This window comes from Heptranchias perlo, chromosome 13 (assembly GCF_035084215.1).
Source record: "Heptranchias perlo isolate sHepPer1 chromosome 13, sHepPer1.hap1, whole genome shotgun sequence".
NCBI lineage: Eukaryota > Metazoa > Chordata > Chondrichthyes > Hexanchiformes > Hexanchidae > Heptranchias > Heptranchias perlo.
In genome coordinates this window covers 7596135-7668223 of record NC_090337.1, presented here as the reverse complement: position 1 = coordinate 7668223, position 72089 = coordinate 7596135, and the positions used below count along the sequence as shown (strand labels likewise).

The 72089-nt window shown below is 41.8% G+C and overlaps 4 protein-coding genes across 4 annotated transcripts in view; all 4 read left to right on the top strand.

Moving 5' to 3' along the window:
• The window catches only part of LOC137330983 (extracellular calcium-sensing receptor-like), a 5589-nt gene extending 5053 nt beyond the window's left edge, over positions 1 to 536 (top strand). The window contains exon 5 of the mRNA XM_067994561.1: positions 1 to 536. This exon is cut by the window's left edge and continues 378 nt beyond it. Within this exon, the coding sequence (XP_067850662.1) occupies positions 1 to 536 (536 nt within the window).
• A 13312-nt stretch (positions 537 to 13848) lies between these two features.
• Positions 13849 to 20268, top strand: LOC137330982 (extracellular calcium-sensing receptor-like). The gene is given in 6 exon segments (XM_067994559.1): positions 13849 to 14106; positions 15364 to 16197; positions 16380 to 16607; positions 17910 to 18033; positions 19366 to 19495; positions 19497 to 20268. Coding segments are annotated over 6 exon segments (2346 nt in total).
• A 15811-nt stretch (positions 20269 to 36079) lies between these two features.
• Positions 36080 to 45105, top strand: LOC137331739 (extracellular calcium-sensing receptor-like). Its single transcript, XM_067995725.1, has 6 exons — positions 36080 to 36192; positions 38270 to 38561; positions 39811 to 40644; positions 40819 to 41046; positions 42331 to 42454; positions 44192 to 45105. Exons 1-6 carry the CDS (start codon positions 36116 to 36118, stop codon positions 45103 to 45105), a joined length of 2469 nt encoding a protein of 822 aa, XP_067851826.1. The 5' UTR covers positions 36080 to 36115.
• Positions 45106 to 51613: 6508 nt separating this feature from the next.
• Positions 51614 to 65591, top strand: LOC137330981 (extracellular calcium-sensing receptor-like). Its single transcript, XM_067994558.1, has 6 exons — positions 51614 to 51711; positions 55354 to 55642; positions 57395 to 58228; positions 58848 to 59075; positions 61902 to 62025; positions 64622 to 65591. The coding sequence occupies exons 1-6, from the start codon at positions 51635 to 51637 to the stop codon at positions 65533 to 65535; spliced, it is 2466 nt and encodes an 821-aa protein (XP_067850659.1). The 5' UTR covers positions 51614 to 51634; the 3' UTR covers positions 65536 to 65591.
• Positions 65592 to 72089: the final 6498 nt, after the last annotated feature.

Sequence of the window (72089 nt, the reverse complement as noted above, 5' to 3'; positions counted from 1 at the left end):
TAGCATTTAAGGCAACGCTTCCCAGCAATAACCGGATGAAATGGTTTGGTCAAACACAACAGCGTTTAAGTGTTTTCCTCCTTACATTCGTTCAGGGTTTAATATGTGCCCTTTGGCTGATCCTTGCGCCGCCATTTCCCATGAGAAACACAAATTATTACAGGGAAATTATTATTTTAGAATGCGATGCGGGTTCTTCGGCAGCTTTCTATTCTGTATCAGGTTATATCGCTTTGTTATCGTGTGCATGTTTTATCTTGGCATTTCTCGCCCGGAAGCTGCCAGATAATTTCAACGAGGCTAAATGTATAACTTTCAGCATGCTTATCTTTTATGCGGTTTGGATAACTTTTATTCCAGCCTCTGTGAGTTCTCCTGGGAAATACACTGTAGCGGTAGAAGTGTTTGCGATTCTGGCCTCCAGCTTCGGATTGCTGCTTTGCATTTTTGCTCCGAAATGCTACATTATCACGATAACTCCAGAGAAAAATACGAAGAAATGTCTAATGGGTAAAGTGATTGAAAATAAGCTTTAAAGGACAATAAGACTTGTTGGCATGATTTTTTTGGTACATAATTTGTATTTCGATGGTTTTGCAGCAATGAACTCAAATGCTACAAATCGATTGATTGATGAAGCTCAGGTATATGTTTTAATCTGAATCCTTTGCTCTGCCATACTCTGCTGGAAACATCGAATTTAAATTGTGGAATTAAATTTCAACATATAATTAATAAACATATTGGACTCAAACTTAATCTGTCAGTAATTAATTCACGGATTTATGTAGTTCACATCTAATATTTAACATTGATAACATGATATAAACCCTGTTTTGGCACTGAGACGCAGACTTGGAAGATCTCAGGCTCAGTACTATGTGACGAGTGAGCTGATATCAGTCCTTGCTGCAAGTGAGTATTAAAACTAGCTTCGAGGTCCCGGGTCGCGATAGGGTAAAATAGTTGTGTTTGAAATGAGGGTGACTTCTTTCTTGGTTGTTCTATCTTGCTTTCACTATTGTGTTCATACATTTGAGACCAAGGCGCCTCACACGCAACATGATGTGAAACATAGAAACATAGAAAATAGCAGCAGGAGTAGACCATTCGGCCATTCGAGCCTGCTCCGCCATTCACTATGACCATGGCTGATCCTCTATCTCACTACCATATTCCTGCTCTCTCCCCATACCCCTTGATGCCTTTTGTGTCTAGAAATCTATCTAGCTTCTTCTTAAATATATTCAGTAACTTGGCCTCCACAGCCTTCTTTGGTAGATAATTCCATAGGTTCACCACCCTCTGAGTGAAGAAATTTCTCCTCATCCCAGTCCTAAATGTCCTAATTCGTATCCTGAGACTGTGACCCCTCGTTCTGGACCCCCCCCCCCCCAGCCAGGGGAAACATCCTCCCTGCATCCAGTCTGTCTAGCCCTGTCAGAATTTTATATGTTTCAACGAGATCCCCTCTCATTCTTCTAAACTCGAGTGAATACAGGCCGAGTCGACCCAATCTCTCCTCATACGACAGTCCTGTCATCCCAGGAATCAGTCTTGTGAACCTTCGCTGCATTCCTCTATGGCAAGTATATCCTTTCTTAGGTAAGGAGACCAAAACTGCACACAGTATTCCAGGTGTGGTCTCACCAAGGCCTGTATAACTGCAATAAGACATCCTTGCTCCTGTACTCAAATCTTCTTGCAATGAAGGCCAACATACCATTTGCCTTCCTAACTTTTTGCTGCACCTGCATGTTTGCTTTCAGTGATTGGTGTACAAGGACACCCAGGTCCCTTTGTACATCAACATTTCACAATTTATCACCATTTAAATAATACCCTGCCTTTCTGTTTTTCCTTCCGAAGTGGATAACTTCACATTTATCCACATTATACTGCATCTGCCATGTATTTGCCCACTCACTCAACTTGTGTAAATCGCCTTGAAGCCTCTTTGCATCCTCCTCACAACTCACAATCCCACCTAGTTTTGTGTCGTCAGCAAACTTGGAAATATTACATTTGGTTCCCTCATTCAAATCATTAATATATGTTGTGAATAGCTGTGGCCCATGCATTGATCCCTGAGGTACCCCACTAGTCACTGCCTGCCACCCTGAATAAGACCCATTCATTCCTACTCTCTGTTTCCTGTCTATTAATCAATTTTCAATCCATGCCAGTATATTACCACCAATCTCATGTGCTTTAATTTTGCACACTAACCTCTTATGTGAGACTTTATCAAAGGCCTTCTGAAAATCCAAATAAACCACATCCACTGGTTCTCCCTTATCTATTCTACCAGTTACATCCTCAAAAAACTCCAGTAAGTTTGTCAAATATGATTTCCCTTTCATAAATCCATGTTGACTTTGTCTAATCCCGTTAATAACAATTGCCTCAATAAGTATAAAGGCATATCTTTTGCAAAAAAAGTACCATATTTTTGATTTTCTTTTCCATATCTTAGAGTAAAGGTGGACGACATTCAGTGAAAAAATGAGCTGGCGTTTATGTAGCAATATTGTAAATGCAATCGAAAATAACAAGTTTAGGATTTCACTAGAGCAATTTTCCCGTTGTGTTCATAAAAAGGAACACTGATTTATTGGTTATATACGGACCTATTAACGAAAATAGAGCTTGCCTATTTATTTATTCGACTAATTGAATCATTCCTCTGTGTATATCGTAATCTGCATCTGTGTGAGACCGATAGCTGAAGAGTACGAAGTTCACCCACCATGATCACGTTGGACTCACACTGGGGTAGCTCTTGACATTTTGCGATAGTGTAAAACGGGTGAGCAGCACGTTTTACATCTCTTCTGATTTTTATTTCCATTGACTTCAACGAATGGAAATTCGGGCGTGGTGTATAATGGGCGGCAAATTCGATAGCGCCCGTTTTACACTATCGCCCGAAGCTAACATTACCCCCCTGTGTCGATGCATTTCTATACTTTATTTACGGATACACACATACCTCTAATTTACTATTGGCAATCTCACTGTAAGTACTCTTAACGCATTGTGTGCCATGCCTCTGCCTATTATTTCGTAGACAGAATTATCTAATTTGCTAAAAACATTTAATGCCTTCGTTAAAATTACAGAAAGAGCAATGTCATCCCAAGGCATTAGACTTTCTTATTGCCAGGCTGGTGATAGTAACTTCTACCCTGCAATGGAGTTAATAATCAAAAGGAAAATATGGTCCCAATTCACTTTATTTTGATGTTATTTTTTGAGAATATTAATAGAGTTTAATTTCCGTTGCCAAACACTTGCCACATAGAAGCGATCTAAACTTAGGCTGTCACAAAGAACCGACTGAAGTTTTAATTTCATACAGATTTTATCTAAAAACTTAGGATATGTGCACTTTCTACCGCCAGGCACCAAGCTGAGTAAAGTTTGGGTGTGTTTCTTCCATAATTACACGAAGCCAGTTGAACTCTGTGAAGGTGATATTTTAAATGCTGACACTGAAATTATACGACATGTAACAATTAAGAACATAAGAAATAGGAGCAGGAGTAGGCCATACGGCCTCTCGAGCCTGCTCCGCCATTCAATCAGATCATGGCTGATCTTCAACCTCAACTCCACTTTCCTGCCTGAGCCCCATTTCCCTTGATTACCCACAGAGTCCAAAAATCTATCTAACTCAGCCTTGAATATACTCAACAACTCAGCATCCACAGCCGTCTAGGGTAGAGAATTGCAACGATTCACAACCCTCTAAGTGAAGAAATTCCTCGTCATCTCAGTCTTAAATGGCCGACCCCTTATCCTGCGACTATGCCCTCTAGTTCTAGACTCTCCAGCCAGGGGAAACAACCTCTCAGCATCTACCCTGCCAAGCCTGCTCAGAATCTTATATATTTCAATGAGATCACCTCTCATTCTTCTAAATTCCAGAGGCCATTCTACTCAACCTCTCCTCAGAGGACACCCCTATCATCCCAGGAATCAATCTAGTGAACCTCCATTGCACCGCCTCTAAGGCAAGTATATCCTTCCTTAGATATGGAGACCAAAACTGTATGCAGTACTCCAGGTGAGGTCTCACCAAAGCCCTGTACAATTGTAGTCAGGTTTCCTTACTCTTGTACTCCAAACACCTTGCAGTAAAGGCTAACATGCCATTTGCTTTCCAAATTGCCTGCTGTACCTGCATGCGAACTTTTTGTGTTTCTTGTACCAGGACATCCAAGTCTCTTTGGACACCAACATTAAATAGTTTCTCACCATTTAAAAAAAATATTCTGTTTTTCTATTCTTCCTACCAAAGTGAATAACCTCACATTTCCCCATATTATACTCCATCTGCCACCTTCTTGCCCACTCACTTAACATGTCTCTATCCCTTTGCAGACTCTTTCTATTCTCCTCACTGCTTACTTTCCTACCTAGCTTTGCATCATCAGCAAACTTGGATACATTACACTCGGACCCTTCATTCAAGTCATTAATATAGATTGTAAATAGCTGAGGCCCAAGCACCGATCCTTGCGGCACCCCACTAGTTACAGCCTGTCAACCTGAAAATGACCTGTTTATCCTTAATCTCTGTTTTCTGTCCGTTAACCAATCCTCTATTCATATTAATATGTTACTCCCAACCCCATGAGCCCTTATCTTGCATAACAACCTTTCATAAGGCACCTTATCAAATGCCTTTTGAAAGTCCAAATATACTACATCCATAGGTCCTCCTTTATCTACTCTGCTAGTTACATCCTCAAAAAACTCTAATAAATTTGTCAAACACGATTTCCCTTTCATAAAAGCATGTTGACTTTGCCTAATCATATTATTATGTTCTAAGTGCCCTGTTACCATGTCCTTAATAATGGATTCCAGCATTTTCCTGATGACTGATGTCAGGCTAACTGGCCTGTAGTTCCCTGTTTTCTTTCTCCCTCCTTTTTTGAATAGCAGGGTTACATTTGTTACCTTCCAATCCGCTGGAACCATTCAAGAATCTGGGGAATTTTGGAAGACCATAACCAATGCATCCACTATCTCTGCAGCCACCTCTTTTAGAACCCTCGAATGTAGGCCATCTGGTCCAGGGGATTTATTGGCTTTTAGTCGCATTAGTTTCTCAAATACTTTTTCTCCACTGATAATAATTACTTTAAGTTCCTCACTCTCATTAACCCCTCGGTTCCCCACTATTTCTTGGTATGCCTTTTGTGTCTTCTACTGTGAAGACAGATACAAAATAGTTGTTTAATGCGTCTGCCATTTCCTGACTCTCCATCATAATTTCTCCTGTCTCAGCCTCTAGGGGACCAAAGTTTACTTTTGCTACTCTCTTCCTTTTTACATACTTATAGAAGCTCTTACAATCCGTTTTTATATTTCTTGCTAGTTCACTTTCATATTCTATTTTCTGCAGTCAGTGCTTCTTAAAAACTGTAACCACACTTCACTTAGAGGGGATTAGGAGGCCTTAAGTACACAAATGATAATTGAACACTAACGAGGTGCTTTTAATTATTTGCTTAGTTATGTTTGTCTTGCATTCAGTGCACCTTACGAGGTGCAAAGTAGTGAATAAGCACAGCCGTTCCTGTCTGAAATAAGCGGAGCACTTAAGCCGCTATAATCGGCAACTTTGGAATTGACGTTAGTGCAAATCAAAGAATGTACAGCACAGAAACTGGCCATTCGGCCCAACAGATCCATGACGGTGTTTATGATACACACGAGCCTCCTCTCTCCCTACTTCATCTAATTCGATCAGATAAAGTTAAAGGCTTTTTTCCCCATGTAAGCGACTGCCCGTTTCAAACGTGGACGTTTTAAGTGGTGGGATTGTATACTCTACTACGACAAAGAACATCGGTTAGAGGTGTGGTAAACCCTCTTTTTTATATCTTCATTTCAAAGAGAAACCCGCTCCATACAATTAACGAATCTATGTGAGTTTTTCCCATTTTTCTGTCAATCATCCCGGATAAATGTACAATTCCTATGAATGCCATTGGGCCATTGAAGCATGGACTTCCCCCAGGATGACAAAGTTAGTGTCTACAGATAACAACCTCTCTACATATCCATCTTGCATTTCTCAAGAGTTTGTTTACATACAAATGGGGAGATGTGGCTTCTTCATCCCCCCCAACTTCTATTCTAAATAGTTTGAGTCCAGGGATAATGGCTTTATGAAACTAATAAGGACTGTCTGTTTGTATAAACAAGCCTTCTTGATGTAATTAACTTAGAAGCTTTATAGCCCGATCACGTAAAATCCTGTCTAAGCTTAGAAACCTTTCAGCTACTTACCAGCATTCAACTCAACAGATGAACTCCATTTTGTGTGAGCAGCTTTCAACCAAAACTCCATTTTGAGCACAGTTCAGGCGGTTTACAAGCCACTTTCCCCACGAATCTCGAAGCCACCTTTCATCCAATTTACGGGACACAGTTCCTAACACTTCGCGGGCCTAGGTATGTGTCAGGCCATATAAAAACAGAAAATGCTGGAAAAGCTCAAGAAGTGAGGCAGTAGCTGTGGAGGAAGAAATAGAGTTAACGTTTCAGGTCGAAGACCTTTGGTCAGAATCGATACATGGAAAAAGAAACGCCCTGGTCGCTAGCGGTAGCGAATTCGTAAATAATTGTTTGATTGCAATCAAAACAAATCCCTCTTCCCCATATTTGTAATTATAACGGGATACTATCCAAAATGTCGACTATTTCACATTGTTGGTACTCTTAGCTTGTAATCTAGTTTGCTGATGAATCAAAACAAGTTATTTTAAAGGTAACCGTGTGCAATGCGTCATATGGCACTACGGCAGAAGTCGTTTTACTTAACAAAGGTAATCACTCGACAAGTAACCAGTTAAGTGGGGTCGACTATATATTTTAAGATAGAAGTATCTTTTACAGCAAATCTTGATGTACATCAGAACTAAGTGGTATTTTAAGTAATTTGGTTATCATTACATTAAATTTCAATATATACTTAATATTTATGATATATCTATTGATCTCTCCGGCTCAGTAAGCAGCTTCACAATTTAGAATAAATATTGGGTTTGATTTTGAAATGAGGAAGATATTTTTCACGAAATTAAAATTATTATAGGATGTGATGTAGAGTCTAGGTCAACTTTGTGTGTATCAGGCTATATTGATTACGTTTCCTTCGTGTGATTTATCCTTATCCGAAAGCTGCCAGACAATTTCAATGAAGAAAAGTATATAACTTATAGCATGTTGGTTTTTTGTGCCGTTTGGATATCTTTTATCCCGTCTTATGTCAGTTCGCCTGATTAATACATTGTAGCTGTAAGAAATGTTTGCTATTTTGGTACCTAGATGTGAGTTGCCTGTCCGTATTTTTGGTCAAAAGTGTCACATAATCCTGCTTAAATCAGAGAAGAACACGAAGAAACATCAATATTTGAGTAATTTGAGAAATGACGTGATTAGTGTAGCATACTTGGAAGGAACAGTAGGAAAGAATAAACCGAGCTATTGCTTTATTGCAAGCGACCTGTCACCAGGTTATTAAGAAAAAAGAAAGAACTTGCATTTATATAACGCTTTTCACGACGTTGGGACGTCCGAAAGCACTTTACAGCCAATGAAGTATGCTTCGCAAAGCTCTCCATGACTTGAGGTTTTCCTCGCCTCATGTCTGGGTCTGTTGTAGACTAATTGATAGAGATTGATTGCTATGATTATTCACCAACTCCATTATCTTTGTATCATGTGACTCCCAGGATGGTAGAAGGTGAACTAGATGGATCTTGTTCTTTATTTGTCTTGCAATTCCTATGTTCCTACGTTATATACCTCTATAAGGGACCTGCTGATACTTTGCTTTCAGAGACTGAACAGCCAGAGTTTATCAGGTCGTGATTCATCGATATTACCTGTAAGAATATGATTTTTCGGCATGAGGAAGTCTGCAGCTAGATAAGGGGTGTGACTACTAAGAACAATTGAAATGACTTGGATCATTGAAAGGCTACTGAAACATTTGGCACCATCGAATTGATATCAGCAGAACATAGCAACCGAATAATATAACAGGGCATATGGGACCCCAATCTAAAGCTCTCAGGAAGGTCAGAGGTCCAGAACACTATGGAAGCCAAGCTTCATCGCCTTGAAGTCCACAGGAAAAACCTGGTTGCACAAATGCTTGTTGTTTGATACAATTGTATTAGAGCATAGTTCTTAGGTCTGTGTCGGAACCATGTGGAATAATATTGTAAAGGATTAACAACTATTGTTAGCAGTAATAATATTTTCCAACACTCACTCTTGCACCAGGGATCAACCTTAACAACAACAACAACTTGCATTTATAAAGCACCTTTAACATAGCAAAGCGTCCGAAGGTGCTACACAGGAGCGATTATCAAACAGAATTTGACACCAAGCCACATAAGGAAATATTAGTACAGGTGACCAAAAGCTTGATCAAAGAGATAGGTTTTAAGGAGCGTCCTAAAGGAGGAGAGGTAGTGAGTCGGAGAGGTTTAGGGAGGGAATTCCAGAGCTTGGGGCATGGGCAGTTGAAGGCACGGCCGCCAATGGTGGAGCGATTAAAATCGGGGATGGGCAAAAGGCCAGAATTGGAGGAGCCCAAAGTTCTCAGAGGGTTGTAGGGCTGGAGGTCGTTACAGAGATAGGGAGGGGTGAGGCCATAGAGAGATTTGAAAACAAGGATGAGAATTTTAAACCGAGGTGTTGCGGGACCAGGAACCAGTGTATGTCAGCGAGCACAGGGGTGATGGATGTACGGGGCTTGGTCCGAGTTAGGATACGGGCAGCAGAGATTTGGATGAGCCGAAGTGCACAGAATTGTACACATTAGGTCAGACGTGGACAGTCGCTGGCACTACCCACAATTAACATGGATTTTATGGGTTTAATTTAACAACCTTGGCGATAAAGTCCATCATCCCAGTCCTTTGATTTTCCTGACCGCCTCACTTTGCTTAAAGATAGTTTGCCACAAGTCAGAAGGTTTTTTTAAAATTTCCTTATTCCCAAGTTGTATATCGCCCTCTGAATACAAGTGTCTTCTGTTTATCATTTCAATATATGCAATATTTTTCTACTGGGAATAATTTACTAAGGAGTAGGATTGGCGGTAACTCTGAGTTTTAACTGACTACTCTCAGTCCACATTTGTGCTTGTTTCCTTTGCGAGTTTAACTATCTTTTGTTAAAACCATTCCAAACCATTTATTTATAACAGAAACAGTGTTCCACTTAAACATCCATCATTGCACCGTACTTGGAAATATCTAAGTATCTAAGTTATCAATCCATAACTTCATGTCTTAGTACAAATGCTCACGAAATGAAATGCTTTAGAGTCTCTAGAAGTCAAGGTATTAATGTAGCTTTCCTCTCAGGAAAGCTTTATCAGAAAAGACCTGCCGTTTCTTAAGCAGCAGTGGCTGTGGTTTGTTCGCTATCTTTATTTAGATTATTAGAGTCCGTGGCTAACGGGTATGGTTTTATCACAATTTTTCAATGACTTTTTTCCAAACCAGTGCTCACTTATTCTCTTAAAATGACCCTTAGCGCATCACAAATGTCCTTTTTTTGTCTGTCGAATTAATCATTCCTGAAATCTATTGGTTTTTAGCCTTCAGCCCATTTAATGTCTCCGTTTCTCTAAAGTCAGGGCCTTGGAGACAAACGAGGTGCACTTAATGTTGGGTGGCGTATTGCCAGAATTCAAGGTACAGTAATTTATTATTTAACTAGCGTACGTTCATCCTCATGTTCAACTCGATATGGGGATATTAGGCATTATCGTAATCGATTACTAGTCTTTTGCTTTTATAGTAATGGAAACATATTTTGGAGTTATGTTTTGCATTCGCTGCTGTATCCCTTTCGCTCTTCACTTGTCACGCGCAAACACTTTTTTTGAGCTATTTCTTACACTTGTTCAACGTTCAGACCATTTTTTACCCTGCAAGCTTTGTAAATATTTTTCCTCCTTACATTTTAATTATCTTGTCGATCCACTTGGTGAATTTATGGACTCGTCCTGCACCTCCCGCATTATTTCCTTATTAACTCTAGTTGTTCGATATTATTATTTTTGGCTTCTGTCTTAATTGACAAGTGAGCCTTCCAGTGATCATTTAGAAACTGACAAAAGGGATATGATAGGGCATTTCGTAGTCACAAGGGCATTCGTATTTGCTTAGGATATTGATTAATTTCCCGGAGGCAGACACAATAACAAATGGTAAAAACAGATGCCTATTGAGATTATCTTTTTCAGCACTTGAAATCCAGTGCTCCAGCAGTTCCGGTTTGGAGACAGTATATAAAGAGCATAAACAGAAATCTCCACATGTTGAAAAATAATCAGTAATAGTTATTTTGAATACTACGATGTTTCACTTTATGATGTTTGTGCTACTGATGGTGCTTTTTGCTTGGGGATCAGATGAGCTAACCTGCACACTTCGGGAAAGATTCTATCTACCCAACATATCTAAGGATGGGGACATCGTGCTTGGAGGAATGTTTAACGTGCACTCGGACAGGTTTGAGCAGATTAATTCATTTACAAAACCACCAGAACAAACCAGATGTGGAAGGTTAGTTCAGATCTGTATGATCGTTCGTAGTTTCGATTAATTTTAACTAAAAGCCCTGTTACGGCTGACATAATATTTATATCGCTAAATACATTTATTTGATATTGTATTCACGGTGGCAGTTTGCAACTGTTGTAAATTACTAAGGCATTTAACATTTATTATGATCGTAGGCGTTGGTCTCTACCAAGTAGTTTGTACTATTCGCTCTGCTACACGTGATTATGACTACTTGAATGAAAACCATGACCAATTGAAATAATACACAACAGTATACCTAACACTAAAAGTAAATAAAGAGAACCTGTTCCCATTGGCGGAATGGTCGAGAACCAGAGGGCACAGATTTTAGGTGATTGGCAAAAGAACCAAAGGCGACATGAGGAAAAACATTTTTACGTAGCAAATATTTGTGATCTTCAATGCGCTGCCTGAAAGGGCGGTGGAAGCAGATTCAATCGTGGCCTTCAAAAAGGAATTGGATAAATACTTGAAGAGAAAAAAATTTGCAGGGCTCCGGGGAAAGAGCAGTTGAATGGGACTAACTGGATTGTTCTTACAAAGACACGGCGCGGGCTCCATGGGCTGCAATGATTCTGATTCTGTGATAGTGTGCTGTCATGAAATAAATACAACAGAAAAACGTTTGTGACTACGTTTTGGTGAATTGCCCCGGCAGATCCTTTATGTCAGTTTATCCGTGTTCAGAGAATAATGACAATATATTTTGCAATTACCCTTAATAATCATCATCATCATCGTGGTTGTCATCATCATCATGTAATTACTTAATTGACACTAATGTGAATTTATAGCATGTACTATATTAGGATGGGGAATTTGCAGTAGATTTAGTAATCTGACCTGAAATATCCCTTAGATATGGGAGTGGTGCCAGACGACTGGAGGACTGGATATGTTACAGCCCTTTTCAAAAAAGGGGAGAGGGATAAAGCCTGCGCCTACAGTCCAATCAGCCTAACGTTGGTGGTGGGGAAAACTTTAGAGACATTAACCCAGTACAAAACTATTTGGCACCTGCAAAAATATGGTTAATAAATCAAAGCCAGCACGGATTTGTTAAAGGCAAATCGTGTCTGACTAACTTAATTGAGTTCTTGAACAAAGAAACATGGGGGGTTGATGAGGGTAGCACAGTTGATGTTGTGTATATGGACTTTCAAAAGACATTTGATAAATTACTGCACAATAGGCTTGTTAGCAAAACTGAAGCCTATGGGATTAAATGGGCAGTTGCTGCGTGGACACACAATTGGCTAAGGGACAGAAAGCAGAGAGTAATGCTGAACAGTTGTTTTTCAGACTGGAGGGAAGTGTGCAGTGGTGTTCGCTGGGTTCAGTGTTGGGACCACCACCTTTTTGATATATATTAATGGCCTGGACTTTAGTATAAAGGGCATAATGTCAAAGTTTGCAGATATCACGAAACTCAGAAATGTAACAAACAATAAGAAGGGTAGTAACAGACTTCAGGAGGACAAAGACAGACTGTTGACATGGGTAGAGACATGGCAGATGAAATTTAATGCAGAGAAGTGTGAAGTGATTCACTTTGGTAGGACGAATGAGGAGAGGCAATATAAACTAAATGGTACAATTTTAAAGGGTGCAGGAACAGGGAGGCCTGGGGGTGCACATACACAAATCTTTGGAGGTGGCGAGGGAAGCTGTTAAAAAGGCAAACGCAATCCTTGGCTGTATAAATGGAGGCATAGAGTACAAAAGCAAGGAAGTCATGCTAAATCTAAAAAAAACCGCTGGTTAGGCTCCAGCGAGTGCATTGTGTCCAATTCTTGGCACCACATTTTAGGAAGGATGTCAAGGCCTTAGAAAGGATGCATAGGAGATTTGCTAGAATGGTACGAGGCATGAAAGTCTTAAATTATGTGGAGAGACTAGAGAATCTGGGGTTGTTCTCCCTGGAGCAGAGAAGGTTAAGGAGATATTTGATAGAAATGTTCAAAATCATGAAGGGTAAATAAGGAGAAACGTTTTCCAGTTTCAGAAGGGTCGGTAACCAGAGGACCCAGATGTAAGGTAATTGGCAAAAGAACCATAGGTGACATGAGGAAGAAACATTTTATGCAGCGAGTTGTTATGCTCCGGAATGCACTGCCTGAAAGGTAGTGGAAGCAGATTCAATGGTAACTTTGAAAAGGGAATTGGATAAATACTTGAAGTGCAAAAAATTGCAGGGGGATGGGAAAGGAACAGAGGAGTGGGACTAATTGGATAGCTCTTCCAAAGAGCCGGCACAGGAACGATGGGCCAAATAGCCTCCTTCTGCGATGTATCATTCTATGAGTCCATGAAATGTGGTGGTGAATTTCCGTGGGTATCCTTTCAGCTGGAATAGCCGCGGAGACCCTTGAAAAACGGCGTGGCCATCTCTGCTGTTGTCCTGGGGTTTTCGCTTCTTTAACGCCGAAGTCACAGCGGATGAGAAGGAGAACTGCCGTGCTAGTCTACAGACAGGCTGCGAACACATTTTCCACAATCCTTGTTGTTTATAGGATTAAGTTGGCAACCAAAATCAGCAGCACAAAACTACTATTGACTTCTGTTACTCCATTCAAACACCAGCGAGAAAAAAACAAGTCAATTTATCAGATGCCTTCTGCACATGTAAACCTTAAATTGTATCTTTTTTCAAATTTTGATTGGCGAGGGATTTGATCTCGTTTATACATGAGATTCTTTCAGTAAGCTTGGTATGATTATTTGTAAATATAAATATTGGCTAAACAGTACAGTTGATTTCGTATTAAAAATGTAAAATTGAAACAGTAGTAAAGGATATGTGATTTAACTGCTGTAAGCATGTACACAAATGTGATATTTCCATTGATCTATGATATTATCTTTGCCATGCTGTTGCATAGCTTCAAGGCATTTTCAAAGTAACTGCAGAAATATCTGAACCGAAAAGTATATATTTTGCCAACATTTTTTTGCTGCATTAGTAAAACAAATGAAATTATGCAATATATTATTCTAGAGCAGTTTTATCAATTTAATGCTTCCCTTGGTGACAGTTGCACGGCCCATATCAACAAAATGGCTTTAAACGGACATTGCCTGCTTTAAAGTTCTTTACTTTGCAAATCTAGGCAAGGGGTTAAGACGTGTACAGGAAAACTGAATTATCTTCTGTCAGAATAAATTTTGTTTGTTCCTCAGTTTTGATTTAAGGGCATTTCGACTTGTGCAGACTATGATTTTTGCAATAGATGAAATAAACAAGGACGAGACACTTCTCCCCAACATTACATTGGGCTACAGGATTCACGATGACTGCGCGTCCTCCAAGATTGCAACGAAAGTCGCTCTGGCTCTCGTTAATGGGCAGGAAGAAACGTACGTGGGTCATGTCTGTAGCGGGACTGTCAATGTCCCTGGTATTGTTGGTGGCTATGGTTCATCAGAGTCTATAGCAGTGGCAAGAACAATCGGTCCTTTTAAAATACCAATGGTGAGATTCAGTTAAATGACTGCCGTCACTATCACATAAATGGCAACAAATTAATAATTGCTAGATATATACCGAGGTGTACATTTAGGTGTCAGCCATGGCTCAGTGGTAGCACTCTCCCCTTTGTGTAAGAAGGTTGTGGGGTCAAGCCTCACTCTACAGACTTGAGCACAAAACCTAGGCTGACACTCCGAGTGTAGTACTGAGGGAGTGCTGCATTATCGGAGTTGTGGTCTTTTGGATGAGATGTTAATCGATGTATGGCCTCTGAGGTGAATCTAAAATATCCCATGACACTATTTGAAGAAGAGTGGAGTTCTTCATGATATCCTGGTCAATAATTATCACTCAGCCAACATCGATGAAAAGGTAGATTATCTGGTCATTATCACGTGGCTGTTTGTGGGACCTTGCTAAGGGCAAATTGGCTGTCACGTTTCCTACATTACAACAGTGGATACGCTTCAAAAGTATTTCATTGACTGTAAAGCACGTTGTGATGACCTGAGGTCGTGAAAGGTACTATATACATGCAAGTTATTTCTTTCCTCATTCTTTATGTTAATTCCTTGAAGTTATCAACGGGAAAACGTTTTTTTTGTATTTTTACTCCGCAAAGTTACATTATCATGGTAACGCCAGAGAAAAGTACAAAGAAGTACCTAATGGGTAAAGTGATTGAAAATAAACTTTAAAGAACGATAAGACTTGTTGGTATGAATACTTGCTGGCACCTAATTTGCACTTCGAAGGCATTATGCAGGAATTAACTCAACCTACAAATCAATTGATTTATTAAGCTCAAGTATATATTTTAATGTGAGTCATTTGTTTTACCATTATGTGCCGTGCACCAATTGCTGCTGGTTTCCTATATTACAGCGGTGTGTACACTGCAAAAGTACTTCATTGAATGTAAAGCGCGTTGGGATGTCCTGAGGTGGTGAAAGGCGCTCTATAAATGCAATTTCTTTCTTTCATGTTACTTCAGGTAACTTTCTTGAAGTTATCAAAGGGAATACGTTTTTTAGTTTTATCACTAAATGTACTATTAGGATCGCGGTTGCACAGTGGCCATTAATTATAGCGTTAATCTAAAAAAGCATGGATACAGCTTCTCTATTTACCCTAAACATTAATTTAGAATTTATTAATAAATCTTCTTTTTGATTCCAAAATAACTATAATATTTGAAAGTGTGAAATATTCTTATTTCAACCGCGTGCCAATGATCTGCTTCTTTTTGATTAAATGCAGGTTAGTTACTTTTCCACGTGTGTATGTCTCAGTAATAGGAACGAATATCCAACTTTTTATAGAACAATACCAAGTGACTACCATCAATCCAAGGCTTTGGTTCAGCTTGTTAAGAGGTTTGGATGGACTTGGATTGGAACCATTAGCAGCAACAATGATTATGGCAACTCGGGAATGAAAGCGTTTATAGAAGCTGCAGTTAATTTCGGCATTTGCATTGCCTTTTCCGAATCGTTTTACCGAACTGATCCTGTAAAAAAGATTACAAAAATTGTACAAGTGATAAAAGCGGCGACGACAAAAGTCGTGGTGGCTTTTGCGGCATCGGGGGAAATGCGCGTTTTATTTGAGGAGATTGTACGGCAAAATCTCACTGGAATACAGTGGGTAGGAAGCGAAGCTTGGATTACAACGGATATTATTTCCCCAGATAAAAGCTCGAGATTCCTTACCGGCGCAATCGGAACAGCAGTGCGTATAGTAGAAGTTCCAGGTCTGCGGGACTTCCTCCTCAGGGTCCATCCTTCTGTGTTTCCTGGTGATAGTTTAGTAAGGAAGTTTTGGGAAACGACGTTCAGGTGCACTCCAATATTAGACGACACTGCAAGCCAAGTAGATTCATCTTCTTGGCTCCCGCCATGCACCGGAAATGAATCTTTGTATGAAATATACAACGTGTATACTGACCTAACTATGGATGGAAGTTCCTACAATGTATATAAAGCAGTCTATACATTCGCTCACGCTCTGCACACTATGTTTTCGTGTGAAAATGGCAAAGGACCATTTATAAATAACACATGTGCATATGTTTCAAACTTTCAACCGTGGCAGGTAGGGAATATACCACATTTAATTTCATTATTTTTAATCGCAAAATAAGTCGCTCAGTGTAAAACAAATCTGTGAAATAACATTTTTGGAAATATTGGTCAAACGGTATCATCTTAAAGTATAAAAACAACTTTCTTTACATATAAAGTCCCTAAATAAATCTGTTAATTTATTTTCTAAAGCTACTCCATTACATGAAGTCCGTTTATTTCACGACGAAAACTGGTGAGAAGGTGTATTTTGATGATAGTGGCAATCCAGTAGCCGGGTACGACTTTGTAAACTGGCAAATGAATACAAACGGTGCCGTTGAAGTTAAGACAGTTGGATATTATAATGGGTCAGCACCTCCGGGGAAAGAAATGGTGTTGAATCCGAAACAAATTGTCTGGAGCGGTGGTGAACAGAAGGTATATCTGCCAATTGAAACTGACTGTAATTTCACTGCATGTCATAGTTATTAGTGTCTAATCATTATACTTGTCAATACCATCTTAGCAAGATAAGTACTAACGACCAACATAAGGAATAGCCCCACAAAACTGATAGCTGGACCCAGTCTGCAGTTGTTTATCAAGGGCGGAGCAGACTTTACTAATCCAGTAGGTCCTATTCGAAATTATCTAGATTTAGACAAGGGGTTAATTTTAACCTGTCTCACCTGGCGGGAAACCAACTGGATTCGGTGGACGTATGTTTTACACCCTGCCCAATATCGTAAATTCTGACGGAGTGCAAAACCAGCTTTGCACCCGTTCCTGTCAGTTTCCCGACTGGCGTGTTTTATTAAAATTACCCTCGATCCCAGGGAGTCAGTTGGATATGGTAATCTTTCAAAGCATCTATTGGTAAAATTCCACATAAGGGATTAGTGGGCAATATTTAGTCCAATTATATTAAAGATAAAGAGGTAACATGATAGAAACATGACTGAAGCATAAAAAGCAGAGTGAAGGAGCAAATGGATGTGTTTTTTCTGATTGGTGAGATGTAGTTAGGGGTGTATTTCAAAGATATGTGTCTTGTTCTCAAGATCCATAGAGGCCATGATTTTCATCCGATGCACTCGTCAACCCTTCACCGCCCTCCCTCCCTACCCCCACCCAAATAATTTTTGGTGGACGAGAAAATCGCAGCTGGGGCGTGCAGATGTCGAAAGCCCCGGGCTAATATCAACATTTTATGATAACACCAAATCAATGGGCAACGCAGACTGGGGAGAATGTGTGAGACTGCAAGAGGACAGATTAGGGGCGTGGGCAGACGTGTGTCAATTGTAGTTGAACCTAAAAAATGGAAACGAAAACCTCATTATTACAGCGTCTTTCACCTCCACAGGGCATACCGTAGACCTGCACAGTCAAACAATTGTTTTTGAAGTATAGTCCCTATTGCTTTATAATATTATAGGCGTATAGCAATAACTCACAAGCAATAATGAAGATAAATGAGCAGTTAATCTGTTTGTGACGATATTGATTGAGCGACAAATGTTAGTAAGCCCCCCTGGTCTTCATAAAGTGATTGGATTTTAGTCAATAAAATATAGCACTTAAATATGAATGTCTGAGAATACAATATGATCTTTACCATTAATTGCAAAAATGCAATTTTACAGATGAAAGCACAGATATTGGTGTTACGAATAAGTGCATTTGCAGTACATCTATCAACATCACAAGGCAGTTAATTGATCATTTTCTTCCTTTAAGATTCCCCGTGCAGTGTGCTCTGAAAGTTGTTCTTCTGGAACAAGAAAAACGGCTAGAAAAGGACAGCCTATTTGTTGCTTTGACTGCACTCCCTGTGCAGATGGGGAGATAAGTAACACTACAGGTGAGTCGATGTACAGATTTTGTTTTAATATTTATCCGAGAGGGTTGATGAAGGCGGTGCAATAGATGTATATGGACTTTCAAAAGGCATTTGATAAAGTATGACATAACAGACTTTTTCGGAAAATACAAGCCCCTGAGATAAGAGGGATGGTGGTACCTTAGATATGTAATTGGCTAAGGGATAGGAGGCAGAAAGTAGTGGTGAATGGATGTTTTTCTGCCTTGAGAGAAGCATGCAGTGGGGTCTCCCAGGGATCGATATTAGGACCATTGCTTTTCTTGTTATATATAAATGACCTGGACTTGGGTATAGGGCGTACAATTCGAAGTTTGCAGATGATATAAAACTTGGCATCATAGTAAATAGTGAGGATAGTGGCAGACTTCAGGAGGACATTGACAGACTGGTGAAATGGGCAGACACGTGGCAGATGCAATTTAATGCGGATAAGTGTGAAGTGATGCACTTTGGGAGGAACAACATGGAGAGGCGGTATAATCTCTGTAGTATTAGTTATGGCGGGTGCAAGAGCAGAGGAACCTCGGGGTGCACATTCACAATTTTTTGATGGTGGCAGGGCAAGTTGATAAAACAGTTAAGAAAGCATATGGGATATCTGGCTTTGTAAACAAGGGCATTGAATATAAAAATAAGGAAGTCATGTGAAATCTTTACAAATCACTAGTTAGGCCTCAGCTGGAGTATTGTGTTCAATTCTGGGCACCACACTTTAGGAAGGAAGTCAAAACGTTGGAGACGGCACAGAGGAGGATTACCAGGATGATACCAGGGATGAGGTACTTCAGTTATGTGGAGAGATTGGAAAAGCTGGGATTGTTTTCCTTAGAGCAGACAAGGTTAAGGAGAGACCTAATGGAGGTATTCAAAATAATGAGGTGTTTTCATACAGCAAATAGGGAGAAACTGTTACAGCTGCCAAGTGGGTCAGTAACCAGACGTCAAGATTTAAAATAATTGGCAAAAAAAATCGAGGGGAAATGAGGAGATTTTTTTTCACACAGAGAAATCTGAGATCTGGAGCACACTAACTGAAAGGGTGGTGGAAGCAGATTCCATAGGAACTTTCAAAGTCAATTGGACATGTATTTGAAGAGGACTAATTAGCAGGGTTAAGGGGAAAAAGCTGGCGTGTGGGGTTAAATTGGACAGCTCTTTCAAAGGATCCGGCAAAGGCACGATATGTCAAATGGCCTCCATTTGTCATGTAAGATTCTAAGAAACTATGATCCTATGTGTGATTCGGCAACTATCCACAGAGATATCGCAAAATGAACTTCTTATCTACATCTATTTCTCATTTTCTCTTAGATTCCACAGACTGCATCAAATGTCCTTTCCTATACTGGTCCAATGATCGGAAAGATCAATGCATACCAAAGAATATAGAATATCTGGCGTTTACGGAAATCCTGGGAATTGTATTGGTGACTCTTGCATTGACTGGCTATAAATATAGCTGTTCTTTTCTTTAAATATCGAGAGACACCTCTTGTTAAAGCTAACAATTCCGAGTTGAGCTTCCTTCTTCTTTTTGCGTTAACATGCTGTTTTTTGTGCTCAGTTACATTCATTGGCGAACCATCCGACTGGTCTTGTATGTTACGACACACGGCGTTCGGTGTTACATTTGTCTTGTGTATTTCCTGCGTTTTGGTTAAAACCATCCTCGTGCTCAGGGCATTTAAGGCAACGCTTCCCAGCAATAACCGAATGAAATGGTTTGGTCAAACACAACAGCGTTTAAGTGTTTTCCTCCTTACATTCGTTCAGGGTTTAATATGTGCTCTTTGGCTGATCATTGCGCCGCCATTTCCCATGAGAAACGCAAACTATTACAGGGAAATTATTATTTTAGAATGCGATGCGGGTTCTTCGGCAGCTTTCTATTCTGTATCAGGTTATATCGCTTTGTTATCGTGTGTATGTTTTGTCTTGGCATTTCTCGCCCGGAAGTTGCCAGATAATTTCAACGAGGCTAAATGTATAACTTTCAGCATGCTTATCTTTTGTGCGGTTTGGATAACTTTTATTCCAGCCTCTGTGAGTTCTCCTGGGAAATACACTGTAGCGGTAGAAGTGTTTGCGATTCTGGCCTCCAGCTTCGGATTGCTGCTTTGCATTTTTGCTCCGAAATGTTACATTATCACGATAACTCCAGAGAAAAATACGAAGAAATGTCTAATGGGTAAAGCGATTGAAAATAAGCTTTAAAGAACGATAAGATTTGTTGGTATGAATATTTGTTGGCACATATTTTGTACTTCTATGGTTTTGCAGCAATTAACTCAAATGCTACAAATCGATTGATTGATCAAGCTCAGGTATATGTTTTAACTTGAGTCCTTTGCTCTGCCATGTTGTGCTGGAAACATCGACTTTAATTTGCGGAATTAAAATTCAACATGTAATTAATAATCATTTTGGATTCAAACTTAATCTGTCAATCATTAATACACTTCCGCATTTATGTAGTTCGCATCTAATCATTTATCTAGTTCGCTTCTAACATTGATAGCATGATATTGATTCCTCCCTGTTTTCGCAGTGAGTCGCAGACTTGGAAGATCTCAGGTTGAGTAATTTTTGACGAGTGAGCTGATTTTAGTCCTTGCTGCAAGCGGGTATTAAAATTAGATTCAAGGTCGCGGGTCTAGTCCGGGCAAAATAACTGAGGTTGAAATGATGGTGACTTCGTGCTTGATTGTTTAATCCTGGTTTCACGATCGTGTGCACACATTTGAGATCGAGAAGTCTCACCCGCAACATGATGTGATCAGTTGCTTCAATAAGAAAAAAAGCCATATCTCCATAAAATTTTATTCTAAAGATTTTATTTTCCAAATTCTAGAATAAATGTTGATGACATTCAGGGAAAAATGCACTGGTGTTAACGTAGCAACATATTAAATGCAATCGAAAATAACAAGTTTAGGATTTCAATAGAGCAATTTTCCCTTGTGTTCATAACAAGGAACACTGATTTATTGGACGTATACAGACATATTAACGAAAATGGAACTTGCCTATCTATTCGACTAAATGAATCATTCCTCTGTGTAAATCGTAATCTGCAGTTGTACTATAAACTACCTGTGTGAGACCGGTAGCTGAAGAGTACGAAGTTCACCCACCATTTTCTCTGGAGTAATCGTGATAAGGTTGCACTCACACCGGGGTAGCTCTTGACTTCGTGCGATAGTGTAAAACGGGTGAACAGCACGTTTTACATCTCTTCTGATTTTTATTACCATTGACTTCAACGACAGGAAATTCGGCCGTGGTGTATAATGGGTGGTACAATCGATAGCTCCCGTTTTACACCAATGGTCAATGTTAAAATTACCCCCATGTGTCGATGCATTGCTCTTTACTTCATTTGCGGACGCACACATACCTCTAAATTACTGTTGGCAATCTTACTGTAAGTACTCTCAACGCATTGGTGTGCCATGCCTCTGCCTCTTATTTCGTGGGCAGGATTATCTCGTTTGTTATAAGCAGTTGACGCATTTTTTAAAATTGTAGAACGAGCAAAGTAATTGCAAGACGTAAGCCTGTCTTACGACAAGGCTGATGACATTAACTTCTACCCTGAAATGGAATAAGTAATAAACAGGAAAATATGGTCCTAATTCACCTTATTTTTGATGTTATTCTTTGAGAAAGTTAAAAGTAACTAGTCATTTTATTTCAGGTGCCAAACACTTGCCATATAGAAGCGATCTGAACTTCGGCTGCAACATAGAAACCTACTGAATATTTAATTTTGTACAGATTTTATCGAAACACTTGGGACATGTGCACTTTCTACCGCCGGACACCAAGCTGAGTATTGTTCAGGTGTGTCTGTTCCACAATTACAGGAAGACAAAAGTACGATATTGAACTTTGTCAAGCTGACACTTTAAATGCTGACACTTACATTATACCACATGTACAACAATTATGAGCAGTGGATTGATTTTTTTTCTCGAGGGTTGCCTTGCAGTCTTTTTTATTTTCTTGATTGCAGCATTCATTTGCTTTGTTTATTGAGACACATGCGTCATTCTTTCTTATTGTGTTCAGGACTTGTTTCAGGTGAAACAATAATTATCATAATCCCGAAGAGAGTATCAAATATTGCAAGGAACAATATTCTACCTTTAAATCAGGCCATGGCATTATCCAGTTTGATGCGTCAACGTAAGTTTTTAGTTTTGAATGTAATATATTTCACTTGCTGCAATGATGAGCGACCTTAACTGGAGTTTTTACCCCACCTTTCACAATAGAGAGTGTTAGCGTGGAATTTGGACTGTTGAATTAAAGGCAACGATGAAGTGACTATTGGGTACATGGCGGTGGTCTTTACCCTAAAACCACACTGAAATGCGCTTTGTGTAGATTAGACTAACCCTAATTAAAGCTTAAACATAACACTTGACTACTAATAAAATGGACACTACTAAACAAAATGGATTCTGTGACTGTGGGAAAGACAGTTAAAAGTGTTGAGTCTGTACATTCCAGAACTGGCTTACAGACTGGGAATACAAAAGACATTTCACAACGAACTGATAAAACTATAGAACCAGACTGCGTGAAACAAAGGCATACTGTCTTAAGGCGATAATAGTTGTTCGGACTCAATTGGTTAATGTGTAAGCAGTCCGTTGTTGCCATGCGGGCTTAATTGGTTAATGTGTGTAATCAAGATTAATGATGTAAAAGCTACTGAAAATCTGTATTTCAAAGGTATAAAAAAGCATGACAACCATTTTAAAGTTGAGAAGGTAGCTGCGTTCACTACGGAGTGTCCAGTCCTTCTCCCAAAGCTTTGTCCAATAAACTGCATGTTGAATCTTTAAGTCTGACTCCGAGTGGTGATTTTTCGCACAACAAGAGTAAAATCGGATGGGTTGTAAACCAGCGTTGCACCCGATCCAGTCAGTTTCTTGACAGGCAGGTTAGGTTAGGGGTACGGTAGCATAGTGGTTATGTTACTGGACTAATAATCCAGGGTCAATGAGTTCAAATCCCGCCACGGTAGTTGGGGAATTTAAATTCAATTAATTAAATAAAATCTGGAATTAAATACCAGTATCAATAATGGTGGCCATGAAACGACCGGATTGTCGTAAAAAGCCATCTAATTCACTAATGTCCTTTAGGGGAAGGAAACCTGGTATGGCCAAAATGTGACTCCAAACCCACAGCAATGTGATTGATTCTTAATTGCCCTCTGAAATGGCCGAGCAAGCCACTCAGTTGTAAAATCTCGCGAAAAAAAGTCACAATAAGAATAAAACCAGACAGGCCACCTGCTATCAGACCACGAGGCACCGGACACGACAAAGGCAAACCAAGCCCAGTCGACCCTGCAAAGTCGTCCTCACTAACATCTGGGGGCTTGTGGCAAAATTGGGAGAGTTGTCCCATAGACTAGTCAAGCAACAGCCTGACATTGCCATACTCACAGAATCATATCTTTCAGCCAACGTCCCAGACTCTTCCATCACCATCCCTGGGTATGTCCTGTCCCACCGGCAGGACAGACCCACCAGAGGTGGCGGTACAGTGATATACAGTCAAGAGGGAGTGTTCCTGGGAGCCCTCAACATTGACTCTGGACCCATGAAATCTCATAGCATCAGGTCAAACATGGGCAAGGAAACCACCTACTGCCCTCTCTCAGCTGATGAACCAGTCCTCCTCCATGTTGAACACCACTTGGAGGAAGCACTGAGTGCATTCCGGGTGGGGGACTTCAATGTCCATCACCTAAGAGTGGCTCGGTAGCACCACTGCTGGCCGAGTCCTGAAGGACATAGCTGCTAGACTGGGGCTAGCGGCAGGTGGTGAGTGAACCATCACGAGGGAAAAACTTACTTGACCTCGTCCTCACCAAACTACTTGTCGCAAATGCATCTGGCCATGACAGTATTGGTAGGATTGACCACCGCACTAGTCCTCGTGGAGATGAAGTCCCGTCCTCGCACTGAGGATACCATCCAACGTGTTATATGGCACTACCACCATGCTAAATGGGATAGATTCAGAACAGATCTAGCAGCTCAAAACTGGGCATCTGTGGGCCATCAGCAGCAGCAGAATTGTATTCCAGCGCAATCTGTAACCTCATGGCCCGGCATATTCCTCACTCTACCATCACCAACAAGCCAGGGGATCAACCCTGGTTCAACGAGGAGTGTAGAAGAGCATGCCAGGAGCAGCACCAGGCATACCTAAAAATGCGGTGCCAAGCTGGTGAAGCTACTCAGGACTACATGCATGCTAAACAGCGGAAGCAACATGCTATAGACAGAGCTAAGCGATTCCACAACCAATGGATCAGATCAAAGCTGTGTAGTCCTGACACATCCAATCGTGAATGGTAGTGGACAATTAAACAACTAACGGGGGGAGGAGGCTCTGTAACCATCTCCATCCTCAAGGATGGCGCAGTCCAGCACGTGAGTGCAAAAGACAAGGCTGAAGCGTTTGCAACCATCTTCAGCCAGAGTTCCAGAGTAGATGATCCATCTCAGCCTCCTCCTGATATCCCCACCATCACAGAAGCCAGTCTTCAGCCAATTCGATTCACTCCACGTGATATCAAGAAACGGCTGAGTGCACTGGATACAGCAAAAGGCTATGGGCCCCGATAACATCCCGGCTGTAGTGCTGAACACTTGTGCTCCAGAACCAGCTGCGCCTCCAGCCAAGTTGTTCCAGTACAGCTACAACACTGGCATCCACCCGACAATGTGGAAAATTGCTCAGGTATGTCCTGTCCACAAAAAGCAGGACAAATCCAATCCGGCCAATTACCACCCCATCAGTCTACTCTCAATCATCAGCAAAGTGATGGAAGGTGTCGTCGACAGTGCTATCGAGCGGCACTTACTCACCAATAACCTGCTCACCGATGCTCAGTTTGGTTTCCGCCAGGACCACTCGGCTCCAGACCTCATTACAGCCTTGGTCCAAACATGGACAAAAGAGCTGAATTGCAGAGGTGAGGTGAGAGCGACTGCCCTTGACATCAAGGCAGCATTTGACCGAGTGTGGCACCAAGGAGCCCGAGTAAAATTGAAGTCAATGGGAATCAGGAGGAAAACTCTCCAGTGGCTGGAGTCATACCTAGCACAAAGGAAGATGGTAATGGTTTTTGGAGGCCAGTCATCTCAGCCCCAGGACATTGCTGCAGGAGTTCCTCAGGGCAGTGTCCTAGGCCCAACCATCTTCAGCTGCTTCATCAATGACCTTCCCTCCATCATAAGGTCAGAAATGGGGATGTTTGCTGATGACTGCACAGTGTTCAGTTCCATTCGCAACCCCTCAGATAATGAAGCAGTCCGTGTCTGCGTGCAGCACGACCTGGACAACATCCAGGCTTGGGCTGATAAGTGGCAAGTAACATTCGCGCCAGACAAATGCCAGGCAATGACTATCTCCAACAAGAGAGAGTCTAACCACCTCCCCTTGACATTCAACGGCATTACCAACGCCGAATCCCCCACCATCAACATCCTGGGGGTCACCATTGAACAAAAACTTAACTGGGCCAGCCATATCAATACTGTGGCTACAAGAGCAGATCAGAGGCTGGGTATGCTGCGGCGAGTGACTCACCTCCTGACTCCCCAAAGCCTTTCCACCATCTACAAGGCACAAGTCAGGAGTGTGATGGAATACTCTCCACTTGCCTGGATGAGTGCAGCTCCAACAACACTCAAGAAGCTCGACACCATCCAAGATAAAGCAGCCCGCTTGATTGGTACCCCATCCACCGCCAAAAACATTCACTCCCTTCACCACCGGCACACTGCTGTGGCTGCAGTGTGTACCATCCACAGGATGCACTGCAACAACTCGCCAAGGCTTCTTCGGCAGCACCTCCAAAACCCACGACCTCTACTACCTAGAAGGACAAGGACAGCAGGCACATGGGAACAACACCACCTGCACGTTCCCCTCCAAGTCACACACCATCCCAACTTAGAAATATATCGGCGTTCCTTCATCGTCGCTGGGTCAAGATCCTGGAACTCCCTTCCTAACAGCACTGTGGGAGAACCTTCACCTTACGGACTGCAGAGGTTCAAGAAGGCAGCTCACCACCACCTTCTCAAGGGCAATTATTGGTGGGCAATAAATACTGGCCTCACCAACGACGCCCACATCCCATGAACGAATAAAAAAAAACTTGCAAATTTAGTGGTAGGGATCCAGCGTAGTCGGATCCAGCCCAATTCCCGCCCTTGTCTCCTTAGCCCTCAATACAATGGGGTCGAAATTACACCGGGGTTCTCTCCTTGCTCCATTGTAACTCCGGAGAAGATCCGAGGAAACTCCAGAGAAAAGGCATAAACTTGACACAAGGAGAATTCCTGCGAATTTTCAGAGTAATTGGAAATGAAAATCAAACAGTTTCTATGAGGGGCGGCCATTCCGCAATTTCAGTTTTACGCCCAGGCGGCAAGTTCAAAATCTATCGCAATATCCCTGGTTATGGTCAATGGGATCCATGTGGTTCTAGTTTTCCAGGTTCCAAGATCGCTAACACGCCGATTTCCTCCTGGTCCTGTTTCATTTTCTGGTTGATTAATTTGAAGCTGTTCACGTACAATCTGCGTTCGTATTTCTCTCACTGTTTTATTTTTTATTCGTTCACGGGATGTGGGCGTCGCTGGCAAGGCCGGCATTTATTGCCCATCCCTAATTGCCCTCGAGAAGGTGGTGGTGAGCCGCCTTCTTGAACCGCTGCAGTTCGTGTGGTGACGGTTCTCCCACAGTGCTGTTAGGAAGGGAGTTCCAGGATTTTGACCCAGCGACAATGAAGGAACGGCGATATATTTCCAAGTCGGGATGGTGTGTGACTTGGAGGGGAACGTGCAGGTGGTGTTGTTCCCATGCGCCTGCTGCCCTTGTCCTTCTAGGTGGTAGAGGTCGCGGGTTTGGGAGGTGCTGTCGAAGAAGCCTTGGCGAGTTGCTGCAGTGCATCCTGTGGATGGTGCACACTGCAGCCACAGTGCGCCGGTGGTGAAGGGAGTGAATGTTTAGGGTGGTGGATGGGGTGCCAATCAAGCGGGCTGCTTTATCTTGGATGGTGTCGAGCTTCTTGAGTGTTGTTGGAGCTGCACTCATCCAGGCAAGTGGAGAGTATTCCATCACACTCCTGACTTGTGCCTTGTAGATGGTGGAAAGGCTTTGGGGAGTCAGGAGGTGAGTCACTCGCCGCAGAATACCCAGCCTCTGACCTGCTCTCGTAGCCACAGTATTTATATGGCTGGTCCAGTTAAGTTTCTGGTCAATGGTGACCCCCAGGATGTTGATGGTGGGGGATTCGGCGATGGTAATGCCGTTGAATGTCAAGGGGAGGTGGTTAGACTCTCTCTTGTTGGAGATGGTCATTGCCTGGCACTTATCTGGCGCGAATGTTACTTGCCACTTATGAGCCCAAGCCTGGATGTTGTCCAGGTCTTACTGCATGCAGGCTCGGACTGCTTCATTATCTGAGGGGTTGCGAATGGAACTGAACACTGTGCAGTCATCAGCGAACATCCCCATTTCTGACCTTATGATGGAGGGAAGGTCATTGATGAAGCAGCTGAAGATGGTTGGGCCTAGGACACTGCCCTGAGGAACTCCTGCAGCAATGTCCTGGGGCTGAGATGACTGGCCTCCAACAACCACTACCATCTTCCTTTGTGCTAGGTATGACTCCAGCCACTGGAGAGTTTTCCCCCTGATTCCCATTGACTTCAATTTTACTAGGGCTCCTTGGTGCCACACTCGGTCAAATGCTGCCTTGATGTGAGGACAACACAGTGTGCTGAGAGTTCGGTTAGTGTGGGAGTTGAAGGGTTAATCTCTTTAAATCTAGTGCATATTGCTTCAACTGTTTAAGGTCAATTGAAAAGTTTAAATTTCTAAGTTTCTGTCAGGCTTCAGCAGAGAGCTGCTGTAGCAAGTTAATTGGTTAGCTAGATTCAATTTGGTACCTGAAGGTGGGGCAGGCCTGACTCATCTGAGTCTCAACTGTAGAAATACAGGGGCCTGTCAGTGCGGACAGCACGGTGTGAGGACAACACAGTGTGCTGAGAGTTCGGTAAGTGTGGGAGTTTGGTGAAGTGGGGGAAGGAGGTGCTGCTTTGCCTTGCTTTTCCTGCAGAGCGGTAGTGGACCTGAGAGTAGAAGACTGAGATTGTGGAATAAAAGCAGCAGCAGACCTGCACCAAGAGACCACTACTGTGCGACATCACAGGGACTTAACTCCTGGACCTAAGATAAATAAGAAGCAAAAAGTAATCCAAGTGGGACATCACCAAGGAAGAGGTAAGTGATTGGCTGGTGAGTAATTTCCTGCTGAATTTGTCTAAGGTTAGAGTTTGTGGATTCTCTGGTCTCTGTTGTGTAGTGGGGGACTGCTGTTCAGCAAGGGCCCTTGAGTATACCTTTTTAATTGAAGTGAAATTGGTGGGATTCATTTAATTTGAATTAATTAGTTAAAGGGTAAGTCATGTCAGGACAGCCCAGCCCCGTGTTATGCTCTTCCTGCTCTATGTGGGAAACCAGGGACCCTTCCGGTGTCCCTGACGACCATGTGTGCGGGAAATGTATCCAGCTGCAGCTACTGACAAACCGCATTGCGGCACTGGAGCTGCGGATGGATTCATTATGGAGCATTCGCGATGCTGAGAACGTCGTGGATAGCACGTTTAGTGAGATGGTCACACCGCAGGTAAAGGTTGTACAGGCAGGAAGTAATTGGGTGACCACCAGGCAGAGTAAGAAGAGCAGGCAGGCAGTGCAGGAGTCCCCTGTGGCCGTCCCCCTCTCAAACAAATGTACCGCTTTGGATATTGTTGAGGGGGATGACTTATCAGGGGAAGGCAGCAGCAGCCAACTTCCTGGCACCAGGGGTAGCTCTGCTGCACAGGCTGGGAGGAAAAAGAGTGGAAGAGCTATAGTGGTAGGGGATTCTATTGTAAGGGGAACAGACAGGCGTTTCTGTGGCCGTAAACGTGACTCCAGGATGGTTTGTTGCCTCCCTGGTGCCAGGGTCATGGATGTCACTGAGCGGCTACAGGGCATTCTCAAGGGGGAGGGTGAGCAGGCAGAGGTCGTGGTCCACATTGGGACCAACGACATAGTTAGGAAGGGAGATGAGGTCCTGCATCAAGAATTTAGGGAGCTAGGTAGCAGATTAAAGAGCAGGACCTCAAAGGTTGTAATCTCTGGATTACTCCCAGTGCCACGGGCTAGTGAGTATAGAAATAGGAGGATAAAACAGATCAATGCGTGGCTAAAGAGTTGGTGCAGGAGGGAGGGTTTCAGTTTCCTGGATCACTGGGCCTGCTTCTGGGGAAGGTGGGACTTGTACAAGTCGGACGGGTTGCACCTGAACCAGAGCGGGACAAATATCCTTGCGGGGAGGTTTGCTAGCACTGTTGGGGGGGGGGGGGGTTTAAACTAACTTGGCAGGGAGATGGGATACAGAGTGGAGCTACAATAGGGGGTGATGTGCAGCCAAATATAGAGAAAAAAACAAGTCAGCTTGGAAGACAGGGCAAATATGTAAGGGCAAGGCTGGATGGCATCTATTTTGATGCAAGGAGTCTTGCGAATAAGGTGGATGAACTGAAGATGTTGATAAACACATGGGAGTATGATATTGTTGCTGTCACAGAGACATGGTTGAGGGAGGGGCAAGACTGGCAGCTCAATATTCCGGGGTACAGAATCTTCAGGCGAGACAGAGGGGGAGGTATAAGAGGAGGGGGGGTCGCAATATTAATTAAAGAATCAATTACTGCCATAAGGAGGGATGATATATTAGCAGGTTCCTCTAATGAGGCCATATGGGTGGAGCTTAAAAACAAAAAGGGGGCAAGCACTTTGATGGGAGTGTACTATAGGCCCCCAAACAGTCAGGGGGAGATCGAGGAACAGATATGTAGGCAAATCTCAGAAAATTGTGCAAATAATAGGGTAATAATCGTGGGGGATTTCAACTTCCCCAATATTAACTGGGATACTCAGAGTGTAAAAGGCTTAGAGGGTACAAAATTCTTAACGTGCATCCAGGAGAGCTTTTTGAGCCAGCATGTAGAAAGTCCTACAAGAGAGGGGGCGGTACTGGACCTAATTCTAGGGAATGTGGCCGGCCAAGTGGAAGAAGTGCTAGTAGGTGAGCACTTTGGTGACAGTGACCATAATTCGGTGAGATTTAAGGTGGTCATGGAAAAGGACAGGGAGGGGCCGGAAATAAAGGTTCTAAATTGGGGGAAGGCCGATTTTAATAGGATAAGGCAGGATCTGGCCAAAATGGACTGGGATCAGCTGCTTGTAGGAAAATCCGCATTGGAGCAATGGGAGTCTTTCAGAAGGGAGATTGAGACCATACAATGGCAACATGTTCCCGTAAAGGTCAAGGGTGGTTCCAAGAACTCCAGGGAACCTTGGATGTCAGGGGATATACGAGAATGGATTAGGAAAAAAAGGAGGGCTTTTGGCAGATACAAAAGGCTAAAGACGGAGGAAGCCCTAGAGGAGTACAAAAAGTGCAGGGGGATACTTAAAAAAGAAATTAGGAGATCAAGGAGGGGCCATGAAATAACACTGGCGAGCAAAATAAAGGAAAATCCTAAGATGTTTTATAAGTATATTAAGGGTAAGAGGATGACTAGGGAAAAAATAGGGCCCATTAGGGACAAAAATGGCAATCTGTGTGTGGAGCCGGCAGATGTAGGAGGGGTTCTAAATGAATTTTTTGCCTCTGTTTTCACTATGGAGAAGGACGATGTAGACATAGAAATACGGCAGGGGGACTGTGATATACTCGAACATATTAACATCGAGCGGGAGGAGGTATTGGCGGTTTTAGCAGGCCTAAAAATGGATAAATTCCCAGGCCCGGACGAAATGTATCCCAGGTTACTGTGTGAGGCAAAGGAGGAGATTGCGGGGGCTCTGACACATATATTCAGAACCTCTCTGGCCACAGGGGATGTGCCAGAGGACTGGAGAACCGCTAATGTAATACCATTATTCAAGAAGGGGAGTAGGGAAAAACCGGGGAACTACAGGCCAGTGAGCCTAACATCAGTGGTAGGAAAATTATTGGAAAAAATTCTGAAGGACAAAATTAGTCTCCACTTGGAGAAGCAAGGATTAATCAGGGATAGTCAACAAGGCTTTGTCAAGGGAAGATCATGTCTGACTAATTTGATTGAATTTTTTGAGGGGGTGACTAGGCGTGTGGATGAGGGTAACGCAGTGGATGTGGTATACATGGATTTCAGTAAGGCCTTCGATAAAGTCCCCCACAGGAGACTGGTCAAGAAGGTACAAGCCCATGGAATCCAGGGTGCCTTGGCACTTTGGATACAAAACTGGCTTAGTGGCAGAAGGCAGAGGGTGATGGTCGAAGTTTGTTTTTGTGACTGGAAGCCTGTGGCCAGTGGGGTACCACAGGGATCGGTGCTGGGTCCCTTGCTGTTTGTGGTCTACATTAATGACTTGGATATGAATGTAAAAGGTATGATCAGTAAGTTCGCTGATGATACAAAAATTGGTAGGGTGGTAAATAGCGAGGAGGATAGCCTCAGTCTGCAGGACGATATAGATGGGTTGGTCAGATGGGCGGAACAGTGGCAAATGGAATTTAACCCGGAAAAGTGCGAGGTGATGCACTTTGGAGGGACTAACAAGGCAAGGGAATACACAATGAATGGGAGGACCCTAGGCAAGACAGAGGGTCAGAGGGATCTTGGTGTGCAAGTTCACAGATCCCTGAAGGCGGCGGAACAGGTAGATAAGGTGGTAAAGAAGGCATATGGGATACTTGCCTTTATTAGCCGAGGCATAGAATATAAGAGCAAGGAGGTTATGATGGAGCTGTATATAAAACACTGGTTAGGCCACAGCTGGAGTACTGTGTGCAGTTCTGGTCGCCACACTACAGGAAGGATGTGATCGCTTTGGAGAGGGTGCAGAGGAGATTCACCAGGATGTTACCAGGGCTGGAGCGCTTCAGCTATGAAGAGAGACTGGGAAGATTGGGTTTGTTTTCCTTGGAGCAGAGGAGGCTGAGGGGGGACATGATTGAGGTGTACAAAATTATGAGGGGCACAGATAGGATGGATACTAAGGAGCTTTTTCCCTTCGTTGAGGGTTCTATAACAAGGGGACATAGATTCAAGGTAAAAGGCGGGAGGTTTAGAGGGGATTTGAGAAAGAACTTTTTCACCCAGAGGGTGGTTGGAGTCTGGAACTCACTGCCTGAAAGGGTTGTGGAGGCAGGAACCCTCACAACATTCAAGAAGCATTTGGATGAGCACTTGAAATGCCATAGCATACAAGGCTACGGACCAAATGCTGGAATATGGGATTAGAGTAGACAGGGCTGATGGCCGGCGCGGACACGATGGGCCGAAGGGCCTCTATCCGTGCTGTATGACTCTATGACTCTATGACTCTATGTCAAGGGCAGTCACTCTCACCTCACCTCTGGAATTCAGCTCTTTTGTCCATGTTTGGACCAAGGCTGTAATGAGGTCTGGAGCCGAGTGGTCCTGGCGGAACCCAAACTGAGCATCGGTGAGCAGGTTATTGGTGAGTAAGTGCCGCTTGATAGCACTATCGACGACACCTTCCATCACTTAGCTGATGATTGAGAGTAGACTGATGGGGCGGTAATTGGCCGGATTGGATTTGTCCTGCTTTTTGTGGACAGGACATACCTGGGCAATTTTCCACATTGTCGGGTGGATGCCAGTGTTGTAGCTGTACTGGAACAGCTTGGCTAGAGGCGCAGCTAGTTCTGGAGCACAAGTCTTCAGCACTACAGCCCCGATGTTGTCGGGGCCCATAGCCTTTGCTGTATCCAGTGCACTCAGCCGTTTCTTGATATCACGTGGAGTGAATCGAATTGGCCGAAGACTGGCTTCCGTGATGGTGGGGATATCGGGAGGAGGCTGAGATGGATTATCCACTCGGCACTTCTGGCTGAAGATGGTTGCAAACACTTCAGCCTTGTCTTTTGCACTCACGTGCTGGACTCCGCCATCATTGAGAATGGGGATGTTTGCAGAGCCTCCTCCTCCCGTTAGTTGTTTAATTGTCCACCACCATTCACGACTGGATGTGGCAGGACTGCAGAGCTTTGCAACATGCTATTTACATGACAACAGAAAATACTAGAAACACTCAGCAGGTAGAGAAAGGTAAGGTTAACGTTCAGGTCGATGACCTTACGTCAGAACTCACGTCGAAGAGAATAGCAGAACTTGCTGAAGGTGGACCTTCTTGGAAGAGAAGTGGCAGTTAATTAAACATTAAAAGCAAACGCAAAATACCATAGATGCTGGAAATCTGAAACACAACAGAAAATGTTTGAGACACTCAGCAGGTCATGAGAAAGTCTGCAGCTAGATAAGGGTTGTTACTACTAAGAACAATTGAAATTACTTGGATCATTGAAAGACTGCTGAAACAGTTGGCACCATAGAACTGATATCATTGAAATACTGCTGAATCAGTTTATCTCCATAGAACTGATATCAGCAGAACATAGCAGCCGAATAATATAAAAACAGGGCACATGGGACCCCAATTTAAAGCTTTCAGGAAGGTCAGAGGTCCGCAGCACTACGGAAGCCAAGCTTCATCACCTTGAAGTGCACAGGAAAAACCTGGTTGTACAAATTTGAACATCGTTCATGGGTCTGTAATAAAGCTTGGTGTTACGAACACACTCGTGTCCCAACTATGTGGAATATTATTGTAAAGGATTAACAACTATTGTTAGCAGTAATAATATTTTCCAACATTCCCTCTGGCACCAGGGATCAACCTCAACAACAACAACTTGCATTTACATAGCGCCTTTAATATAGCAATACGACCCAAGGCGCTTCACAGAAGCATTATCAAACATAATTTGACACCGAGCCACATAAGGAAATATTAGTACAAGTGATCAAAAGCTTGATCAAAGAGATAGGTTTTAAGGAGCGTCTTAAAGGAGGAGAGAGAGGTAGAGAGGTGGAGAGGTTTAGGGAGGGAATTCCAGATCTTAGGGCCTAGGCAGCTGAAGGAACGGCCACCAGTGGTGGAGCGATGAAAATCAGGGATGGGCACAGAGGCCAGAATTGGAGGAGCGCAGAGATCTCGGAGTGTTGTCGGGCTTGAGGAGGTTTACAGAGATAAGGAGGGGCGAGACGACGGAGGGATTTGAAAACAAGGATGAGAATTTTAAAACCAAGGCGTTGAGGGACCTGGAGTCAATGTAAGTCAGCGAGCACAGGGGCGATGAGTGTACGGGGTTTGGTGCGAGTTAGGTTACGGCAGCAGAGATTTGGACGAGCCCAAGTTCATGGCATTTACACAGAATTGTACACAGTAGGTCAAATGTGGAGTGTCCATGGCACTGCCCACCACTAACACGTTTTTTAGGTGTTAAATTAAACTTAGTTGGCGATAAAATCCATCATTCCTGGCCGCCTCACATTGCTTAAACATGGTGAGCCACAAGCCAGAAGGTTTGCTTTATTTCCATTCTTCCCTCTTTATCACCCACTGAATTAACGTGTCTCCTAGTTTTCCTTTCAATATATGCAACATTTTTCTACTGAAATTAATTTGCTAAAGATTAGCATTGGCGCAAACTCTGAGTTTTAGCTGACTACTCTGGGTCCACATTTCTTCTTAATGTGTTTCCTTTGCGAGTTTAACTGTCTTTTGTTAAGAATGCTATGCCAAATCATTTATTTGTAACAGAAACAGTGTTCCACTTAAATATCCATCATTGCACCGTACTTAGAACTATCCTCCTTCTCACTCTTTAACCAGTTATCAACTCACCTTCATGTCTTTTAGTTTGTACAAGAGTCCCTTACGAGATGTTCTTCGAATGAATCTTTAGACGTCAAGATATTAATTTAGCTTTCCTTTCAAGAAAGCTTTATCAGGAAAGGCCAGCCTTTTCTTAAACAGCGGTGGCTGTGGTTTGTTCGGCTATCATTATTTAGGCATTGAGGTCCGTGGCTAACGGGTATGGCTTTATCACAATTCTTTAATGCCTTTTTTCAAACCAATGCTCACTTATTCTTTTAAAATGACCCTTAGCACATCACAAGTGTCCCTTTTTGTCTCTCGGATTAATCATTCCTGAAATCTATTCGTTTCTAGCCTTCAGCCCATTTAATGTCTCCGTTTCATTGAAACGAGGTGCACCTGATGTTGGGTGGCATATTGCCAGAATTCAAGGTACAGTCATTTATTATTTAACTAGCATATCTTCATCTTCATGTTCAATTCGATATGGGGCCCTGAGGCATTCACGTAATCGATTACTAGTCTTTTGCTTTTATAGTAACGGAAGAGTATTTTGGAGTTATGTTTTGCATTTGCTGCTGTGTCCCTTTCGCTCTTCACTTGTCACGCGCAAACACTTTTTTGAGCTATTTCTTTCACTTGTTCAACGTACAAACCATTTTTTTACCCTGCAAGCTTTGTAAATATTTTTCCTCCTAACATTTTAATTATCGTTTCGATCCACTTGGTGAATTTATGGACTCGTCCTGCACCTCCCGCATTATTTCCTTATTAACTCTAGTTGTTCGATATTATTATTTTTGGTTTCCGGCTTAATTGACAAATGAGCCTTTCAGTGATCACTTAGAAAATGACAAAAGGGATATAATAGGGCATTTCGTAGTCACAAGGGCATTCGTATTCGCTTAGGATATTGATTAATTTCCCGGAGGCAGACACAATAACAAATGGTAAAAACAGATGCCTATTGAGATTATCTTTTTCAGCACTTGAAATCCAGTGCTCCAGCAGTTCCGGTTTGGCGGCAGTATATAAAGAGCATAAACAGAAATCTCCACATGTTGAAAAATAATCAGTAATAGTTATTTTAAATACTACGATGTTTCAGTTTATGATGTTTGTGTTACTGATGGTGCTTTTTGCATGGGGGTCGGATGAGCTAACCTGCACACTTCGGGAAAGATTCTATCTACCCAACATATCTAAGGATGGGGACATCGTGCTTGGAGGGATGTTTAACGTGCACTCGGACAGGTTTGAGCAGATTAATTCATTTACAAAACCACCAGAACAAACCAGATGTGGAAGGTTAGTTCAGTTCTGGTATGACCGTTCGTAGTTTCGACAAAGTTTTAACTAAAAGCCCTGTTTGCATTGATACTCATATATGTATTCCGTTACAGCTGACATATTATGTATATTACTAAGTACCTTTATTTTATATTGCTTTCAGGGTGTCAGTTTGCAACTACTGTAATTTGCTAAATCATTTAACATTTATTATGATCGTAGGCGTTGGTCTCTATCAAGCCGTTTGTTCTATTCACCCTGCTAAACATTATTACGAATACTATGATGAAAAACCGTGACCAATGAAGTAATACACAACAGTATACCTAACGTTAAGCCTTTTGTCGTGAAATAAATACAACAGAAAAACTTTTGTGACTGCGTTTTGGTGAAATGTCCCGCCAGATCCTTTATGTCAGTTTATCCGTGTTCAGAGAATAATCACGATATATTTTGCAAACAATTTTACAACACCAAGTTATAGTCCAGCAATTTTATTTTAAATTCACAAGCTTTCGGAGACTTCCTCCTTCCTCAGGTAAATGTTTCAGGGTAAATATTTTGCATTTACCCTTATTAATAAAATTAATCATCATGGTTATTATCATCGTCATGTAATCACTTAATTAATACTAATGTGAATTTATAGCATGTACTATATTGGGATGGGGAATTTGCAGTAGATTTCGTAATCTGACCTGAAATATCCCTTAGATATGGGAGTGGTGCCAGAGGGCTGGAGGACTGGAAATGTTCAAAAAATGGCAGAGGGATAAACTCTGCAACTACAGACCAATCAATCTAACATAGGTGGTGGGAAACTTTTAGAGACATTAAATCAGGACAAAATTATTTGGCACTTGTAAAAATATGGGTAAATAAATGAAAGGCAGCACGGCAAATCGTGTTTCATGAACTTGATTGAGTTCTTGGATGAAAAAACAGAGAGGATCGATGAGGGTAGCATGGTTGATGTTGTGTACATGGACTTTCAAAGGGCATTTGAAAAAGTACCACATAATAGGCTTGTTAACAAAAATGAGGCTCATGAGATTAAAGGGGCAGTTGCTGGGTGGATACGAAATTGGCTAAGGGACAGAAAGCAGAGAGTAGTGGTGAACAGTTGTTATTCAGAGTATAGGGAAGTGTGCAGTGGTGTCCCCTAGGGTCAGTGTTGGGACCACTGCTCTTTTTGATATATATTAAAAACCTGGACTTGGGTATAGAAAGCATAATTTCAAAGTTTGCAGATGACACGAAACTTGGAAATGTAGTAAACAATGAGAAGGATAGAAACAGATTTCAGGAGGACATAGACTGACTTTTGAAATGGGTAGATGAAATTTAATGCAGTGAAGTGTGAAGTGATTCACTTTGGCAATATAAATTAAATGTTACAATTTTAAAGGTGGTGCAGGAACAGAGTACACAAGTCTTTGAAGGTAGCAGGATAAGTTATAAAGACACACGTTATCATTAGCTATATAAATAGAGGCATAGAATACAAAAGCAAAACCTTAATAAAACACTGGTTAGACCTCAGCTAGTGTATTGTATCCAATTCTTGGCACCACATTTTAGGAAGGATGTCAAGGCCTTAAAGAGGGTGCAGATGAGATTTACTAGAAAGGTACCAGGGATGAAATGCTTCAGTTAATTGGATAGACGAGAGAATCTGGGGTCGTTCTACTTAAAGCAGAGAAGTTTAAGGAGATATATGATAAAAGTGTTCAAAATCATGAAGGGTAAATAAGGAGAAACGTTTCCAGTTTCAGTAAGGTCAGCAACCAGAGGACCCAGATTTAAGGTAATTAGGAAAAGAACCAGAGGCGACATGAGGAAAAAAACATTTTATGCAGCGAGTTGTTATGATCCGGAATGTACTGCTTGAAAGGTAGTGGAAGCAGATGCAGTAGCAACTTTGAAAAGAGAGTTGGATAGTAAAAAATTGCGGGAAGTGGGATTCATTGGAAATGGTTTTAGTGGACATTGCCTACTTTAATGTTTGTTGTTCACATATCTTGGCAAGGTGTTAAGACGTGCACAGGAAATTTGATCTATCTTCTCTCAACATAAAACTGTGTTTGTTCCTCAGTTTTGATTTGAGGGCGTTTCGCCTCGTGCAGACTATGATTTTTGCAATAGATGAAATAAACAAGGACGAGACACTTCTCCCCAACATTACACTGGGCTACAGGATTCACGATGACTGCTCGTCCTCCAAGATTGCAACAAAAGTCGCTCTGGCTCTCGTTAATGGGCAGGAAGAAACGTACGTGGGTCATGTCTGTAGCGGGACTGTCAATGTCCCTGGTATTGTTGGTGGCGATGGTTCCTCAGAGTCTATAGCAGTGGCAAGAACAATCGGTCCTTTTAAAATACCAATGGTGAGATTCGGTTGTTACTGCGGTCACTATCACATAAAAGGAACCAAATAATTAACTGCTAGATATATACCGAGGTGTACATTTAGATGCCAGCCATGGCTCAGTGGTTGCACTCTCCCCCCGAGTGAGAAGGTCGTGGGTGATAGCTCCACTCTGCCGACTTGAGCACAAAATCTAGGCTGACACGCCCAGCGTAGTATTGGGGGAGTGCTGCACTGTCGGAGATGAGATGTTAATCGATGTCTGCCCTTGAGGTGAAATTAAAATATCCCATGACACTATTTGAAGAAGAGGAGGGGAAATCTTCTTGATGTCCTGGCCGATATTTAGCACTCAAACAACTTCAATGTAAAAGCAGATTATCTGGTCATTACCACGTTGCTGTTTGTGGGACCTTGCTCTGCGCAAATTGGCTGTCACGTTTCCTACATTACAACAGTGAATACACTTCAGAAGCATTTCATTGACTGTAAAGCGAGTTGTGATGACCTGAGGTCGTGAAATGCACTACGTAAATGCAAGCTTTTTCTTTCCCATTTCTTTATGATACTTCCTTGAAGTTATCAAGGGGAAAACGTTTTTTCTTTGCATTTTAACTCCGCAATGTTACATTATCATGATAACGCCAGAGAAAAATACAAAGATTTACCTAATGGGTAAAGTGATCGAAAAGAAGCTATAAAGAACGATAAGACTTGTCCGTATGAATGTTTGCTGGCACATAATGTGTACTTCGAAGGCTTTGTCCAGCAATTAACTCAAATCCTACAAATCGATTCATGTATCAAACTCAAGTATATGTTTGAATGTGAGTCCTTTGTTCTACCATATTGTGCTGTGCACAATCGGCTGTAGGGCTTCCTACATTACAACATTGTGTACACTCTAAAAGTAATTCATTGAATGTAGATGATGTCTTGAGGTCGTGAAAGGCGCTATATAAATGCAATTGCTTTCTTTCCTGTTACTCTATGTTACTTCTTTGAAGTTATAAAGGGGAAAACGGTTTTTGGTTTTATCACTAAAGGTCGCGGTTACACAGTGGCCATTAATTGCAGTATTAATTTAACAAAACATGGATACAGCTGCTCAATTTACCGTAAACATTAATTTACAATTTATTAATAATTCTTCTTTTTGATTCCAATGAATTTATAATATTGGGAAGTGTGAAATATGTGTGAAATATGCTTATTTCAACCGCGTGCCAATGATCCGCTTCACTTTTTTCCCTTTTGATTAAATGCAGGTTAGTTACTTTTCCACGTGTGTATGTCTCAGTAATAGGAACGAATATCCAACTTTTTATAGAACAATACCAAGTGACTACCATCAATCCAAGGCTTTGGTTCAGCTTGTTAAGAGGTTTGGATGGACTTGGATTGGAACCATTAGCAGCAACAATGATTATGGCAACTCGGGAATGAAAGCGTTTATAGAAGCTGCAGTTAATTTCGGCATTTGCATTGCCTTTTCCGAATCGTTTTACCGAACTGATCCTGTAAAAAAGATTACAAAAATTGTACAAGTGATAAAAGCGGCGACGACAAAAGTCGTGGTGGCTTTTGCGGCATCGGGGGAAATGCGCGTTTTATTTGAGGAGATTGTACGGCAAAATCTCACTGGAATACAGTGGGTAGGAAGCGAAGCTTGGATTACAACGGATATTATTTCCCCAGATAAAAGTTCGAGATTCCTTACCGGCGCAATCGGAACAGCAGTGCGTATAGTAGAAGTTCCAGGTCTGCGAGACTTCCTCCTCAGGGTCCACCCTTCTGTGTTTCCTGGTGATAGTTTAGTAAGGAAGTTTTGGGAAACGACGTTCAGGTGCACTCCAATATTAGACGACACTGCAAGCCAAGTAGATTCATCTTCTTGGCTCCCGCCATGCACCGGAAATGAATCTTTGTATGAAATATACAACGTGTATACTGACCTAACTATGGACGGAAGTTCCTACAATGTATATAAAGCAGTCTATACATTCGCTCACGCTCTGCACAGTATGTTTTCGTGTAAAAATGGCAAAGGACCATTTGTAAATAACACATGTGCATATGTTTCTAACTTTCAACCGTGGCAGGTAGGGAATATACCACATTTAATTTCATTATTTTTGATTGCAAAATAAGTCGTTCAATGTAATAAAGAGCCTGTGAAATAACATTTTTGGAAAGATTGTTTAAACGGTATCATCTTAAAGTATAAAAAGAACATGTAAAGTCCCTAAATAAATCTGTTACTTTATTTTCTAAAGCTACTCCATTACTTGAAGTCCGTTTATTTCACAACGAAGATTGGTGAGAAGGTGTATTTTGATGATAGTGGCAATCCAGTAGCCGGGTACGACTTTGTAAACTGGCAAATGAATACAAACGGTGCCGTTGAAGTTAAGACAGTTGGATATTATAATGGGTCAGCACCTCCGGGGAAAGAAGTGGTGTTGAATCCAAAACAAATTGTCTGGAGCGGTGGTGAGCAGAAGGTATGTCTGCCAATTGAAACTGACTAATTTTACTGCATGTCATAGTTATTAGTGTCTAATCATTATACTTGTCAATGCCAACCTAGCAAGTTAACTATTAAGGACCATAACAAGGAATAGCCCCAGAAAACTGATAGCTAGACCCAGTCCTACAGTTGTTTATAAATGGCGGATCAGGCTTTACTATTTCGGTAATTCCTATTGGAAATTATCTAGACTTAGACAAGTCTAGAGGGTAACAAGGGGGTAATTTTAACGTAACTCACCTGGCGGGAAACTAACCGGATCGGGTGGACGCCGGTTTTATACCCCGCCCAGTATAGTAAAATCTGGCGGAGTGCATAACCAACGTTGCACCCATTCCTGTCAATTTCCTGACTGGCACGTTCGATTACAATTGCCCTCGATCCCAGGGATGGTAATCTTTCAAAGCATCGTTTTATAAAATTCCACATAAGAGACCCATTATATTAAAGATAATGTGGTAACATGATAGAAACAAGGCTGAAGCATATAAAGCAGGGTGCAGGAGTAAATCGATGTATTTTTTTCTGATTGGCGAGATGTAGTTAGCGGTGTACTTTAAAAATGTGCGCCTTGTTCTCAAGATGCATAGAGGCCGTGGTTTTCATCTGATGCACTAGGCAGCCCTTCACCGCCCCCCTTCCCCATTAATTTTTGGTGGACAAGAAAATCGTGACTTGGGAAGTGCAGATGCCGAAAGCCCTGGGCTATTATCAAAATTTGGTGATAAACACTAAATCAATGGGCAACGCAGAGGGGAATATAGGAGACTACAAGAGTTCAGATAAGGAGTATGGGCAGGCGTGTCCCAATTGCAGTTGAACATAAAAATGGAAACGAAAACCTCGTTAATATAGCACCTTTCACCTCCTCAGGGCACACCATAGCGTTGCACAGCCAAACAATTGTTTTTGAAATATAGTCCCTGTTGTTTCGTAGACATTTGGCGTATAGCAATATCCCACAAGCAATAATGTAGAAAAATGAGCATTTGATCTGTTTGTGACGATATTGATTGAGCCCCAAATGTTAGCAGGCGGGTAGGGGGAGCTCCCTGGTTTTCATAAAGTGATAGGATTTAAGTCAGTAAAACATAGCACTTAAAAATGAAGGTCCCGGAATGCTATATGAACTTTAACCTTAATTGTAAAAATGCAAGTTTACCGATGAAGACACAGATATTGATGTTACGAATAAGTGCATTTGCAGTACATCTATCAACATCATAAGGTAGCTAAACTATCGTTTTCTTCCATTAAGATTCCCCATGCAGTGTGCTCTGAAAGTTGTTCTCCTGGAACAAGAAAAACGGCTAGGAAAGGACAACCTGTTTGTTGCTTTGACTGCATTCCCTGTGCAGATGGGAAGATTAGTAACACCACAGGTGAGTAGATATACAGATTCTATTTTAATATGTATCAGAGAGGGTTGATGAAGGTCGTGCAATAGATGTATCTATGGACTTTCAGAAGGCATTTGATAAGGTATGACATTACAGACTTATTCGGAAAATAGAAGCCCATGGGATCAAATGGATAGTGGTTACTTGGGTACGTTACTGGCAGAGAACAGTGGTGAATTAATAATTTTCTGCCTGGAGAGAAGCATGCAGTGGGGTCCCCCCAGGGATCGCTATTAGGACCATTGCTTTTCGTGTTAAAGATAAATGACCCGGACTTGGGTGTAGGACGTACAATTCGAAGTTTGCAGATGATATAAAACTTTGCAACATAGTAGATAGTAAGGAGGATAGTAGCAGACTTCAGGAGGACATGGACAGACTGGTGAAATGGGCAGACACATGGCAGATGCAATTTAATACGGATAAGTGTGAAGTGATGCACTATGAGAGGAACAACATGGAGAGGCGGTATAATCTAAATGGTACTATTTTGAGGCGGGTGGAAGAACAGAGGGACCCGGGGGTGCATATTCACAGATCTTTAACGGTGACAGGGCAAGTTGATAAGGCGGTTAAGAAAGCATATGGGATAATTGGCTTTGTAAATACTGGCATTGAATACAAAAACAAGGAAGTCAGGTGAAACCTTCACAAATCACTGTAAGGCTCAGATTTTTTTTATTCGTTCGTGGAATGTGGGCGTCGCTGGCAAGGCCAGCATTTATTGTTCATCCCTAATTGTCCTTGAGAAAGTGGAGGTGACAACTGAATGGCTTGCTAGGCCATTTCAGAGGGCGATTAAGAATCATTCACATTGCTGTGGGTCTGGAGTCACATATAGGCCAGACCAGGTAAGGACAGCAGGTTTCCTTCTCCAAAGGACATTAGTAAACCAGGTGGGTTTTTACCACAATCTGGTAGTTTCATGGTCACCATTACTGATACTAGTTTAATTCCAAATTTTATTAATTGAATTTAAATTCCCCAGCTGCTGTGGTGGGATTTAAACTCATGACTCCAGATTATTAGTCCAGGCCTCTGGATTACTAGTCCAGTAACATAACCACTATGCGACCGTGCCCTCAGCTTCAGTATTGTGTACCATTCTGGGCACCACACTTTAGGAGGAATGCCAAGTCCTTGGAGCGGCTATAGAACAGGTTTACCATGATTATGCCTGGGATGAGGGACTTAAGTTCTGTGGAGAACTTGGAGAAGTTTGGATTTCTCGCCTTAGACAGAGAAGGTTAAGGGGAAAGCTAATAGTGGTATTCAAAACAATGAGGGATTTTGATAGAGCTAATGGGGCGAAATTGTTTCCACTAGTAAGTGGGTCTCTAACCAGAGATTATAGATTTAAAATAATTGGCAAAAGAACTAGAGGGGAAATGAGGAGAATGTTTTTCGCACAGAGGGTTGTTAAGGCCTGGAAAACACTACCTGAAGGGGTATTGGGAGCAGATTCCCTAGGAACTTTGAAAAGGCTGTTGGACCTGTACTTGAAGAGGACTAATTTTCAGGGTTATGGGGAAGAAGCTGGGTTGTGGGGCTAAATTGGACAGCTCTTCCGAAAAGCCAGCACAGGCATTTTGGGCCGAATGGCCTCCTTCTGTGATGTAAGATTCTATGAAACTATGATTCTATGTGTGTTTCAGCAACTATCTTCAGAGATATCTAAAATGAACTTCTTATCTACATAATGTTCTCATTTGCTCTTAGATTCCACAGACTGCATCAAATGTCCTTTCCTATATTGGTCCAATGATGGGAAAGATCAATGTATACCAAAAAATATAGAATATCTGGCGTTTACAGAAATCCTCGGAATTGTATTGGTTACTCTTGCATTGATTGGAGTTTGCATGGCTATAAATATAGCTGTTCTTTTCTTTAAATATCGAGAGACACCTCTTGTTAAAGCTAACAATTCCGAGTTGAGTTTCCTCCTTCTTTTTGCGTTAACATGCTGTTTTTTATGCTCAGTTACATTCATTGGCGAACCATCCGATTGGTCTTGTATGTTACGCCACACGGCGTTCGGTGTTACATTTGTCCTGTGTATTTCCTGCGTTTTGGTTAAAACCATCCTCGTGCTCAGGGCATTTAAGGCAACGCTTCCCAGCAATAACCGAATGAAATGGTTTGGTCAAACACAACAGCGTTTAAGTGTTTTCCTCCTTACATTCGTTCAGGGTTTAATATGTGCTCTTTGGCTGATCCTTGCGCCGCCATTTCCCATGAGAAACACAAACTATTACAGGGAAATTATTATTTTAGAATGCGATGCGGGTTCTTCGGCAGCTTTCTATTCTGTATCAGGTTATATCGCTTTGTTATCGTGCTTATGTTTTGTCTTGGCATTTCTCGCCCGGAAGCTGCCAGATAATTTCAACGAGGCTAAATGTATAACTTTCAGCATGCTTATCTTCTGTGCGGTTTGGATAACTTTTATTCCAGCCTCTGTGAGTTCTCCCGGGAAATACACTGTAGCGGTAGAAGTGTTTGCGATTCTGGCCTCCAGCTTCGGATTGCTGCTTTGCATTTTTGCTCCGAAATGTTACATTATCACGATAACTCCAGAGAAAAATACGAAGAAATGTCTAATGGGTAAAGTGATTGAAAATAAACTTTAAAGGACAATAAGACTTTTGGTATGAATATTTGTTGGCACATAACTGGGACTTCGATAGCTTTGTGAAGCAATTAACTCATATTCTACAAATCGATTCATTAATCAAACTCAGGTGTATGTTTTAATCGGAATCCTTTGTTCTACCATAGTCTGCTGGAAACATTGACTTTAAATTGTGGAATTAAATTTCAACATATAATTAATAAATATATTGGACTCAAACTTAATCTGTCAATTATTAATTCACTTTCGCTTTTTGTATTTCACATTTCGGCATTAACATTGATAGCATGATATTGACTCCGCTGTATTTTCGCATTGAGTCGCAGAATTGGAGGATCTGAGGTTCAGTAATTTGTGATGAGTGTGCTGTTTTGAGTCCTTGCTGCAAGCGAGTATTAAAACTAGCTTCAAGGTCCCGGGTCTAGTCAATTCAGGTCGAAATGATTGTGACTTCGTGCTTGATTGTTGAATCCTGGTTTCACAGTTGTGTTCACATATTTGAGAACCAGACGCCTCACCCACAACATGATGTGAACAGTTGCTTCAATAAGAATAAAGCCATATCTTTTGCAAAAAAGTAACACATTTTTGTTTTTTTCCCCAAATCTTAGAGTAAATGTGGACGACATTCAGGGAAAATGAACTGGTGTTTACGTAGCAACATAGTAAATGCAATCGAAAATAAGTTTACGATTTCACTAGAGCAAGTTTCCCGTTGTTAATGAGCACCGATTTAATGCAATCGAAAATAAGTTTACGATTTCACGAGAGCATTTTTCCCGTTGTTAATGAGCACCGATTTATTGGACGTAGACGGCCGTATTATACAAAATTAAACTTGAATTCATTTGTTCCACTATTTCAATTATTCCTCTGTGTAAATCTTAATCGGCACTTGTACTATAAACTGCCTGTGTGAGACCAGTAGCTGCAGAGTACGAAGTTCACCCACCATGATCTGGTTGGACTCTTACTGGGTTAGCTCTTGACTTTGTGCGATAGTGTAAAACGGGAGGGCAGCCATTTTTACATCTCTCCTAATTATTATTTCCATTGACTTCAACGAAAGGAAATTCTGGAGTGGTGTATAATGGGCAGAAAATTCGATAGCGCCCGTTTTAAGCCAACTCAAAAAGTTAAATTTACCCCCATGTGTCCATGCATAGTTCTATACATCATTTGCGGACATATATACACCTCTAAATTCCAATGGCAATCTTGCTTTAAGTACTCAACCCTCTGTCCGCTATTGCTTGGGCAGAATTATCTAATTTATTTCAGGCATTTATTACCTTCATTAAAGTTATGGAAAGAGCAGGAGTAAAATTAAAAAGGAAATTAGAAAAGCAAAGAGAGGGCATGAAAAAATACAGGCAAGAAAAAATAAGGAAAACCCAAAAATATTTTATAAAGACATAAAGAGCAAGAGGACAACTAAGGAAAGAATAGGGCCTATTAGAGATCAAAAAGGTAACCTATGCGTGGAGACGGAGGATGTGGGTATGATTCTTAATGAATACATTGCGCCTGTCTTCACAAAATAGGGGGGTGATACAGAGATTGTAATTAAAGAGGAGGAGGAATGTGAAATATTGGATGGAATAAACATAGTGAGAGGAAGTATTAAAGGGTTTAGCACCCTTGAAAGTAGTTAAATCGCCAGGCCCGGATGAAATGTATCCTGGGCTAAGAGAAGCAAGGGAGGAAATAGCAGAGGCTCTGACCATCATTTTCCAATTTTCCCTGGCTACAGGTGTGGTGCCGGAGGATTGGAGGACTGCTAACATTGTGCTGTTGTTTAAAAAGGGAGAAAAAGATAGACTGAGTAATTATAGGCCAGTCAATCTAACCTTGGTGGTGGGCAAATTATTAAAATCAATTCTGAGGGACAGCATACATCGTCATTTATAAAGGCACAGGTTAATCAAGGACAGTCAGCATGGATTTGTTAAGTGAAGGTCGTGTCTGATGAACTTGATTGAATTTTTTGAGGAGGTAGCAAGGAGGGCCGATGAGGGTGGCACGTTTGATGTAGTGTACATGGATTTTAGCATAGCTTTTGACAAGGTCCCACATGGCAGACTGGTCAAAAAAGTAAAAGCCGAAAAGATTCAAGGGAAAGTGGCAAGTTGGATCCAAAATTAGCTCAGTGGCAGGAAGCAAAGAGTAATGGTTGATGGGTGTTTTTGCAACTGGAAGGCTGTTTCCAGTGGGGTCCCACAAGGCTCAGTACTAGGTCCCTTGTTTTTTGTGATATGCATTAATGATTTGGACTTGAATGTGCCGGGCTTGATCAAGAAGTTTGCAGATGACACAAAAATTGGCCATGTGGCTGATAGTGAGGAGGAAAGCTGTAGACTGCAGGAAGATATCAATGGACTGGTCAGGTGGGCAGAAAAGTGGCAAATGGAATTCAATCCAGAGAGGTGTGAGGTAATGCATTTGGGGAGGGCAAATAAGGCAATGGAATACACAATAAATGGGAGGATACTGAGAGGTGTTGAGGAAGTGAGGGACCTTGGAGCGCATGTCCACATATCCCTGAAGGTAGCAGGTCAGGTAGATAAAGTGGTTATTAGCCGAGGCATAGAATTTAAGAGCAGGGAGGTTATGCTAGAACTGTATAAAACATTGGTTAGGCCGCAGCTTGAGTACTGTGTACAGTTCTCGTCACCACATTACAGGAAAGATGTAATTGCACTAGAGAGGGTACAGAGGAGATTTACGAGCCTGTTGCCAGGGCTGGAGAACTTTAGCTATGAGAAAAGATTGGATAGGCTGGGGTTATTTTCTTTGGAACAAAGGAGGCTGAGGGGAGATTGATTTGAGGTATATAAAATTATGATGGGACTAGATAGAGTGGATAGGGAGGACCTATTTCCATTAGCAGAGGGTCAGTGACCAGGAGGCCCAGATTTAAAGTAATTGGTAGAAGTATTAGAGGGGAGCTAAGGAGAATTTTTTTCATCCAGAGGATGGTGGGGGTCTGGAACTCACTGAAGGGGTGGTAGAGGCAGAAACCCTCAACTCATTTAAAAAGTACTTGGATGTGCACTTGAAGTGCTGTAACTTACAGGGTTATAGACCAAGTGGGATTAAGCTGGATAGTTATTTTTCGACCGGCATGAACATGATGGGCCGAAAGGCCTCCTTCTGTGCCGTAAATTTCTGTGATTCTATGATTCTATGAAGAGCAATGTCATGCCAAGGCATTAGACTTTCTTACTACCAGTCTGATGGCAGTAATTTCTACCTTGTAATGGAGTAAATAATAAAAAGGAAAACATTGTCCAAATTCACTTAATTTTTCATGTTACGATTTGACAACGTTAATGGTAACCAGCCATTTTATTTCAGCTGCCACACAGTTGGCACATAGAAGCCATCTGAACGTAGGCTCTCACGTAGAACCGACTGAATTTTTAATTTCGTAGAGTTTATCTAAAAACTAGGGTTATGTACACTTTATACCGCTCGGCACCAAGCTGAATATAGTTCAGGTGTGTTTGCTTTATAATCAAAGGAAGGCAATTAAGTACGATACTGAACTCTGTCAAGCTGAAATGTTAAATGCTGACACTAAAATTATACCACATATAACAATTAAGAACAGTGGATTGTTTTTTTTTATCTCGAGGGTTGCCCTGTAGCCTTTTATATTTTGTTGATTGCAGTATTCATTTATTTTGTTCATTGAGACACCTGCCTCAATTTATTTCTAATTTTGTTCAGGACTTGTTTCAAGTGAAAAAATAATTACCGTAAACCCTAAGAGAGAATCAAATAATACAAGGAACAACTTCTATCCTTAAAACAGGCCATGGCATGACGCAATTTGATACCATAACTAAATTTTTTAGTTTTGAATGTAATCTATTTCACATTTTATCTTACTCATAAATTGCTGCAATGACGCATCTTGCGACGGACTTTCTACCTCACAATTTACAATGGAGAGTAACATCAGGTGGGGCTGGTCTGTTTCTTGACTGGCGGGTTAAGATAAATTTGTCCTCATTGTTTCAGTGCAACATCCTTAAATTCGCACATGACACCAAGCGAAGGGAGGCTGGCTGGAGAAAAACTTGATTGGATGCACGACTGGGTTGATCAGTAGCTCGTGAAGTCCAATGCCAACAAATGGGATGTACGACACATTGCAAATAAGCATAGAAGGGACATATGCTAATTGGTGGGCTGCAACTTGCCAAGGGAGAAGTTGAAAAATATCTATGGTTGTAATTTAATTCAAGATTACACAGACACGAAATTAGTTTTACAGGCATAAAAAAACATCCAATATGGCGGGTAACATTCGCGCGCATATTCTGAACTGAAAGTGCGCTGCCCTCCATTTTGGTCAAGGCAGAAAATGAGGCGTCCAGGGTCGGCACCTGGAAGAGGCGTTTGGCCCTTTTTCTTATGCATATCGGTGTCCCAAAGCTCATGTGAGACCACCTTACTAAAATTGGCCGACCACTTACGCAGTGCTAGGCCCGCTGCATTCAGGAAAATGTGTCTATATGCGGCCTAATCAGTGGTCCCTAAAGGGGCTGCTCAAGGCTGCCACTAAAAAAGTAAGTTTGTTAAAAAATACTTACCTGAATGTGGAGCTGAGAGGTGCAGAAATGCTCCGTTTGGTTGGCCAGAATATCAAACGAAATATTTCGCCGCTCTAGTATTAAGGTAATTCAGAAGTGGGAGAATCCTGGGTAGAACCGCACATATAGAAAACTGACTGAGAACATCTCACAACACATTCAGTGTCACTTCATGCTCTCTGAAAGTACCAACCTGTCCTAATACCCTTTATAAATTTAGTTTGTCTATTGATCACGTAGAGAGCTGAACTGTTGTGTTCAGAACACATTCAGAGAATTGGAACTCAAATTCATTTAATTTGTTCATTATACAAAGGCCCATTGTCCTGTCCTTTTATTATCATGTTTTCATACCTTTAAAGTTTTACTGCAGATTCTTTGTATCCAATTATAAGAGGATAGTAGAGTCTTCAGAAAGATACAACAAGGACACCTCACAAAGATACCAGGATTGAAGGTTTATAGGCACGGAAAAAAGGATCGAAAACTTGAGTGTTTATACTGCAGCAGAGAGGGTTGGGGGTCTAATAAGCGGTGTTTTTCGAAAGGGAAGTGAACGTACGAACAATATTAGAACGTAGAATGCTTTACCAAATGTGACTATTGAGTAAGACACTATAATATCATTTAAAATAAAAGCATATATATATTTTAATAGGAAAAGATTTGCGGGAGGAGCATACAAATGGTTTTAGAGTAGATAGCTCTAGTTGAAGAGTCAGCACTGACACGGGCAGAAGGGGAGGCAGAATCCTACTGTGCTGTAATTTGCACGATTGGACGAGTCAGTGATTCTAATTCTTTAAACCATGGCTGCGTTCCCCTTTCTTTTATTGAACTGTGAAGAATCAATTCATTACAAATCGATGCCACTATCCTTAAACAGTTATCTTTAAACAACTATGAATCGACTTTGCAATAATTCACGAGCGCATCAAATCCTAGGGGTTTGAGCAGTCAACGCCAATACGAAGGCATTGTGGTAACTGTGATACCTGGTTATTAGTAAGCTGCACCATTTAGGCAATCATTACTCCCATAAAGCAACCATCATCAGATTTAGGAAAGGTTTCTGAGCCGGCGTTTTTTTTATTCCTTTAATTTATGTGCGATTACCACGTAGGGGCGCATATATTTGACATTATTCATTTTGGTGTATTTACATTTTTCTTTGGCCCTTCGATTGAATGTTTAAAAGTTTGACCGAAACACGGCTGAAATTTCACGATAATTTTAAGAATGCCAGGTATTCTGTGAATGGGAGGCGAATCTTTTTATGTCTGCCTGCTGCAATTCCACGAAATTCAGAAAGTTTTATTGAGCTTTAGTTGGGCGTGTCCTGATTAACGATTTCACTATTCTGTAACAAAAGAGCGTTTTGTAGGAACCGTTTTCAATCATTCCCACACTATACCGAATCTTACAGGGTTCAAAATGAATGAAAAAGCCATTGCAAACTGTTTGAGTCTATTTTAAGATGCTATACGGAAGACGCCAGCGCTAATATACATAATTGATTAACTTTTAGACTGATAAACAGACATTTGGGATCAGGAATGGCAATCTGCCAGGAAAGAGTGACACAAATGTTCGTGAGGATTGATAAAATTATTTAGTTTCCGCAGGCAGTTGAATTTCTTTTCTTTTGGGAGTTCAAATATATAGAGTGATGGTTAATGACCATTTAAAATGAATTAAAGCTGAAATTACCCATCAATCTGTGTTGTCAGTGATATATATCACACCCAGATTATATTCCTACAGATGTAATAGTAACCGTTAAACATAAATGTCACAATGAACGTTTTGTTTTGGGGGTTACTGTTTGCGTTTCCTGTTTGGTCTACCTACGAACCAATATGTAAGCTTCACGGAAAGTTCAACCTGAGGGACACAACTGAGGAGGGCGAAGTCATCTTAGGCGGAATGTTTAACGTACACTCAGACAGGCTGGAACGTGCTTATCCATTTACAAATGCACCAGGAGAAACACAATGCAAAAGGTCAGTTCAGAGCGTTACGAACAAGTATCACTTCAAACATTTATTATACAATTCTGTTGGTAATCTGGTTACTGAAAATTGTGTAGATTTGCCGCAGATGGAAGTCGTCATTAGGATCTGGGTCAAGTGTCAAACTATCTAATGTGCTTAAAGTTGCTTATTTCTTTTCTGTGGAATGCTACATTTCTCATACCCGACATTTTTCTAGATTTTACGCAGCAAGCGATAGAAGGATCGATGTAAAAATATGTGTGTTCAAAAACGTAACGAAAAGGGTAGCAAGTAATAACAGTTCAGAGTTAAGAATATAATTTGCATTTTAAGAATAACTTTAAAAACATTGCTTCACTTAACGGATTGAAAATTATTATGCCATGTAGTTAATAGTAATTGTTTTTAAGAGTATCCCTGCAGGAAGCATGTAGCCACGTAGCAGATAGAGGTGAACATTTGCAGGCAAATTACGGAAAAATGGAAGAGCTATAGAGCACTGGTAATGGGAGACTTCAATTATCCCAATATCGATTGGGAAACTTGCAGTGTAAAGGACAAAGAGGGAAAGGAATTCCTGATATGTGTTCAAGAGAACTTTCTGGAACAATGTTTTTCCAGCCCAACCACGAAGGGAACAGTGTTGGATCCGGTTCTGGGGAATGAAGTGGAGCAGGTGGAGCATGTTTTAATGGGGGAGTATTTGGGGAACGGTGATCATAATATTATTAGGTGAAAATGCTTAACCGGAGGAGACAACTTTCAGTAAGTTAAACAGGGACCTTGCCCAGGTGGATTGGAATCAAAAATTGGTAGGCAAAAGTGTAACTGAACAATGGGAGGCCTTCAAGGAGGAGTTGGTTCGGGCACATAGTAGTCACACTCCTATGAGGGGAAAGGAAGAGCATCCAAAGATAGAGCTCCATGGATGGATAAACATAAGAGATTAAAATGGAACAGAAAAAGGAGGCTTTTCATGAATGTAAGGTTCATAATACAGTAGAGAACCAGGCTGAATACAGAAAGTACAGAGGAGATCTAATAAACTGAATAAGGGGGCAAAGAGGATATGAAAATAAATTAGCAGCTAACATAAAAGGGTACCCAAAAGTCTTTTATAAACAGCTAAATAGTAAAAGGGTAGTCATAGAAAGCGTGGGTCTGATTGGGGACAATCTTCTTGTGGAGGCAAAGGGCATGGCTGAGGCACTAAATGACTACTTTGCATCCGTCTTCACTGGAGAAGAGGATGCTGCCATTGTAGCAGTAAAGTGGGAGGTAGTAGCGATATTGGTGAGGATAAAAATAGATAAGGAGGAGATACTTAAAAGATTGGCAATACTCAAAGTAGAAAAGCCACCTGCTCCAGATGGGGTGCATCCTAGGTTAGTGAAGGAAGTACTAAACCTAAGTTTAAAAGGCGCAAATCAGGAATGCGATGTTAATATTCTCTACTTGCCTGGATCAGAGCATCACCAACAACACTCAAGAAACTCGATACCATTACGACAAAGCAGCCCGATTGATTTGCACCCCATCCACTACCTTAAACATTCACTCGCTGCACCACCGGTGCACCGTGGCTGCAGAGTGCACCATCTACAAGCTGCACTGCAGAAACTTGCCAAGGCTTCTTCGACAGCATCTCCCAAACCCGCGACCTCTATCACCCAGAAGGACAGGGGAAGCAGGCGTATGGGAACAACACCACCTACACATTCCCCTCCAAGTAACACACCACCTGACTTGGAAATGTATTGTCGTTCCTTCATCATCACTGGGTCAAAATCCTGGAACTCCCTACCTAATAGTGAGTACCTTCACCGCACGGATTGCAGCAGTTCAAGAAGACAGCTCCCCACCATCTTCTCAAAGACTATTAGGGATGGGCAATAAATGCTGGCCTTGCCGGCAATGCCCACATCCCATGAATGAATTAAAAAAAGGGTGGAAGTTGCGGAGGCTCTGGCTGCAATCTTCCAATCCTCCTTAGATATGCGGATGGTGCCAGAGGACTGGAGGATTGCAAATGTTACACCCCTGTTCAAAAAAGGGGAGAGGGTTAAACCCAGAAATTACAGGCCAGTCAGCCTTACGTTGGTGGTGGAGAAAAGTTTAGACAATAATCCCGGAAAAAACAAATTAGCACTTGGAAAAGTATGGGCTAATAAATGAAAGTCAGCACAGATTTGTTAAAGGAAAATCGTGTTTGAGTTCTTTGATGAAGTAACGGAGAGGGTTGATGAGGGTAGTGCGGTTGATGTGCATATGGACTTCCAAAAGGCATTTGATAAAGTACCACATAATAGACTTTTTAGCAAAATTAAAGCCCATGGGATTAAAGGGACAGTGGCAGTGTGGATACAAAATTGGCTAAAGGACAGAAAGCAGAGAGTAGTGGTGAACGGTTGTTTTTAAAATTGGAGTGAAGACTACAGCTGTGTTCCCCAGGGGTTAGTACTAGGACCACTGCTTTTTTTGATATATATTAATGACCTGGACTTGGGTATAGAGGGTATACAGATTTCAGGAGGACATCGACAGACTGGTGAAATGGGGAGACACATTGCAGATGAAATTTCACACAAGGAAGTGTGAAGTAATGCATTTTGGTAGGAAAAACGTGGAGACACAATATAAACTAAATGGTAAAATTTTGAAGGGGGTGCAGGAAAAGAGAGAGACCTAGGGGTGCACATACACAAATCTTTGAAAATGGCAGGACAAGTTCAGAAGGCTGTTAAAAAGCATATCGGATCCTGGGCTTTATTAATAATGGCATAGAGTACAAAAGCACGGACGATATGCTAAACCTTTATAAAACGCTGGTTAGGCCTCAGCTGAAGTATTGTGTTCAATTCTGGGCACCACACTTTAGGAAGGATGTCAAGGCCTTAGAGAGGGTGCAGAGGAGATTTACTAGAATGGTGTCAGGGACGAGGGACTTCAATTATGTGGAGAGACTGGAGAAGCTGCGGTTGTTCTCCTTAGAACAGAGAAGGTAAAGGGGAGATTTGATAGAGGTATTCAAAATCACGAACGGTTTTGACAGAGTAAACAAGGAGAAATTGTTTCCAGTTGCAGACTGGTCGGTAGCCAGAGGACACAGATTTAAGGTGATTAGTAAGAGAGCCAGAGGCAACATGAGGTAACATTTTTTTATGCAGCTAGTTGTAATGGTCTGCAATGTACTGCCTGAAAGGGTGGTGGAAGCAGATTCGACAGTAACTTTCGGAAGGGTATTAGATAAATACTTGAAGGGACAATACTTACAAAGCTATGGTGAAAGAGCAGGGAATGGGACTAATTGGATAGCTCTTTCAAAGAGCTGGCACAGGCAGGATGGGCAGAATGGCCTGCTCCTGTGCTGTACCTACTATGATACTATGACGTACGATCAAAATTTTGACGCGACGTCTTAAAAATGTGACTAAAAGTCTGATTATGGAAGAGCAATAAAGTTGACTCTCCTTATACCAACAGCTATATATTTTTCTGCTGCATTAATATTCAAATATTAGAAATATCTATCTTCAGGAAGTGTGTACTTAGAATATACGTAAATTGACTTTTTCTTTAAAAAATCATAGCTGTGTGCTGAAGCTAAGTGATTTGAGGAACGTAAACTCTGAAATTATTTGCATATCCCAGATTTGATTTCAGAGCTTTTCGCCTTGTGCAGACTATGATCTTTGCCATAGAAGAAATAAACCAGAATTCTGCACTGCTTCCCAATGTTACGCTGGGCTACAGAATTTACGATGATTGTTCTTCGCCCACCATTGCGACAAAAGCAGCCTTGACACTTATCAATGGCAAAGACCAATCTCTTGATGAAAAATGCGGAGGAAGTCGCATTGTGCCAGCTCTAATTGGTGGCGGATCATCTTCAGAATCCATAGCAGTAACAAGATTAATTGGTCCTTTCAGAATCCCATTGGTAAGGAGATTTGTTATAAAAGTATAACGTTTATAAGTATATTTTCTAAGCAGAACAAGGTACGAGATATGTTTCATATAAATCCTGAAGAAAAATCTATGTACAATCACTTATATAGAATTACTTATAATTTACAGCACAGAAACAGGTCATTGGGCCCAACTGGTCTATGCCGGTGTGTATGCTTCACACGAGCCGCCCCCACTCTGCTCCATCTAACCTATCAACATATCCTTCTTTTCCTTTCTTCTTCATATATTATTTAGCTTCCCGTTAAATGGACTTGCTCTTATGTTATACTCTTTGAGTTTACAAGATTCTATTATACTTAATTCCTTCTTCACCAATTCAATTCACGGATGTAATCGAGAGGATATTGAATATTATATCACTGGTCGAACCAGGATTGGAACCTAACCAAAAATAACGAGCATTCGGTCTGCCTCCCGAGGGCATCCCAACTCAACTTAGTTGGGACTTCAATCCTGGTTCCTCCGATAAACATACAGATCATAATAGCGTTAAATTCGACATTAGCTGGCCTAAATTTGGCGGTGTCACCCAGGAATAATCCGACAATGATGGAAACTGAGAGATTCGATTGGTGCGGTTGAGTGTAATCTTCTGAAGTTTTATTTTATGCTCATTGCATATTGTACGTTTGATGCTGCTTAACAAGAAGCAAGCAATGGAATAACAATTGATTGGATAAAGTCAGTTGCAACAAAGATCAATAAAATAGCGATAGTTTACAGTGTTAACTCACTACATCTTTATCCAAGATAAAGCAGCCCGCTTGATTGGCACCCCATCCACCACCCTAAACATTCACTCCCTTCACCACCGGCGCACTGTGGCTGCAGTGTGCACCATCCACAGGATGCACTGCAGCAACTCGCCAAGGCTTCTTCGACAGCACCTCCCAAACCCGCGACCTCTACCACCTAGAAGGACAAGGGCAGCAGGCGCATGGGAACAACACCACCTGCACGTTCCCCTCCAAGTCGCACACCATCCCGACTTGGAAATATATCGCCGTTCCTTCATTGTCGCTGGGTCAAAATCCTGGAACTCCCTTCCTAACAGCACTGTGGGAGAACCGTCACCACACGGACTGCAGCGGTTCAAGAAGGCGGCTCACCACCACCTTCTCGAGGGCAATTAGGGATGGGCAATAAATGCCGGCCTTGCCAGCGACGCCCACATCCCGTGAACGAATAAAAAAAAAACATGATAGAAATGTAAGTCATGGGCCCTAAAATATGGGCCGTGGGTGTCAGCATGAACGCTTAAGGAATAGTTCTCCCGTTCTGATACACGATGCTTTACGATTTCCGTTAAATTCGCAGAGAGAAAAGGAAAGCTTTCAGATTAAGATTAAGATGTTAAACGTTATTTTAGACCATGGCTTCTAATATTTGGCTCGGAGGGCAATTGAGAGATATGATAGTGTATGATTTTTTTTTACTAATTTTGGAGCGGCCTGATGGACATTAATAGCATTTTCCTGTCATGTACTTTCTAGTTCCCTCTAGCAGACACGTCATAGCAACCAGGTGTTATGCACCCGGCAACGGGTCTGGTGGCCATCCTGACGATTGAACAAACGTGTATACGTGCAGAAAACCTAAATATATAAGATGGAGCATTTTGCATGGAATGTTCACAGGTGACGATTTTAACGGCTTGCCTTCCGGACTGTAAATATCGCTGTGGATCTTACGATGTACTTTCTGTTTAACTGTACTGCAGGTCAGTTACTTTTCCACGTGTGCGTGCCTCAGTAATAAACAAGAATACCCAACATTTTATAGAACGATACCAAGTGACTATCATCAGTCCAAGTTTTTAGCTCAGCTTGTTAAAAAGTTTGGATGGACTTGGATTGGAACAATTAGAATCAACAACGATTACGGAAATTTTGGAATGCAAGCGTTCAGAGAAACAGTCGAGAAGCTGGGAGTCTGCATTGCCTTCTCCGAATCTTTTTACAGAACTGACCCCAGGGAGAAAATAATTAAAATTGTAGAGGTCATTAAGAAATCAACCACAAAAGTTATAGTTGCCTTTTCTGCCACGCGAGAAATGCGTATTTTGTTGCGGGAACTGTTACGTCAAAACGTCACTGGTATTCAATGGATAGGAAGCGAAGCCTGGGTTACGTCAGAACTTCTTGCTCCGGAAGAGAACGTGAAAGTTCTGGTTGGAACCATCGGGGCGGCAATCCGTCGGTCAGAGATACCGGGACTGCGGGAGTTTTTACTTAAAGTTAACCCTTTCTTGCTTCCTGGTAACGTTTTAGTGAAAGAGTTTTGGGAAACGGCATTTCGATGTAGTTTAAAGTCAGGAAACGCCGCAAGTCAAGCAAACGATTCGACGAAAATGCAGCGATGTACCGGAAAAGAACATTTAGAAGAATTACAAAATGCATATTCTGACCTACAGACAGACGGGTCTACCTACAACGTGTATAAAGCAGTGTATGCTTTAGCCCACGCGTTTCACAATATGTTTGCATGTGAAAATGGTAATGGGCCATTTGTAAATAAGACTTGTGCGCAAGTTTCCAATTTCGAACCGTGGCAGGTAAGTACATTATAGGCTCATCAATTCCTTTCAGAATTGATGCATTTACTTGACCGCATAACACACTTTTTGCAGATGAAGTAAATAATTCGGAATGCATATGCAATTATTTATGATTATATAATTTCCGATATCACTTAAGGTATCACAATAGATATTATAAAAAATACATGTTAATGTTTGTGTCAGTATTTGCATGTGCGCGTCCTAATAGGAACATAAGAACAGGAGCGGCCCATTCAGCCCCATGAGCCTGTTCGCCATTCAATTAGATCATGGCTGACCTGCAGCTTAACGCCATCTACCAGCCTTGGTTTTGTAACCCTGAATACCATTGCCTAACAAAAATCTATCAATCTCACTTTTTAAAATTTTCAATTGACCCCCAGCCTCATCAGCTTTTTGTGTGAGTGTTCCAGATTTCCACTACCCCTTTGTGTGGAGAAGTGCTTTCTGACATCACCACTGAAATGCCTAGCTCTAATTTTAAGGTTATGCCCCCTTGGTCTGGTCTCCCGCACCAGAGGAAATAGTTTTTCTCTTTCTACGTTCGATCATCTAAAACTCCTCATCTAGATCATTCCAATGGCTTATGATTTTCCTTTCCCTTCTGCAACAGGTGTTGCATTATATGCAATCAGTACATTTTAGAACGAAGAGCGGTGACAGTGTTTATTTTGATGAGAATGGGGACGCAATCGGTACATATGATTTAGTAAACTGGCAAATTAATTCAAAAGGGTTTGCAAAAATTCAGACCATTGGCTATTATGACGGATCTGCGCCTCAAGGCCAAGAAGTTGTGTTGAATCGAAGAGCTATAGAATGGAGTGGCGGCCAAAGTAAGGTATGCTTACAAGGACAATAATAAACTTCTGCTCTGCAATAAATGTAAGACGTATATATAATAATTGTTATATAATAGCTTTCAGTGATGATGTAAAATGGATTGGATCGGCCGTCCTTTATAGAATCATAGAATAGTTACAGGACGGAAGGAGGCCAATCGGCCCATTGATCCCTTGCCGGCTCTTGGTAAGAACAATCCAATTAGTCCCATTCATCTGCTCTTTTCCCGTAACCCTGCAATTTTTTTCCCTTCAAGTATTTATCCAATCCCTTTTTGAAAGCTACAATTGAATCTGCTTTCACCACCCTTTCAGGCAGTGCTTTCCAGACCATAACTACTTGCTGCGTAAAAATGATTCTCCTCATGTCGCCTTTGGTTCTTTTGTCAATCACCTTATATCTGTGTCCTCTGGTTCTCGACCCTTCCACCAATGGGAACAGTTTCTCTTTATTTACTATATCTAAACCCTTCATGATTTTGAACTGTTCGATCAAATTTCCTCTCAGGAGAACAGCCCCAGTTTCTCCAGCCAAACCAGGTAACTGAAGTCCCTCATCCCTGGAACCATTCTAGTAAATCTCTTCTGCACCCTTTCTAAGAACTTCACATCCTTCCTAAAGTGCAGTGCCCAGAATTGGAAACAATACTCCAACAGTGGCCGAAACAGTGTTTTATAAAGGTTCAACATAATTTCCTTGCTTTTGTACTCTTTGCCTCTATTTAAAAAGCCCAGGATCCCGTATGCTTTTTTAACTGCTTTCTCAATCTGTCCTGCCACTTCCGAAGATTTGTCCACGTATACCCCCAGGTCTCTCTGTTCCCGCACCCCCTTAAGAATTGTACCATTTAGTTTATATTGCTTCTCCTCATTTTTCCTGCCAAATATATCACTTTGCACTTCTCCGCATTAAATTTAATTTGCCATGTGTCCGCCCATATGACCAGTCTGTCTATATCTTCCTGAAGTCTATTACTATCCTCTTCACTGTTTACTACGCATCCAAGTTTTGTGTCATCTGCAAATTTTGAAATGGTGCCCTGCAAACCCAAGTCCAAGTCATTAATATATATCAAAATAGCAGTGGTCCTAGTATCGAATCCCGGGGAGCACCTCTCTATACCTTCCTCCAGTCCAAAAAACAACCGTTCACTACTGCATTCTGTTTCTTGTCACTCAGCCAATTTCGTTTCCATGCTGCCGCTGCCCCTTTCATTCCATGGGCTTCAAATTTGCTGACAAGCCTATTATGTCACACTTTATCAAACGCCTTTTGAAAGTCCATATACACAACATCAACAGCACTGCCCTCATCAAGCCTCTCTGTTACCTCATCAAAAAGCTGAATCAGGTTAGTTAAACACGATTTGCCCTTAGCAAATCCGTGCTGGCTTTCCTTTATTAATCCACACTTGTGTAAGTGACTAATTAATGTTGTCCTGGATTATCGTTTCTAAAAGCTTCCCCACCACTGAGGTTAAACTGGACTGTAGTTGCCAGGTTTATCCTTACACCCTTTTGTGAACAAGGGTGTAACATTTGCAATTCTCCAGTTCTCTGGCACCACCCCCATATCTAAGGAGGATTGGAAGATTATGGCCCGCACCTCTGCAATTTCCACCCTTACTTCCCTTGGCAATCTAGTATGCATCCCATCCGGACCAGATGCCTTATCTAATTTAAGTAGAGCTAGCCTTTCTAGTACGTCCTCTTAATCAGTTTTTATCCCATCCAGTATCTGAACTACATCTTCCTCTACTCAGGCCAGATAAGTTCTCAGCCCACTGAAATTGGCCCCCCTCCAATTAAGTATTTTTATTCTAAATTGCTCCTTGTCCTTTTCCATAACTAATTTAAACCTTATGATATTATGATCACTGTTCCCTAAATGTTCCCCCACTGATACTTACTTCTCTTCACCCACTGTTTGTGCCTGCAGCTCACCAACCTTCTTTACCATGCTTTGTGCATTTATACACATGCACTTTAAACCTATTTTGGACCTTCTCGTTTTCTCTCTTAGTCTGATCCCACCTAATACTGTACCATTTCTTACTCTAGGGTTAGCTGTCTCTCCTAATCCTTTGTCTTATTTCTCCTTTCTAATGCTACATCCTGGTGCCCACCCCTCTGCCAAATTAGCTTAAACCATCCCCCGCAGCACTGTTGAACTTCCCGCGAGGACATTGGTCCCAGCTCTGTTGAGGTGCAATCGGTCCGTCTTGAACAGGGTCCTCCTGCCCCAGAACTGGTCCCAATGCCCCAAGAATCTGAAGCCCTCCCTCCTGCACCATGTCTCGAGCCACACATTAACCTGCCTAATCTTCCAGTTCTGTGGCACTGGGTGTAATCCAGAGATTATTACCTTTGAGGTCCTGCTTTTTAAGTTTCTCCCTAGCTCCTGAAAAGCTAGCTGAAGGACCTCATCTCTATTCTTTCCTATGTCAATGGTTCCCACAAGGACCACGACTTCTGACTGTTCCCCTTCCCCCCGGAAAATGTTCTGCACCCTCTCCTTGATGTCCTTTACCCTGGCACCAGAGAGGCAACACACCATGCGGAACTTATGTCGGCGGTCACAGAAATGCCTACCCTTTTTTGAGCCCCATTTTCTTTTCTACTCCATTGAATGTAAAATTGGAGGCTGATCCGGTATTTCCTGTTTTTCATCCGGCCATAAATGTTAAACAGGATTTACACACAAACGTAACAATGTTTTTGGTTTATATCAAACTTGTCCTGTGTATAATTAAGTGCACTATCCGAATAATCTTTATATAGATATCAATGCCATAACATATTGTTTTTATTTTCCTAATCATCAGGTTCCTCTTGCAGTTTGCACTGAAAGTTGTCCTCTTGGAACAAGAAAGTTTGTCAGGAAAGGACAACCCATTTGTTGTTTTGATTGTACTCCATGTTCTGATGGGGAAATCAGTAATATCACAGGTGCGTTTAATCATAAAAGATACTTTCATAGAATCAGAGAATTACAGAATTTTACAGCTCAGAAGGAGGCCATTCAGCCCGTTATGCCTGTGCCAGCTCTTTGAAAGAGTTATCTAATTTAGTACCACATAATCCTGCAAATTAGTCCTCTTCAAATACCTGTCCAATTGTCATTTCAAAGTTCCTATAGAATCGACATCCTCTACCCTTTCAGGTAGTACCTTCCAGATCTCAACAACCCTCTGTGTGAAAAAAAACTCCTAATTTCCCCTCTCATTCTTTTGCTAATTATTTTAAATCTATGACCTTTGGTTGCCACTTGCCAGGGGAAAGTTTCTCCCTATTTGCTCCATCAAAACCCCTGATTATTTTGAATATCTCTATTATATCTCCCGTTACCCTTCCCTGCTCTAAGGAGAACATTCCCAGCTTTTTCAATCGCTCCACGTAACTGAAGTCCCTCATCTCTGGCATTATCCTATGTACCGTCTCCAAGGCTGTGACATCCTTCCTAAAACGTGGTGCCTAGAATTATACGCAATACTCCAACTGAGGCCTAACCAATGATTTGTAAAAGTTTAGCATTTTTTTTATTCGTTCATGGGATGTGGGCATCACTGGCGAGGCCGGCATTTATTGCCCATCCCTAATTGCCCTTGAGAAGGTGGTGGTGAGCCGCCTTCTTGAACCGCTGCAGTCCATGTAGTGAAGGTTCTCCCACAGTGCTGTTAGGAAGGGAGTTCCAGGATTTTGACCCAGCGATGATGAAGGAACGGCGATATATTTCCAAGTCGGGATGGTGTGTGACTTGGAGGGGAACGTGCAGGTGGTTATGTTCCCATGTGCCTGCTGCTCTTGTCCTTCTAGGTGATAGAGGTCGCAGGTTTGGGAGGTGCTGTCGAAGAAGCGTTGGTGAATTGCTGCAGTGCATCCTGTGGATGGTGTACACTGCAGCCACAGTGCGCCAGTGGTGAAGGGAGTGAATGCTTAGGGTGGGGGATGGGGTGCCAATCAAACGGGCTGCTTTGTCCTGGATGGTGTCGAGCTTCTTGAGTGTTGTTGGAGCTGCACTCATCGAGGCAAGTGGAGAGTATTCCATCACACTCCTCACTTGTGCCTTGTAGTTGGTGGAAAGGCTTTGGGGAATCAGGAGGTGCTCACTTGCTGCAGAATACCCAGCCTCTGATCTGCTCTTGTAGCCACAGTATTTATGTGGCTGGTCCAGTTAAGTTTCTGGTCAATGGTGACCCCCAGGATGTTGATGGTGGGGGATTCGGCGATGGTAATACCGTTGAATGTCAAGGGGAGGTGGTTAGACCTTCTCTTGTTGGATATGGTCATTGCCTGGCACTTGTCTGGCGCGAATGTTACTTGCCACTTATGAGCCCAAGCCTGGATGTTATCCAGGTCTTGCTGCATGCGGGCTCGGACTGCTTCATTATCTGAGCTGTTGCAAATGGAACTGAACACTGTGCAATCATCAGCAAACATCCCCATTTCTGACCTTATGATGGAGGGAAGGTCATTGATGAAGCAGCTGAAGATGGTTGGGCCTAGGACACTGCCCTAAGGAACTCCTGCAGCAATGTCCTGGGGCTGAGATGATTCGCCACCAACAACCACTACCATCTTCCTTTGCGCTAGGTATGACTCCAGCCACTGGAGAGTTTTCCCCCTGATTCCCTTTGACTTTAATTTTACTCGGGCTCCTTGGTGCCACACTCGGTCAAATGCTGCCTTGATGTCAAGGGCAGTCACTCTCACCTCACCTCTGGAATTCAGCTCTTTTGTCCACGATTGGACCAAGGCTGTAATGAGGTCTGGAGCCGAGTGGTCCTGGCGGAACCCAAACTGAGCACCGGTGAGCAGGTTATTGATGCGCAAGTGTCGCTAGATAGCACTGTCAACGACACCTTTCATCACTTTGCTGATGATTGAGAGTAGACTGATGGGGCGGTAATTGGCCGGAGTGGATTTGTCCTGCTTTTTGTGGACAGGACATATCTGGGCAATTTTCTACATTGTCGGTTAGATGCCAGTGTTGTAGCTGTACTGGAACAGCTTGGCTAGAGGCGCAGCTAGTTCTGGAGCAGAAGTCTTCAGCACTACAGCCGGGATGTTGTCGGGGCCCATAGCCTTTGCTGTATCCAGTGCGCTTCCTTGTTTTCGTATTCAATGCCCCTATTTACAAGTATCCCATATCATTTCTTAACCACCTTATGAACTTGCCCTGTCACCTTCAAAGAATTGTGAATATGCACCCCCAGATCCCTCTGCTCTTGCACCCCCTCAAAATAGTACCGTTTAGACTATACTGCCTTTCCATGTTGTTCCTCGTGAAGTGCATCACTTCACACTTATCTGCATTAAATTGCATCTGCTCGGCGTCTAACCATTTCACCGGTCTGTCTATGTCCTCATGAAGTTTGCTACGATCCTCCTCACTATTTACTGCATTGCCAAGTTTTGTATCATCCGCAATCTTCGAAATTTTACTCGCTATATCCAAGGCCAGGTCCAACTTTGTTGCATATATTTCAAAAATATTGGCAAATTATTCAATTTTCAACTTAGAATTTGAATTGGTTTATCTTAGATTCCATCGACTGTATCAAATGCCCTGCGGAATACTGGTCCAATCCGTCGAGAGACAAATGTGCACCAAAAGGAATTGAGTTTCTGTCTTATACCGAAATCTTGGGAATGGTATTAGTGGCACTTGCGTTGGTTGGAGTCTGCATAGCTATAGCAATAGCAATCGTTTTCTTACAATATAAAGACACTCCTATCGTGAAGGCAAACAATTCCGAGCTAAGCTTCCTTCTGCTTTTTGCAATAACACTTTGCTTTTTGTGTTCCCTTACATTTATTGGGCAACCATCACTGTGGTCGTGCATGTTACGCCGTACAGCATTTGGTATTTCCTTTGTTCTATGTATTTCCTGTATTTTGGTTAAGACAATTATTGTGCTGATGGCGTTTAACGCAAGTGTTCCAAACAATAGCATGATGAAATGGTTTGGTGCTACACAACAGCGATTAAGCGTTTTTGTCCTCACATTTATTCAAGGGTTAATAAGTGCTCTCTGGCTGATTATTTCACCTCCATTTCCCATGAAAAACACCAAATACTATAAAGAGATTATCATTTTAGAATGTGATGTGGGGTCTGTAACAGCCTTCTACTTGGTTTCTGCCTATATTGGCGTTCTCTCTTGCGTGTGCTTTATGCTTGCATTTTTAGCAAGAAAACTTCCCGATAATTTCAATGAAGCAAAATTCATAACGTTTAGCATGCTCACATTTTGTGCGGTTTGGATAGCTTTTATCCCGGCTTATGTAAGCTCTCCTGGAAAATACACGGTCGCCGCAGAAGTTTTTGCTATTTTGGCCTCTAATTTTGGGCTGCTCCTTTGTATTTTTGTTCCAAAATGTTACGTTGTATTGCTGGAACCAGAAAAAAATACGAAGACATTTTTGATGGGGAAAGAACCTTCAAAGAGACTGTAGCCAAGTTAACTGTACGAGGCGATGTGTGATTTTCAATGTATTTGTGGAAGCTGAAAATCATTCTGATTAAAATGTAAATAGTTTAAGATGAGAGTATCGTAATGGTAATGCTAACTGGCATTGTTATTAGAGAAAAAAATATGAGTGGAGGCTCTTAGTAGTGTATATAATCAACGTTGTTTTTACTATTAAGCTATTATGTAAACAATTGTATATTAAATATCACGCACTTTGAATGAACAGTGTAATCTTAACAGGTGTTTCAACACGAAATCACGAAATTGTTAGTTATTATGCAATTAAGGTTAACAGTATTTACTCATATTCCGTTAGGACGAAAATAAATGCTAAAAAAGGTACATACAATACGTTGAACAATGAATGACAGTCAGGGATATGATCCATATGCGCTTCACTGCGAAACATGTTAATTATTAAATGAATGTGCAGAAATAATAAACTTTCTGATTCGTTTGTAATTTGGATCAACTCATTTAAATAGTCGAGGTCGTAGATCTTGTAGTTGTGGCTGTATGCGCCCGAGTGGGTTAACATTATTCAAATCTACTGCTTCCATCATAGAATTTTGCTATACTAACAAACCTCTCAACAATAGCCGTCACCTCCTACCTTCGATGGCTCCACACCATGGCATTTTCTTTTAATCGCATTCTTCTCCCCACTGTCCCTTCTGTCCTCAAAGAACTTCAAGCCAACGGCTTTAGGGATTTACTAAACCTTTTTCACTCTAGATTTTTTTGACTTTCATAGTATCATAGTAGGTACACCACAGGGAGAGACCATTCGGCCCATCGTGTCCATTCCGGCGCTTTGAAAGTGCTATCCAATTAGTCCCATTCCGCTGCTCTTTCCCCGTAGCCCTGTAACTTGTTTGCATTCGAGTACTTTTCCAATTCCCGTTTGAAAGTTACTATTGATTCTGCTTCCACCAGCCTTTCAGGAAGTGCATTCCAGATCATTACAACTCACTGCATAAAAAATGTTTCCTCATGTCGCCCCTGGCTCTTTGGCCGATCACTTTAAATTTGTGTCCTCTGGTTACCAACCCCTCTGCCGCTGGAAACAGTTTCTCCTGATTTACTCAACCCAAACCGTTCATGGTTTTGAACACCTCTATCATATCTTCCCATAAGCTTTTCTGTTCTAAGGAGGACAGCCCTGACTTCTCCAGTCTCTCCACATAACTGAAGTCGCTCATCCATGGTACCATTCTAGTAAATCTCTTCCACATCCTCTCTAAGGCCTTTACATCCTAAAGCGTGGTGTCCAGAATTGAACACAATACTCCAGCTGAGGCCTAACTAGTGTTTTATTAAGGTTTAGCATAACTTCCTTGCTTTTGTACTCTATGCTTCTATTAATAAAGCCCAGGATCCTTTACGGCTTTTTACCAGCCTTCTGAACTTTTCCTGCCACTTTCAAAGATTTGTATATGTGCGTCCCTAGGTCTCTCTGTTCCTGCACCCCCTTTAAAATTGTACCATTTAGTTTACATTGCGTCTCCTAATTCTTCCTACCAAAATGCATCATTTCACACTGCTCTGCGTTAAAGTTTATCTGCTGCATGTGTGACCATTTCACCAGTCTGTCTATGTCCTCCTAAAGTCTGTTACTATCCTCCATATTGTTGACAACATTTCCGAGTTTCGTGTCATCTGCAAACTTTGAAATTATACTCTCTATACCCAAGCCCAGGACATTAATATATATCAAAAAGAGCAGTGGTCCTAATACTGACCCCTGAGGAACTCCACTGTGTACTTCCCTCGAGTCTGAAAAGCAACCCTACAACACTACTCTCTGCTTTCTGTCCTTAGCCAATTTCGCATCCACTCACCCTTTAATCTCATGGGCTTTAATTTTGATAATATATTTATTATGTGGTATTTTATCAAATGCCATTTGAAAGTCCATATACACAACAGCAACCACACAATCCTCATCAACCCGCTCCGTTATTTCATCAAAGAACTCAACCAAGTTAGTCAAACACGATTTTCCTTTAACAAATCAGTGCTGACTTTCTTTTATTAGCGCATACTTTTCGAAGTGCCAATTAACTTTGTCCCGGATTCTTGCCTCTAAAAGCTTCCCCACCAACGACGTTAGGCTGATTGGTTTGTAATTGTCGGGTTTAATCCTCTCCCCTTTTTTGAACAGGGGTTTAACATTTGCAATCCTCCAGTCCCCCAGCACTGTCCCCGTGTCTAAGGAGGATTGGAAAATTGTGGCCAGAGCTTCCGCAATTTCCACCTTTACTTCCCTCAGTAACATAGGATGCATCCCACCTGGACCAGTTGGCTTTTCTATTTTGAGTACTGCCAATCTTTTAAGTAACTTCTCGAGATTTTTTTTATCCTATCCAACATCGCTACTACCTCCTCCTTTACTGCTACAATAGCAGCATCCTTTCCCCTGGTGAAGACAGATGCAAAGTATTCATTTAGTACCTCAGCCATGCCCATTACCTTCACAAGAAGATCTTTTTTTTCCCTAATCGGTCACACCCTTCCTTTGACTATCCTTTTACTATCTATATGTTTGTAAAAGACTTTTGGTTCCCTTTTATGTTAGCTACTAATCTGTTCTCAGACTCTATCTTTGCCTTCTTATTCCCTTTATTGGATCTCCTCTGTATTTTTGTATTCAGCCTAGTTCTCTACTGTATTATGAACCTTATATTCATAATAAGCCTCATTTTTCTGTTTTATTTTAATCTCTATATCTTTCACCGTCCAGGGAGCTCTAGCTTTGGATGCCCTCCTTTTCCCCCTCGTGAACCAACTCCTCCTTGAAGGCCTCCCAGTTTTCATATACTGTTTTGCCTATCAATTGTTGATTCAAATCCACCTGGGCAAGATCTCTTATTAACTCACTGAAATTTTCCCTCCTCCAGTTAAGCATTTTCACATTTGATTGTTCCTTGTCTTTTTCCATAACTATTCTCAACCTGATGATATTATCATCACAGTTCCAGAAAATTCTTTTGAACACATTTCAGGAATTCTTCCCCCTCTTTGCTCTTTACATTTTTACTGTCCCATTCAATATTTGGATAATTGAAGTCCCCCATTATCACGACTCCATAGCTCTTACATCTTTTTATAATTTGCCTATATGTTGCCCTATAGTATACACCTAATAGCTCCTCTATATTTCCTGAATTCTAACCAAATAGATTCTGCCTTTGACCCCTCACCGACATCATCCCTTTCCAGTGCTATAATAGTTTCTTTGATCAATACTGCCAAGCACTCCTTTCTTTCCTTCCCTATCCTTCCTGAATACCTTGTAGCTAGGTATATTGAATGCCCAATCCTCCCCTTCTTTGAGCCAGACCTCTGTCTTTGCCACTATGTAATAGTCCCATGTGATGACTTGTACCTGCAACGCACCGACCTTATTTACCACGCCACGTACATTTACGCACATGCACTCTAAACTCATCTTAGACTGCTTCGCATTTGCTCCCTTTCTGATCCCTCCTATTTCTGAACAATTCTTTACTCCAGTGCTATTTGACCCCATCCCCACCCCGTCCTCTATGCACCTTGCTTCTCCTCTGCAATGTTTCATCCTGGTGCCCCCCTCCTGCCAAATTAGTTTAAACCCTCCCCACAGCAGTAGTTAGCCTCCCCGCGAGGACATTGGTCCCAACTCTGTTGAGGTGCAACCTGTCCATCTTGAACAGTTCTCTCCTGCCCCAAAACTGCTCGTAAATGCCTCACGAATATGAAGCCCTTCCTCCTGCGCCATTGCTCCAGCCTCGCATTGACTTGTCTTAACCTATTATTCCCAGTCTCAGCACGTGGCACTGCGAGTAATCCAGAGACTACTACTTTTGAGGTCCTGCTTTTTAACTCCCTCCCTAGTTCCTGAAACTCTGACAGCAGGAGCTCAATCCTTTTCCTTCCTATGTCATTGGTTCCCGACTTCTGGCCGTTCCCCTTCGCCCATCAAAATGGGGTGAAGGGGAGCAGCCTTTTATGTGCAACCTGTTCTCATAGGTGAGTCATACGTCTCTGTTTCTCAGAGAGACTTTTCACTTTCCTTGATATCCAGGTAAGACTGGATGTCAGGTAGCAACTATGAAATCCTTTACAAATTAGTTCATCAATGTGTTCCATACCTTGCCTTCACGTGAACCGCATTGCCTTTGGACGTTGACAAAATAATATTACACTAGAATGTATCTTGGGCTATAATTGCAAAACAAATTTATTGAAGAACATTATAAAAGGCAAATAATAGTAAGCGTTTCTACCTACTTGTATAGTAGAACTTATATAGTTGCAACCTATGTGCTAAACGAGATATAATTAAACTGAGATATACTTAATGTTATACTTAGTGTTCTCTTTTGTTGTTGCAAAGAACCAAACTACTTGGATCGGCTAAAGCGCTTAGGACGGTCCAGATAGACTCACTTATTTGGAGAAACAAAGGCAGGCTGACAAAGACCTTAGAAATCGTAAGCAGTAACAGGCAGAATTTAAACTGTTACATTTTAAAAGGCTGCAGTTCATAAATAGTTCAATCAATCACATTCAAAGTTTGTATTTGAATGGAATGACTTTGATCCTTCCGAGCACATTAGTTTGCCACTAATTGTTGCAATAGTTTCAACGAATTATTTCCGTTTGCTAAGCTGGATTTAATCCATTGTGTAACGTGGCAGAATTAAAGAAAACAACACGAAGGTATATCTTCGACCAAGAAATGCTTCAGTTTTGTCACATAGACCTCCCACACCTCCTCAAGCTAAATTTATCTCAACGAAATTCTATTTAATCCATTATAACAATTTCCCCTCTCAACAACTGCTGCATATCATAGAATCATAGAAAGGTTACAGCAAGGAAGGAGGCCGTTCAGCCCATGAGTCCGTGCCAGCTCAATGCAAGAGCAGTCCAGCTAGTCCCACTCCCCTGCCCTTTCCCCGTAGCCCTCCAAATTTTTTCCTTTCAAGTACTTATCCAGTTCCCTTTTGAAAGCCACGATTGAATCTGCCTCCACCATCCCCCTGGCAGTGCATTCCAGATCCTAACCACTCGCTATGTAAAACGTTTTTCCTCATGTCACCTTTGGTTCTTTTACCAATCACCTTAAATCTATGTCCTCTGGTTCTTGACCCTTCTGCTAATGGGAACAGTTTCTCTCTATCTATTCTGCCTAGACCCTTCATTATTTTGAATACTTATATCAAATCTCCTCGTAACCATCTCTGTTCCAAGGAGTACAACCCCAGCTTCTCCAGTCTATCCACTAATAAAAGTCCCTCATCCCTGGAATCATTCTAGTAAATCTTTTCTGCACGCTCTTTAAGGCCTTTACATCGTTCCTAAAGTGCGGTGCCTTGAACCGGAAACAGTACTCCAGTTGAAGCCCAACCAATGTTTTATAAAGGTTCATCGTGACTTCATTGCTTTTGTACTCTATGCCCCCTATTTATAAAGTGCAGGACCCCGTATGCTTTCTTAACCGTTTTCTCGCTGCCCTGGCGCTTACAACGATTTGTGTATATATACCCCCAGATCTCTCTGTTCCTGTACCCCTTTTAGAATTGTGCCCTCTGGTTTATATTGCCTCTCCTCGTTCTTCCTACTGAAATGTATCACTTCGCATTTTTCTGCGTTAAATTTCATCTGCCAGGTACCCGCCCATTCCACCAGCCTGTCTATATCCTCTTGGAGTCTATCACTACCCTCCTCACTGTTCACTATACTTCCAAGTTTTGTGTTATTTGGAAATTGTGCCCTGTACACCCAAGTCCAAGTTATTAATATACAGCAAGAAAAGCAGTGGCCCTAGTACTGACCCCTGGGGAACACCACTGTACACCTCCCTCCAATCTGAAACAAACCGTTCACCACTACTCTCTGTTTCCTGTTACTTAGCCAATTTCGTAGCCATGCTGTTACTGCCCCCTTTATTCCACGTGCTTCAATCTTGATGACAAGCCTATTATGCGGCACTTTATCAAACACCTTTGGAAAATCCAGAGACACCACATCAACCACATTGCCCTCATCGACCCTCTCTGTTTATCTCATCAAAAAACTCTATCAAGTTAGTTAAACACGAGTTGCCTTTAACAGATCCGTGCTGGCTTTCCCTAATCAATCCACACTTGTCCAAGTGGGACTGCTAATTCTGCCCCGGATTATCCTTTCTAAAAGTTTCCTCACCACCAAGAATAAACTGACTGGCCTATAGTTGCTGGGTTTATCCTTACACACTTTTTTGAACAAGGGTGTAACATTTGCAATCCTCCAGTCCCCTGGCACCACCCCAGTATCTAAGGATGTTTTCAAGATTATGGCCAGTACTGCTACAAATTCCACCCTTACTTCCCTCAGGAAGCTAGGATGCATCCCATCCAGACCGGGTGACTTATCTACTTTAAGTACAGCTAGCCTTTCTAGTAGCTCCACTTTATCAATTTTTAACCCATCCAGTATCTCAACTATATCTTCCTTTACTGAGACTCTTGCAGCATCTTCTTCCTTGGTAAAAACAGATGCAATGTACTC

What these genes read in the sequence shown, in the direction of transcription:
- LOC137330981 (XM_067994558.1), top strand. Translation starts at nt 51,635, where the DNA reads ATGTTTAACGTACACTCAGACAGGCTGGAACGTGCTTATCCATTTACA. An exon ending in GGAGTGGCGGCCAAAGTAAG is followed by an intron (nt 59,076 to 61,901) that starts GTATGCTTACAA and finishes CCTAATCATCAG; the next exon opens with GTTCCTCTTGCAGTTTGCAC. An exon ending in GGAAATCAGTAATATCACAG is followed by an intron (nt 62,026 to 64,621) that starts GTGCGTTTAATC and finishes GGTTTATCTTAG; the next exon opens with ATTCCATCGACTGTATCAAA.
- LOC137331739 (XM_067995725.1), top strand. Translation starts at nt 36,116, where the DNA reads ATGTTTAACGTGCACTCGGACAGGTTTGAGCAGATTAATTCATTTACA. An exon ending in CTAACTTTCAACCGTGGCAG is followed by an intron (nt 40,645 to 40,818) that starts GTAGGGAATATA and finishes TATTTTCTAAAG; the next exon opens with CTACTCCATTACTTGAAGTC. An exon ending in GGAGCGGTGGTGAGCAGAAG is followed by an intron (nt 41,047 to 42,330) that starts GTATGTCTGCCA and finishes TCTTCCATTAAG; the next exon opens with ATTCCCCATGCAGTGTGCTC.